Source organism: Lagenorhynchus albirostris, chromosome 3 (genome assembly GCF_949774975.1).
Source record: "Lagenorhynchus albirostris chromosome 3, mLagAlb1.1, whole genome shotgun sequence".
Taxonomy (NCBI): Eukaryota; Metazoa; Chordata; class Mammalia; order Artiodactyla; family Delphinidae; genus Lagenorhynchus; species Lagenorhynchus albirostris.
Genome location: NC_083097.1, coordinates 78,097,950 through 78,158,897, shown reverse-complemented (window position 1 = coordinate 78,158,897; position 60,948 = coordinate 78,097,950). Strand labels below are relative to the sequence as shown.

The 60,948-nt window shown below is 38.5% G+C and overlaps 1 protein-coding gene across 1 annotated transcript; it reads right to left on the bottom strand.

The window, feature by feature from the left end:
- Positions 1-2,309: 2,309 nt before the first annotated feature.
- On the bottom strand, positions 2,310-41,984 carry ERAP2 (endoplasmic reticulum aminopeptidase 2). The gene is made up of 19 exons (XM_060143315.1): positions 41,970-41,984; positions 39,322-40,014; positions 35,445-35,583; positions 31,779-31,913; positions 29,869-29,989; positions 27,580-27,734; positions 24,379-24,492; positions 22,897-23,028; positions 22,536-22,667; positions 20,126-20,194; positions 18,967-19,142; positions 16,769-16,848; positions 15,591-15,774; positions 11,275-11,431; positions 10,420-10,604; positions 7,751-7,912; positions 7,071-7,211; positions 5,231-5,312; positions 2,310-4,135 (listed from the first exon to the last, which is right to left on the bottom strand). The coding sequence occupies exons 2-19, from the start codon at positions 39,870-39,872 to the stop codon at positions 3,992-3,994; spliced, it is 2,859 nt and encodes a 952-aa protein (XP_059999298.1). The 5' UTR covers positions 39,873-40,014; positions 41,970-41,984; the 3' UTR covers positions 2,310-3,991.
- Between the last annotated feature and the right edge of the window lie 18,964 nt (positions 41,985-60,948).

The following is a 60,948-nucleotide window of genomic DNA, read 5'->3' as shown; positions in this document are numbered from 1 at the left end:
TCCATATTTAAGTTTTTAGAATGTTCTATTTATCCTTATTCCAACTCCAACTCAAAATATTAGAAGTGAGTTAGGATTTCCAAACTTACTAGTTTATTAGAAAACAGTTTTTAAAGGTGAGTACAGTTCTAAAACTGAAAAATAATGTCCTCTGTATCTTTTAAGTCTTTTCACAGACAATTTGCTCTGCCTACTTTAAAATGAGGTTTGTAATTATAACAGAGGTATTGTTTGGATGACTAGAGGAACATGCTGGGTGGTATTAACATGGGAACTCCTTACAGAGGCAGGAACCTGAAATATTGTATTGAAAGAAAGAAATATGGTATAATTCAACAGCGGAAGGCATGAACTTTGAAGTGTGGGAAATCATGTGTGTAAATACCTAAAGATGAGAATTAATGAGTCATAGACTGAGAATAGAAAACTGGTTACTCAACCTTATCTGGGAGTGTGGTAGAAGATGAGGACTTCGGGGGAAAGGAGAACAAATTAGCAAAAGATCTTGAAGTTATGGTTGAAGTTAAGTTTGAAGAAGTGATTGAGGTATAGAAAGGTTTTTCTATCTTGTTAAGTCTGCATTTCTCAGACTTTCTAACCATTTCTCTTTATGAATATTGGAAAAATTTTTCTGATTTAAATCCTGAACAAATGGTCTGTTTATACTGCTAACTTCTTAAGTATGATACAGTATTAGGCACCCACAACTTTATTTCTGAGAAATCAATACTACACAGTCAATACCACCAACCAGTTTCCATCCTAAGGAGCCTCTATGTAAAAGTGTTCTGCATTTGCATATTGGAAAATAAATTATTATGGTTTCTGGGAATATGCTAGAGTAGGTACCCTAACCTTCTTGCTAAAAAAAACTAAAAATGTAGAATGAAATATATTTTAAAATTATTTTAATGCATTCATGACCTGAAAAGTTAGTAACGAATAGTCATGGATAAAAAACTAAGTGAAAGCAGGAAACCTGAGGGGTCAGCAGAAGGCTGAAGTCAATGTTCTCCTTGACGGCATCTGAAGCTTCAGTTTTTAGCCTTTGAGAGCAGAGGGGACAGAGGACAAAGCCTGGGCCTGCCTGAGGTGGGGAACATAATAGAAAACAAAATTCAGGTATAGTCTGTTTATAAACGACTCATATGAAACTAAAGGATACAGAAAAATTCAAAGTAACAGGGTACAAAAAGCTGTATCAAGCAAATACTGAATCAAAAGAAAGCAGTGACATAGTTTTGTAAGTATCTGGAGAAATTGTACCTTACTATGAAAAAGGATTACTAGATACAAGAGATTAATATTTGATACTGACAAGTAAGAATATAGGGGTAAGAAGAAAGTGAATTAACACTGCTTTTCAGAAAAATAATCTGACACTAACTATTAAAATATTAGATTATGTAAATTACACATACGCTTCAACCCAGCAAATCCACTTCTTTCATAATCCTTTTCACTCTTTCTTCCTTATGATTTGGACACATGACTTTGATGAGATTAAGGTTTTAGGAAGCAGACAATATAATAAATTGTTGATTTAAAGTCTGTAAATGTAATTATGTGTTGAATGAAAAATAGTGACATAGTTGAATGGAAATAAGGTCATAATGAATTTAGGTAAAGAGGTATTTGTTGCAGAGTAAAAATGTGGCCATTATAAACAACCTTGTGTTTGGTAGACATTAATGTTTTAGTAGAAAACTAGATCCCGTGACTATTTAGAGGCCTTCCTTGCATTTTGGAATGGAATAAACCCCTCCTCCCCCCCCCAAAAAATTCCAAAAAACAAAATCAAGAAAAACCCTAGGAACTTCCCTCAGAAAATTAGGATCTCTCCTAGTAGGTCCTGGCCAGGCTTGCTTCTCTGGAACCCCAAATAGACCCAATGACATAGCAAAGAATGAAATGCAGAAGTATGAACATGAAGTAGCACAAGAAATTCCTGTCATGGTAGTAAGCTGGACTCTTGAGGGCTGAAGGGCCTAGTCTCCCTGACACAAACCCTAAAGAGGGAGCAAGTCATTGCTCTGGGCTCCCCTGATCTGGAAGGTTTCTCATTCTGAGTGGGCTCTGGAAACCACAAAATTTTCCCTGTGCCTCTGTGGGGAATCAGGGAAGCATGGAGAAGTTGTATCAACTCACATTCCATCATTATTCATGATATTGTATATAACGTTTTTACAACTTGTTTATTCATTCAAGGTAAAAGAAAGTAAAACCAACTTGAGCCAAAGCCTAGTTTGTTTTGGGGGTCTGGCATCCACCATAAAGGTTTTGAAATACCACACTAATAAGTACATTTCTTTAAAAAAAACTCTTTATTCATTAAAACATTATTGGCACAGTACTTCTCATGTTCATTCTCATCAAATAATAAAATTTCCACTTTCTGTACTCAATTCTTAAGAATCTGAGAGATTAAAAATGTATTTAACTAAAGACTTAAAAGGAAGAGAATTAAAAACTTGGAAATTTATGGTAGATGAATTACTACACAAGAGAAAGTACTTTTCTTATTCATGGAAATGTTGATGGCACAATTCTACTGAAACTCATACATATTTACTGCTTAATTTACATACTATCTTGGTGGAAAAATAGTATTCTTTACTCTTTCAGTTTCCTTATGCTACAGTATATATAATTCTAGAGTGATATCACTTAGGTGTTATACAAACCTTGGTAGGGCCATGAACAGGTCAAATCTAGAGTCAAAGGTTCTTCAAAGACTCCAAGAAATGATTTTAAAACAAACTTAACAAAACACGTATTGGGTCATGCCCATGGTCCATCCAAACTGTATCCTGACTCTATGGCAACAGAGGAAGGGCTATAGACCTTCATGATATCACTTTAAAATGGATTGGAAAACACCCTGCCACCCCACTCCCACCCAGATAATCCCAGCCTCCTTCCATAACCCAGATAAGCCAATCATCTGTGTATTGATTCAAATCTTTCTAGAACTTATTTATAGTTTATATGTGGATCATTACTTTATTAAATTTACTGCCTGTATTTAGAGTGGTGTTTTCTTTATTTATTCCTAATACCTTAGTCAAACAATTAAGGGAAGCATCTAGAAAAGCATTTTAGAGATCAAGAGCTTCCCTTAAAATATGAAGAAATGCCAAAACTGGGTTAGAAAATATAATTATACATTTAAATAGTTACATTAAACCATAATTTAATCCAAAATATACACCATAGTATGATCTAACTCTGCAACTTTCAGAAGATTTATTAAAAATGCAACAGTGCCTGGATTAAAGTGGTGTCATCTTTCTCCCCTGTGCCTCTGTGACTACAGATTTAACTTCACTTAGAGATGATCTCAAAAGTCTACTTTTGAGGCTCTTCATGAATGTGAGGCTCCAGCCAAGAGCCCTTCCTGGCTTCCTTGATAAACCCTGACATCTAATTTCTAATAATCTGAGATTTGGTGATAAAGTCTCTGTTTTCTTCATCTGTATGCTTCATAATTTAATTCAGATTTTACATGAATGGTAAAAATTAAACTATCCATGCTGAGTTGAGGGAGCTGGAGAGTAAGAAGATGGAAGGATGCAAAAGAAAGAGTTTTTTGCCGATTGGCTGTGTTTCCTTGGAGGTAACCTGGTTGGGCTGATTCCAGGATTCTATGCAAGGTTTAAAAAAAACAACAAAGAAGCGAAGTCGTAGTTGCATAATGTCGGGCATTGTAGACAGTCTGTGTTGCAGCTAAACTATTACAGCTATATTTATCACTACATCTCTACATATCTCCATTACTCACAAAGTTTACTTTAAAATAGGCTACTGAACTGGCCTTCCCTCACCCCAGCATCATACGTCTGTCAGCTCGAGATGATAGCTGAGCACAGGTAGCTGTGCTGGCTGATTTCTTGAGGCTTCTTACTGGTTAAACTATCTGAGACTTTGACTTGAGCTTTGCCCACTTCATGTAGACACAGCCTGCATCTGATGTGCTGTTTCTATTGACCATTTAAATACTAATCAGTAGCCAGTTCCTCAGGATGGGAAGATTCTTCTCCAGCCACTTAATATTTTTGGATATGGTTTCCAGAACAATTTGAAAAATTTCCAGATGTGATCCTTGAGCCTTAAGAGATTCAAAGAACAGTTTCACCTGAAAAATAAGCAAGAAAAGGATAACTGACGTGGTTCATAAAACACGTTCTCTTCCAAAGGGTTTCAAAACAGCTTACAAATTACACAAACACAGCCGCAAGCATTTCTTTGCCAATCTCTGAAAGGTTATCTTCTTCTTCTCTTTTTGGGGCATAGTTATTATTTCACTTTACCTTCAAACAATAGATAAAATAAGACAGGAATGACAAATCTTACAAATGAGCACACTGTGGGTAAAGAAGTTAAGAGATTGAGCCAAGGGCTTGCCTGGTGGCGCAGTGGTTGAGTCCGCCTGCCTATGCAGGGGACAAGGGTTCGTGCCCCGGTCTGGGAAGATCCCACATGCCGTGGAGCGGCTGGGCCCGTGAGCCATGGCCGCTGAGCCTGCGCGTCCGGAGCCTGTGCTCCGAAAAAAGAGATTGAGCCAAGTCATAGAGTAAGCAGTGATCTGAGATTTAAGTACTAGAATTCTGAATTTACTTGTAAAGTAAATAAATTTAAGATTTATTGTGGAAAGAAGATGTAAAACACTAGAATGCTTTTTTTTTTAAAAAAGTAGAATTACCAAAAAGAGTAACTTTGTTAAAAAGACCTTTATGCACTCTTCCAACCTTCAATATAATCACTCAAGTGATGATACAATATGAATGAAATAATACAAAAGGACTCATCCTTCAGGTATAATTTCCATTTTGAATGCTATGAACATTAGTCCTACCCCTTCCATTTACTTGTTATATGACATTGGACAAACAGCTTATTTTCTTTCTTTTTTTTTTTTTTTTGCGGTACGCGAGCCTCTCACTGCTGCGGCCTCTCCCACTGTGGAGCACAGGCTCCGGACGCGCAGGCCCAGCGGCCGTGGCTCACGGGCCCAGCCGCTCCGCGGCACGTGGGATCTTCCCAGACCGGGGCACGAACCCGTGTCCCCTGCATCGGCAGGCGGACTCTCAACCACTGCGCCACCAGGGAAGCCCCAGCTTATTTTCTTTTAATAAAATAACAACTTCAAAGCAGATTGCATCTAAGTTTACTTTCAGTTCTACAGCTTGAACATTTATTTTTAAATTGTTAGCGAAAGAGAGTCACAAACCTCTTGCAACTCATCCTTGGAAGAAAAGTGAGATGTTGTGCCAGAGATGATCATTCTTATGGGAAATGAGCCCAACTCAAATCTGAAAATAAAAGCAACTTCATAGATTTAAGTAATAGAAATAATGACCTTATGTTTATAACATGCTATATATTTAAAATATATAACATTAATAACTATATGATAAATTTGTGCCTTGCAATGGATACTATTAATTACCACAAGAATAACACATATTCATCCAGTAAAATCTGAAAGCTATGAAATTTATCAAATTTGACCATAAGATTAAAATGTAAATAAAGCTTTTTTTAGGAAATATGACCAATGTTTATGTTTAAGTTTATATTTAAAGCAGCATTCTCTACATTTTTGATTATATACCCATCAATAAATATTTTTTGACCAAGAATTTCCCAATATACATATTTTTATTTATGAATTATATGCATGTACTATGTTAAAGGTAAAAAAGAAAATTTAAGAGCATAAGATAACAAATAATACATGTAGTATTATTTTCTTCTTGCACTGTAAGGCATTGTCTTACATACTTCCCCATCTCATTTTGGACACCACTGTGTTAATACATTATGTTTATTGGGGCATTGTTCGTTGAACTCTCATTCGAAGCCACAGATGGCATCCTTCACCCCAGTGTCTTATATAGAGAATTTGTCCCACAGGTCAAAGGGATTCATGCCGTAAAGCAGAGCATAGATACATCTCAGAAATGGTCCCAAGTCTGGACTGTGCACCATGGTTGGGCAGGAGGGTAATTTCCAGTTACGAAATAAATCTACAGCATTGCAGAAAAGTCTGACCATTTCAGAAGGGGACAGACAGTCATGCAGACAACCAAACCAATGATGCCAGTAAGGTCTTTAACGAAAGACACTTTTAAAAACGCAGCTTTTTAACTATTCAGTCTCATGTGGACGTCAACCCCTTGAAGGTCCGGGAGTGGGGTAGAAATGTGCTTTTTACTGACAAAAAGCTATCTGTGAGGACTCTGAGTCCTTTATGGCTAAGAAATGAGAGGGAAGAGGAACTGAGGATGACTGACATCAGAGATGCTAACTGATACAAAGATAAACAGAGCAAATTGCACAGCTCTTTCATTCAGGGTATTTTCCATATAGTTAATAAGTGACATTTTGGATTTGGATGAGGAATGGTTGAGCACTTAGCAGGAGGTTTGTTGTGAGAGAAAGCAATGCCATCCTGTACATTCCAATGGAATCTAATCATTGTTGGTTTTTCTGGGACGATTTTAGGTTCAGGAGCATACTGAGTGAGCTCTAGTTTTCCCCAAAGGTGAAACCGCAGAAAAGACTCATAACCTATCCAGTTTTGGAGGGGGGGCTCCCAAAACATTTCTGATTGAATTTCTTTTAGCTACTCCAAGCTCTCCACTGTGCCACCTCCCCAGGGGAACTGGAAATAGGGATTAGTTCTCTTCAGAATTCCTGAAGTTTTTATCCCCCCAGTGTTTGATGTACTATATATGGCTTCAATGTATTCTTCAGGGTTGGGGAGAGAGCCAGAAGGGAATGGGGGGATGGGGCTGATGACTGGATTTAACTGAGCTCTTACTTGTTCCCAGCAATCCTTCATTGCCTGGGCTGAGTAAGAGAAATCTGTTTCCCATTCCCTTTATTTCATTCCTCTCACTTATACCTGGACAGGGCACTTTGGGCTACTGAGTTTTAAAATTGACAGACTTCATCAAACTATTTGAGTAAAAATGGTGTCATTGGGATCATTTGGTTATACATGGTTTTAGGCAACTGAGATATCTGGGTGGAAGAACACACACTGGATGTAAACAAATACCAACTTTTTAAGGAGATGGATCCAGTTTTCTTTGACAAACTTCCAGGCTAATTGCTGCCCCTTTGGATTTCTGGCAATTGCATGAAGAAGAGGTGCCAAGTCCTGTGTCTTGATAACCTTTCCTTCCATTCCTAGTTCAATTAACCTGAAGAAATAAAAATCACTTAATTTTTCATGGTTTGTGTTTTATGATGGAAATTAACTCAGGCTATCAGTAAATTAGAAGAATCAGAGAGAAAGAGGCCTGACCAAAGTGTGATGTACCAAAAACAGTAATAAAGTCTCTACTGGCTAACATTTTTACTATTCCAATCAAATTTCTACTTTTTTCTAGAAGTAATTTTATTCGCTTATTATTTCAAAGAACTTTGATTAGCATCTTATATACATCTTATATTAGCATCTTAAAATACAAGATGATTAGCATCTTGTATTTTGTACAATAATTTTCCGCCAAGGTTCTGAAAGTAAAACATAGCTATTTGTTTAGTATCAATCACATGTTAATAACTAAGGAATATTTGTTTTGCATTTTGTCGATATATATTTTTGGAAGTAAAGTCAAAGCGGTTCCAATTCTGATTCAGTTATTATTATATGCCTTTGAAATTGGTGGCTGAAATTTTAGTATCGTCCCTGAATATGTGTAAGTTTACTTTTAGCAATTTAGTTAAATTCACTTACTTCATTAACTTTTCCTGATGCTTGCTGGTTGACAATGCATACAGAATTTTGTTTTTTTCAGCACCTGACAATGACAGTTCATATTGCTCTAAAAGGTAATTCCATCCTGCTGTTGTTTGAGCACCCACGGAGTACACAATCTTTAAAACATCTGTTGGGATACTGTAGTATTAAGCACAAATGTGAAAAAAACTTCTATGAAAGAAAAAATTCTTTTTTTCTTATTATGATTTTAAATTGCTATAACAGAATCACCCCTGAGTTATTTCCAGTACCTAGCATATTAAACCTTTTTTTCTGGCAAATTTTTATAAAAATATTTTATGTAATTCTACTTTGCAAACTATTTGTGGTTTTTTTCCTCCTGATGATAAAATGTTAACAAGGATAATAATCATAAAAATGTAAACTACCTGGAGATGGAAACAGAAAGTTGATGGAATGAATAAATAAAAAAGGTGATTTCTGAAATATAAATGCACTCGTTTATATAGAATTCTATCATTAAATAGCATATATTGGTGCTATATGACTTTTTAAAAAAGATTATTACTTGTTGCTTTAATGTCACATTAGGAGTATTTTCTAGCCTGTCTGAGGGTTATCTGACTCTCTAGGTGTAGAGAATTATATTTTAGCACAGCTGTTTAGAGTTCAGTCATTTTATAATTCTGTAAAACTGATAAGATGCAATATTATTAGTTTCTATCCACCTAAAGAAGACACCATGGTTTTGGGGTTTTATTGTCCTATAGGATACTAACTAGTTTTGATTTTAATTTGGTTATGATTTTTAATCCCAAATATCATTAGATCAATAATAAATGATATTCATATTGATGGCTTGGAATAACCAAAACACAGAGAAGTAGGGATGGGACAGGAAATTTGTATTTATCATGCAGGGACCATAAGATTGTACTAGTCTCTATACAACTTATTTAACTGTCAAAGCTACCCAGTGAGATAGAAAAATTATGCTAATTTTTAAAAAGTAGAAATAAAGCTTGGAAAGGTTAAGTAACTTGCACCAAGGTGACATACTAGCCTTTCTGGAGATGGGGTTTAGACCTATGGTTCTAATCCTGTGCTATTTCCACTGTACTATATGTATTTAAATATCCCAAGAGACTTTGAATCATAAAACAAAAAGTAATTAAATTACATTCCACGTTATTTTGTTTTAGTGTGTTTTACTGTACAAATTTATAAAACTTGGTAACAAATAAAAAATAAGTTCCTTGAAGGTAGAACACATAGTTGTTTTGTTCACTAGTTTATTCTTAGCACCAAATGCAGTGCCTGGCACATAGGCAACAGGCAAAGCATTATATTTTGAATTCATGAATGAAGTAATCAATTAATCAATAAAAGGAAATTCCCCTTTAGGATTAATACTAGTGCTTTTGAAGTTTAGAAAAAAGAAACGTACAATATATGATTATGTGTTCTTGATTACAAGCTTAAATGAGATTTACCCAGAATTTTTTCATAGGCATAGCATCCTATTCAACAAGTTGAACCATTATATCTACTGGACTTGAGTTACTGCAGGTAAGATCATCCCTCTTATAACTAGCATAACGACAGAATAATATTCTGTTGTGTTATAGGGCAACAGATGTCTATATTTTAGCCTCACTCATACAGTTCATTTAAACATGAACAAAAAGAAGAGAAAAATATAGCTAAAAGAAATTTTTGTTCAGAAACTGATTTTAAGCCTAAATCCCAAAGAGTGAAAAAGTCCAAAAGGAAGAAAACGAATTATTTTTTTTAAAGAAGAATTCAAGAAAAGATTTCAAAAAGCTCACTGAGATTTAGTTATGTGGAGATAAATTATAATAGCATTTCTTAACAATTTGGCAGAGGGAAAATTGACACCATTGCTTTACATGGTACTAAAGTTGTGAATTATTTTTCCTATTTTAAAAAGGAATTTTCCTTAATTCATACACAGATTTGATTTCTCAAAACATCCACCTGGAGAGTCAGAGTTTTAATAGCAACAATATAAAATCATGTGTTGTACAGAAATCAAGGCTTACATTGAAAAGATCGTGGCGTCTTTCAGTACCTATGGGTTGCAGCTGGTAAACTAAACTGCAACATAATCCTTTTGATCACAGGGCATCTACTTGATTACAACCACTACTGGAATCAATTTCGCCACCATACACATCCTTTAGATGGCCCAAATCATCCGTTTCCTATCAAAGTTGAAACTTGGGGCTAAGGCTCAGGTGTGGTATTGGTTAATGAAGAAGAAAACACGTTTAAAAAAGGCATGCGCCCCCCCCTTTTTTTTTTTTAGTTTCATCAACTGATCACTGGTGTTTGGATTGCATGAACATTTCACATTGCTTTTTACCTTTAAAAGGCATTACTCTTGGAGATTGGGCAGGCGCCCTGCTGGCCTCCACCCTCTGGCCATCTTTCTGGTACCATGCTAATGTGTATTAGCTCTCCCCTACAGGCACTTAAACCTCACTTCCCACAAAATCTATCCAGCACTTGCTATGTGGGAGCATGAAACAAGGGTCTGTAATTCCCAGCATGTTTTTTTCTTCTATCCTCACTAAAAGATTTTAGATCTAATGTCTTGCATGGTCAAAGACTTTTACAACAAAGTGAAAGGAGCAAAGAATAGGACAGAAGTCCAGATCTACTTTAATTTTCCACTGGATTCCATCCACTGAGAGAAGAGTTCAGTTGCCTTCTGGATGCAAGGAGCATGGTTCAGGTAACAGGCCAGCTTCAAGAGAGCCGAACGAAGCCTTCTGTCCCAGACTGAGCCCTCGTCACACCAGCTTTGCATGTCAATCACTGGCTTAAAATACTGGAGAAGGTAATGCTGCAGAAAGCAAAGGATGGTTACAGAAAGGCTAAGTTTAATTCTTAACCCAGCTCTCACTCACCCATCCAAAGGGTTCAACTCTAAACTGTCTGCATGAACCTTTCCCAAAGCATAGAACTACTTATCTCTATATTTTGCTTCTCTTTTTCTGGCCTCCACCTACCAGAGTTAGTTTCTCCATTAGAAGTACAATTTAAGCTTGGTGCTTTGTGACCACCTAGAGGGGTGGGATAGGGAGGGTGGGAGGGAGGGAGACGCAAGAGGGAAGAGATACGGGGATATATGTATATGTATAGCTGATTCACTTTGTTATAAAGCAGAAACTAACGCACCATTGTAAAGCAATTATACTCCAATAAATATGTTAAAAAAAAAAGAAGTACAGTTTAATTTCCTATCTGAGGGGGGAATACCAAGTGATATAAGATAAAATCACCTTAGGAGGCATGTTTTGCTTTTGATCCTGGCACGTAGCTCTTAGGATGGTGATGACAAGGAACGAGGGACATCTAACTATTAGGTGCTTAAGTGTTGACTGTGCTATCAGCCAGTTTCCTCAGATTCTTCAAGATTTAACCCCCAGAGTTCACACAAAACAGAACAAGTCTCACTGATCCTCCAGGCACTGTGTATTTTACTTAATGAATTTTCTGAAAGAAACACAAACCTTGAGATTTTCAGTGACATCTGAAACATTCCTTCTTTCCGTGATGTGGTAAAACAATTCTAGGTATTCCAGTCCTTTGAGAAGTGCAGGGATGCTTGTTTCATGTTGGAGATAGCGAGTCAGGTCAAGGGCTTTGTCTAGAGTCAACCTTCCTGCACTGAGGTATAAAACAAATGTCAGTGGTTTGTGAATATCTTACAGGTTCTTAATATTTAAAATATTAAAACAAATATGATATAGAGAGCAATAACAGAAGCAGATCATTATATTCAGACCATTTGGTTTAAATCCTAGTTCTGCCACTGACTTGGGCAAATTAACCTCTCTGGGCTTCAGCTGCCTCCCCAATACAATGGGGATAATAAGAGTATCTACTTTAGTCCTCTGTTGTAAGGATTAAACGAGTTAATATAGGTAAAGTGCTTAGACTAATGTCTAACATAAATAAGTGCTTTGTAAATAAAAATGAAATAAATATTAGCTAATATTAATGTTTAGTACCAAATAATATCAAATTTTCATATATTTGTCATTCTCTAATTGCCTAATTTTTGGGTCTGAATTGTTCCTCCAAGCACATTTGGAACTTTGAGGACAGGTGCCATGTCTTTTGTTTCTTTGATGTCCCCCCTAGAGCCTAACAGAGAAGCAGCACTTATTCTGAGTGGGTCCAAACAAGGACTTTCAATTTTAAAGAATCTATTTAGATTCTAAAGTGATATGCCTTCTCTACATTTTCCTTTAATGAGAAGAACAAACAACAAAACTATTATTCTGAATCTCAAAACATTAGGATCTCTTCTGTAGAGGAAATAAACCATTATACTGTCACTTTTGTATACTTTGTCACTTTTTGTTTTCACATGTGTTGCTGAGAAGACCTGTGTCCCTGAAGCATCTATAAACCATTCTTGCCAGCATCCAACTCCCAGATTAAGCATAATAGTTTTATATGGAAACAGATTCCAGAACAAAGATATCTGTTTTGAATTTTTCATTAATATAATGCCCTACCTCCTATGGGTTTTTTAAATTTTAAATTCTCATCTAAAATGAGGGAACTAAAACTAGAAAGAAGTGACATTAAAAGCAAGCAACTTTTGTTGTGACTATACTCTTCTCAGCCACAATGACATAGTGCTTTAAAACAGACTTAATAGTAAAATTTCCAAACATTTCATCTGAAGACAGAGGGCTGGACCATATGCTCTATGATTTTATGGTCTGCTATATTTTTTAAAAAACATATCCACAAAATGTCACTATTCCTGCCCACATGTGTAAGTGTCATAATACATGGTGCAGTAGATAAGTATAAATATAGTCACAACCTTTAAAATTTTAAATCTAGTGCACAATCCATTCATTACTTTGCTCACATTGGGGAAATCAATATGAAACTGGTAGAGAAATTAAGGAAGAATTGGCTGCTTATGTTTATTCTTCTTTAGACTTTCCTGGAAAGACAAAGTGTTTTCTTTCCTTTTTCCCATTTATCATCAACAGAATAATACGTAGAATAAATCAGGTCACAAGGTCTCCAACAGAAAAAATATTAAGAATCAGGTAGAGTATTATGCATTGTAAGCTTTTCCTATTCTAAGAATTTCTGTAATGTACTCGCTTTATTCAGTGTGACATATTATTTCCTTTCAGATGCTATAAAGTATACGAAGAGGATCAGTAACAGGAAGAAACTAGGTATTATATTCTAGGGTTAAAATTTTAAAAAGAATGTTTAACACATAAAACTCACTTTATATTAATCTTGTTTTTCTTTTTAGCCCAGTCTAATTTATTTTTTACTTAGACAAATGCCATTATTTACTCTTATATTTACCTACTTTAAAACACTTTAATCTTAATATTCATTTAAGAGGGACTCCTTTTCTTTTCATAAAGTTATTATTTAATAAAAATCCAGTCCCTCATTACCTGCCCTCTGCTTCAATCAATGCACAGAACATTATCTGAATGTCTGTTTAGCTTAATAACTAAACCCACATATAAGCATATACTTCAGCCCAACAGGAAAAAGTCTATCTACTTATTTATATAAAGTTTCGGCTAAATGGTACCTTTGTGAAATAAACTGTATTCCTGAGGAAACAATTTGGGGCTTCTTTTTATGGTGTTGGACTTAAAGAAATAAATAGTTTACCTGTAAGGAAATTATGGTTGTCATTTTAATTCCACCCAACTCAGAGGAGATCCAAGTCTTAAATTATATTTAACAATAAGTATGAAAACCCAATTGAAATGAATATGCATTCCTGGGTCAAATTCTGTCTCTGAACTAAATGTGATCACAGATTACATCCTTTAACTCTTAAATAGATATTTCACAAAGCAGGGAAGGAAGAGATATATATCACCAAAGCAGAGTAGCAAGTAAAAATATTTAGACCTATTATGAGATGTTAAAATTGTTTTCTTATATAATTACTTTTATTATAAAAGTAATATAAACAAACTACAAAACAATTGGAAATTAAGGGGAAAAAACTCATAATTTCATTACCTTACATATTTACTAATAGCACTTTGGAATATTTCTTTCTGTTTTTGTTTCTCTCACCTTTAGCTTTTTTTTTTTTTCATGTAACTGCAAACATAATAATACCTAAGCTTACATTCTGCTTTTTTTCCAATTTCACATTATTTGAAATGCATTTTTCTATGTTTTCACTTCACCTTCCCATTCAACGCATGATCTTTTAAACAATTTATATTAGATAATACTAACAATGCTAACAGCTACCATTTATTGAGCATTTATTACTGTACTCAGTGCTTTACTACATTATCTTAAGCAATCCTCAAAACAACCCTGAATGATAGACATTATTATTATTGGAGTTTTAAAGACTAGAAAAGTTTTAAAGACTAGAAAATTTAGGCTTAAAAAGGTTAAATACCTTGTCAAAGGTCAAACAATAAGTGAAGAGGTAGTACTTAGTTGATATGTTTTAAACCAAAATTTGTACTCGGAAGTTCATTAACCAGTCTACCTAGTAAAGAAATGATTGCTTTTCCACTGATGCATCAGTAACTATAGGGTTCCTTCTGCTAAATTTACACTACACATAAATTTATAGGCTAGAAACAGCAAAAAAGACTTTGCAACTACTTGAAAGATTGGCTTTCATTTGCTGAGTTGTCAATATTCTTCCTTCTGCCTGGTCTTAAATTTGTAATCTACCTTCTTTGCAATCTGCTCAGAGTTTCTCCTTTAAGCTGACAAACCTCCCTCAACTGATGATAATCCACTTCTCAGCTAGTCTATCATGCATCCACTCAGATGTAGGATAGCTATGCTACCATGATGCTCCTGAGACCTATGGGACTGAGGATTAATCTCTCAATCCTCTCACTCTTCTAACTAGGGAATTCTATTGTACAGAGAAGCTGTGTCTGAGAGATGTCTTGCTGGTTATGTTTACTTAATTTGACCTAAATAAGGATCGGAAAGGAAATAATACGTCACACTGAATAAAGTGAGTACATTACAGTAATTCTCAGAATAGGAAAAGCTTACATAATGCAAAATATGCCACCTGATCCCCAATTTTTTTTCCATTGGTGACCTTGTGATTTATTCTACATATTATTCTGTTGATGATAAATGGGAAAAAGGAAAGAAAACACTTTGTCTTTCCAGGAAAGTAAAAAGAGGAATAAACATAAGCAGCCAATTCCTCCTTCATTTTTCTACCAATTTCATATTGACTTCCCCAATGTGAGCAAAGTAATGAATGGATTGTGCACTAGATTTAAAAATTATAAAGGTTATAACCATATTTATACCTTTTGTCCAACAGATTACATTGGTATTTGGTGAAACAGCAAGCTACCAGCATAAACAAATTTAAAATCTGAGGTCAAAAGCTTAAATGCCTGGAGGGTCCACCATAAGTGAGTGAAGCAGGCCCCTCATGTGTACCATTTAGGACTTTGGTACATAGGAGAATGTAGGCCTGGCCCAAAGGAAGATCTGCCCACTCTACCCTCCTCTGTGGTCGCCATGTGGAAATGAAGGCCCACAGTTGCCAAATTTTCTCATTATTTAAGAGATTCCAGAAGTCAGGATTTCTACATAAACTTCTCCATATTTTAAAATGTTGGATTAAATTTTTAAACGCTGGGTGGGTCAAAATACTTTATCAGTGGGTAGGCTGTGGCCTAATGGCCTGTATTTGACCTCCATTCATTTCCATATCATGTGAATGAGTAACACTGAACGTTTGATTTGAAATCTAATGTATCTGGTGATAAAGCAGTTACTTCCTATGAAATCAGATGAATTTTTGCATTACCTTACTAGCTGAAACGCATCATGAATCAGACTTATTCTGTCCTTAGGTCTGAGAAATGTGTGGTTCTGATTCAGCTGTGTAATGAGTTGGTCCCATCCACGCCCCTCATAGTGGACAATGTAGTAGCCATTTGAGTCCACATTGAATTTTACCCAGCTGGTCTTCTCAGGTAAATCCAGAGTATCTAGGAGGAGAAAATTGGTACAGGTATTTCCTTATCGACGTGCACTCCAGGAACATCTCCAAAAGTGTTAGTCTCCATGCTATTACTAATAAATCAAGGAGAAGACAAAGTTTTGGAAGACTCACAATGATCCTATTTTCATAGTCTGCTGGATGGCTTATTTTGGGGATGATGACCTTATTAAATTAATAAATAAACTAATTCCTAGGACAAGGACTGATGAATTTTTTCTCAAAAGCAGTCTATGCAGGTTTAAGAGGCATGCAAGGGCCCAGTGAGCCAGATGATGAACATGACTGGAATGTGGCTTGATGTATTGGTGGCCTCATCTCAAGGTTTAGTTACGACTCATTGAAATATGTATATGTAAATAGGTGATCCATTTGTCCAGTCCTTATTTTGGGCAAAATAAGGACTGTAGGCTGAACACGACATTATGATGGGAACATTCTCAAATTTCAGTGATGTGTTTAAAGGGGAAATTAAAATTGTATTATTTTTAATATGACAGACATTATACTAGGTGGTAAAATAACATTACCATATTCTCTCCAAAGCTCTGTGAGGCTTAATCCCCATTCAAAATAAGATGAGAAAACTGAAACTCAGAAGAAGTTAAAAAATTTTCTTAAGGGCACACATCTAATATGTGACAGAATGAGGATCTGAATTCAGAGCCAATCAATTCCAGAGTGTATGCCTTTATCCACTGAACTAGTATGTATTAAAAGACATAAGATAGGATGCCATCATTTCTTAATATAAATATAAACCTATCTCTAAGTGCTAGAAGCACAAGAGAACTTTCCACTGAATAAAAAATTCAGACTTTCTAGCTAAAGGGTTCTTTTACTAACACATATATGGATAAATGAGAACTTCCTCAAACATATATCATTCATTATCAGATTGACTTACAGTATCTTTCCTCCAAATATCTCAGAACATGTTTAATTTCAGAATCAAAACAGCTATTGGCTCGTTAGTTCATTACCTGTCTTTGATTTCAGAATGTGTCTGTGAATTGCATTAGAGGAACTTGTGGAATAGGTCACTGGGATATGCCAAAGGTACCTATGTTAGAAAGTAAAGACTGTTACAGACTAAATTAATGGCCATTTCAATTTTCACATCATCAGACTCGGATAGGCTATAAAAGACACCTAATCACTCATCCTTCACACCAACATAAATTTTATAGGCTAAGACTAGCAGATCCTCGGGTGTGCAAAAGTTCTTCCATAATGATTATGAAGGAGCAGCAATGCATATCTAGTTGAACTCTGTCACAATTACCTGTGCCATTTGCTGTCCAAATATCATACCACAACAAGTTCTGCTGATTGTTTTCTTCTAAGTAAGAGAAAAAAAAATAAATCTTCCTTTCATATTTCCAAAAATTATGACAGCCTGATATTAATTCAAATAACTGAACCAAAGCTGTAGGTAAAGCCCTCCAAGGTAACAATCTTACTCCAGTATGATTTTCCACTTATCCTTTTGTTCAACAAAGCTACCCACATTCAACCCCCCAACTGCTAAGTGCCTGCAGCAGTGTGTCAGGATCTGCACGTCAGCCAAGTCCAGAGAGCAGAGAAGCAGAATGGATTGGAGGAAAAGGCCTCAGTTACTTTTCAATGGCCCTACTATGGTAAATAACTGAAATTGGCTATTTTGTTCTGAATAACTTTCTAGCAGCTTCTAGAACTCATTTCGTCTATCACAGCAAGCCATATTAGCTATAGTAATCCTGTAAAATCACATGCTTGAAAATACCAATAGGTATAAAACAGAAAGAATAAAATAAATAATTTAAAAATATATATAAAAAAAGAAAACAAAATCAGAAAAAATAGTAACTGAGGATGTGCCCAGTAGTCTTCAGAAAAATATAAAATAGTGAAAGAAACAGCAGACACAGACTCGATCTAATAAAGGGTCAGAAGGGATAATCTACCTGCTAATCCAGAGAGTACAGATAATTAACAAAGCAACTGAAATATTTATACAAATTGGTAAAAATAGACACCTAGATATCACCAAGACTTAATGGATCGAGATTCCTGGATGGATCTTGACCCTAGAAAGAGATTTTTCCAGATAAACATATCTGGGAGTAAAGAGAGGAAGAGTAGCATTTCATGAGTTTGGATAAGCATTGATCAGAGGATAATAATTTTATAATAGTAATCTAAATACTGCTTCAGGTAGAGGAAAAATACAGATCATTGCAGTAGATATTTGTTATTCTGGGCCAACCACACTATTGAACTCTCTCTGGTGACATTTTGATAAGTTACACAATTACGAGTCCTGCTTTCGCAATAGTAAATCAAACATTAAATTTTCCAGCCTGTGTTGCCAAGCTTCAAGTTGTTTAAGCTCTCTGAAGTTCAGACTTCAGAAGTACATACACAGAAATGGAAGATAAATGGCATAAGAGTTGCTGTTGGATCGAAATAGACATCTGATGAAACAAAAAGGGAAAACAGTATATCCTATGTGTTAAAGGCTGTGAATTTGCTTCTGATTCTCAGAAAAATTCTAGAACTGTTATTAGACAGCTAGATCCTTGGGAAAAAACTAATAATCAAAAGAGCCAGCACGGATTCACTTGGATTACTTTCATTTCAATTTAACCTCATTCATCTTATTGATAGGGCTAATAGATCAGAGGAAGGTGGACAGTGTTGTACATCTTGATTTTAGTAAAGCCTTTAACAAGTTTTCTCAGGACAGATGACAGTGTGGGTAATTGGATTTGCTTTTATTATTACCAAGAACATCATGTTTTAAGGGATTACATTTATAGTCTCTTACTGAAAAACGAAAGAGAGTGGAAGGTCTTAGCATCTAATTTATCAAATAGGGAATGTCTTTTCTGATAAGGTGTACAGCTGTCATAACATTTCCTAGGTATGGGCCAGTCACACAATTTATTAGGTATATTATATTAGAAATATTACCGACAACCTTCTGCATCAGAACTGAGGTTCTAAAGGTGGCCCCAGGATTACTAAGAATGTGCCCCTCAACAACGCAGTCTGAGCTGATATCAAGGCTAGTTTAGGCCTTCGAGTCCTGTGTAGAAATAGCACCCCATAAAGTTGCCAGAGAAGCTGAAAGAAAGCTAATGCGATCACGAACAAACTGAGATGAGGTAAACTAGACCGACAGAAGGAAAGCAGTCACCTTTCCTGCAGGGCCCCCCATTCAGGATCCTCTTTGAACACCCCGTTCAGGAAGCGCTCCTGCTGCAGTCTGAGTGAACGCCCTTCTCGGTTAACCACCACGAGGGGGATTCCCTTCTGCAGAGTCCATGTAGCCATCATCTGCTTCACCTCCACATTTTCCCGCAGAAAGGTGAGCTGAAATGACAAGTGACTTTGGTAACTCAAGACAGAGGAGAGAAGCCAGAGAGAGATGAGAAACTTCAACCTCCTTGGACGCTGGAAACATGGGCGGGACAGGAAGCGGGACTCTGGCTACGATCTCCTAGGGGAGCGATGTGGAAACTAGAATGCTGCCCCTCCCCACCCTGCCCAGGGCTGCTCTGCAAATTACCTGAAGCAGGGACGTGTGTGGGAGCTTGAGGGTTAACACAGGGCAGGAAAGGTCAAGAGGAAGGGTTTGAGACTGAAGTCTCCCTTTCAAAACAGAAAAAAAAAAGAAAACCCACCATAAAACCAAAAAACAAAAAACTACTCTCCGTTTTATTAACGACAGAATCCAGAGAAGTGGCTTAAGAAGAAATGTCTCTCTTTAGGGAAGCTTTTAAAAAATTCCAATAGCACAATATTATATCAATAGAGGTCTATGGAATGGAGAACAAAACCTCTAGCTTTTCAGCTTCTAGTATGTATTGCTGATCACTGAGCGATGCCGAATCTCCCTTTGAAAACTATAATTGATGGGATTACCACAATGCTTTTTAAAAAGTTTGCCTTTTCTTTTTTCCATGATGACTTCCCAGAAGTAAACAAAAAGACAGGGCCTCAAGAAAGCCATTCACTCTATTTCCAAACTTAACAGATTTGGTTTGGCATTTTTCAGAGCCTAGAGGATGCCAGTGCAGCAGTAACCACTGAGAAGAATTTTGAGCTGAGATATTTTTAGCTAGCAGCGGGGTTGTGGGAAAGCTGAATTATAACAACAAAAATATAGTAGTAACAGCGTCACCCCCCTACATGGCCTGAGCATTCTTTCTTCAGGCAGCTTTGTTTCAAGGAAAACTGTGGAGTCTCTATTTCTCTCCAGTTATTTAAAGGGACAGTTGGGCGACTTTACACACTCGCTTTGGGCCAGGTGATGAGCCAAATCTCTTCTACTCTCCAAGTCTCTTTCTACTTACCGTGTTGCTTGCTGTCTTGGAATCGGAATAACAAAATCCACCGGATGTAGAATCACCTTCTAAACAATCCTATAACACAAGAGGAAAAGAGCACCGCCATTTTGGGCACTGATAGTTGGCTGAATATGCATATTAGACATGAAGGCAGACATTTATTAGCATAGATATATGAAAATTTAGTTCATCTAAACATGGTAATAAGCATAGCAATTCATTAAAGAATACATAGATTTACTCTTTTTGTTTTATATGTATAATTGATGTTATGTGACACGATGCTGAGTTAGGTATTCTCAGGAATTTATCATTTTCCTACCACAGTCTCTCTTTTTTTTTTTTTGGCTGTGTTGGGTCTTTTTTGCCGTGCACAGGCTTTCTCTAGTTGCAGCGAGCGGGGCTACTCTGGGCTTCAGTAGTTGTGGCTCGTGGGCTCTAGAGCGCAGGCTCAGTAGTTGTGGCGCACGGGCTTAGTTGCTCCGTGGCACGTGGGATCTTCCCAGACCAGGGCTGTAACCCGTGTCCCCTGCACTGGCAGGCGGATTCTTAACCACTGAGCCACCAGGTAAGTCCCCCACAGTTTCATTTGGCATCAGAAGGGGGTCACCTAGAATTTAGGACCTTTACTAGGGGAAGTTTGGATGGGAGACTTCCCTGATAACCAGGAAGAAGTTGTGATGTAATTGAAAGAATGAATACTGGACTTAGAGTCAGAAGACAGATTTTAAGTAATGACTCCATCATTCCCTTGGTATATGGTCTTGAGCAAATCTCTCCCTTAGCATTAGTTTTCCCACCTGTAAAAATGGGGTAAGAATGCCTACCTTACCTTCTTGAGATGGTTATAAGCATGAAGTGACAAAAATTAACATAAGGGTGCTCACAGTTAACCTAAAAGAATCCTGTAATTATTGCCCAAATATCTCCTTTAATCCCCTTTACACCCACTACCCACACCAAAGACAGATTCTTCCTTGCTGAAAAAAGGCTTGGTTGATGTCTACACACAGAGACACATACACAAGTACACATCATAGCAAAGGAGAGGGAGAAGGAGAGGGGAGAGAAAAGCAATGTAAGGCTTGTTGTTGACAACCTGAGGGAGAATTGTGGAGAAAGAACATCTGGATTAGCTGCAAGAGGTGATGAAAATGGATAAGGAGCATCTTTGTAAGTATTACAAAGGATCGTGTAATTTGATCCCCTTTAGGGTTTTCAAGAAATGGGGGTAAAATGTTTGAGCTACTTTGAAAAAAATTTTTAATTATTGCATTTGTCTCTTTAACCACAAACTCACACATAAGTTAAACCTTGAGGGTCCAGACTTAATTAGGGCACAGAAAAATCAAATGAGATAATGCACATGAAGTTTCTTTTTAAACTGTGCTATACAAATACTGAACAATATTATTAATGTCCCTGGGACATACGTGCTTATAAAGGAGAGAGGACCTCTTCCGAGTACAATGACTTAGGGTTCTTCTACCTGCAGGCACAAGCTCTGCCAGTTCATTACTTCTATAACAAAGTATTGTCCTTGCATTTGAAAATCTAAGAATATTTTAATAATTATTAGAATCATCTGAGTTGACTGCATGTTTTCTCTGTCTTACCTACTATACTACGTGAATCCCAATGACAAAGAGACCATATGTTCTTAATCAATCATTATCTGATTATAGGGTCAATAGAATGCTAAGGGCCTGAAATGATTCTTTCTCTTAAGCAAATTTTGTTTATTATTATCATTGTTATTATTGAACCAATGGAAGCCAATAAAAGAGAATGTCACTGGCTGGAACAGATTCATAAGTGCACTTCTAGGCATTCAGCAGAAAGGCAAATCAATGAGGGCTGGAGCTGTCTGTAAGGAGGAGGTGAAATCTCAGCTAGATCTCAAAAGATGGACAGCACCTGAACTGTTGGAAAGAAGAGAGAGCACTTCGGGTAGCAAGAGCACTAGAAACAGAGGCATGACGGGGATTGAACAGGATTTCTTCCTATGAGGGAGGAGGTGTGTCTCACTCAACAGAGAATACAGGCTGGGAAATACATTTGAGCAAGGAGAGTTCAACCTTAAATTTGGGAAGAGAAGATCAGGTGTTACATGAAGGAGTTACAAAGTCATGAAAGATTTGGAAAAAAAGACAAAAGTGTAGGGTCAACCATAAAAGGGAAACCAAAGAGAAGGAGGTCAAATATTGAACACTTGGGGCTTAACTAGTGTGGCATCTTGGTTTAGTAAGGTGTCAGAGGAAAAAAAGAGGTGCTGCCTGCTTACCTTTGGCAGTGTGGCAAGTGAAATAAACATTTGTTGCCTGACAATGTAACTATTTATAAACCTTCATAATTAGCTTGTCAAAGCTAATTTTAGGCTGAACAGCAGTCTACTATAACTTAACAGAGGACTTACATCTGACAAACTGCTCCACAAATCATCATTCTTAGCATTTCTATAGCTGAACTTCTTTAAGTAGTGAATAATTCCTTTCTTGAATTTCTCCTCACTCAGAAAATCCTTGAGCATATTCAAAATACAAGCTCCCTAAAATACAAACAAAAGCAAAGAAAAAGAAGATAAAGGAAAAGGTAGTATATGTTTTTAAAGGAAACTTACATTTTACGGAACATGTGTAACGTCTGATAAATGAACAGCAAATAAAAACTGAAACAGGTATCAATAACCTGGCACCAGCAACTTAAACTGTTGATGTACTGGCCTCATTCTATTTCTCCCAAAAGCAGAGCTTCCACTAGTCCACAGCATTTACTACCTTTTTATAGGAAACAGCATCAAACATTTCCTTTATGTGAGTAGAGGTTTCTGCTTGATTGGAGAGAGGATGGGATGAATTTAATGAATCTCTTTTAATTACTTCAAAACACATGTCCAGAAAATCGTCATCCTAAACAGGAGAGAAAATTTTTTTCAATTTCCATTTGACATTCTCAGCAACAGGAAACATGATAGGTTTTATAAGATATTCTCAGAAGTAGGTATTCAATATCTCTTACAAGATGTTTCTTTCCCCTTATATATTCCCCTTTCACCAATTCTCTATTTTGTAAAGGTATAAATTCGACATTCCCTCAGATACTGCCTGAATGTTTACCATGAGCCAATCCCTTCGATACACAAATAAAACTAAGGTTCCCATTGAGTGAACACGTGCTGTGTGCCAGGATCTTACATCCATCATCTGCGATCCTTTCAACACCCTGCAAGGGAGATGCATTACATACATTTTACAAGTGAGAATGTATGAAGCTTTGGGATTAAACCACAGATTCAGTACATAGCAAATAAGAAGACACTGACTTTGAATCCATGTCTGTCTGTGATTGTACTGGACCAAATGTCTACCTCAAAGAGCTAATTATCCATTACTAACTACCTTGATATGTGCTGTTCAGACCCTCTTGTGCCTATTAAAAAAGACATGTTTGAAGAAATCTTTTCACACATTTTGGGGAAATTAACTAACCCTTTGGAAATTCTGGAGGAGTGTGTCCCCAGTCATGCTCAATTCAGGTTACATGCCAAGAACTCTGTACGGGATCTATAGCCATGGGCATTGTCTTGTCCTATATCATTGTATTCGGACAGTGATCCTTTCCTCTCACCCCACATACACAGCTGTATATTTGTGCTATTTTCACTCTCTATCCACAAACTTTAGGGTGAGGGATTTATGTTGACTGTTCTCTAAAACCTCCAGTGTCTCATCCAGTTCTATCATCTGTGTTATGTGCCTCCCACCCCATTCATATGCTGAAGCCCTAGCCCCCAGATTGTATTTGTAGATAGTGCCTTAAAAAAGAGGGGACTGAATTAAAATGAGGCCATTAGGGTGGGCCCTAATCCACTCTGACTGGTGTAAGAAGAGGAAATTTAAAAACTCAGACACCAGAGATGTGTGAGCACAGAGAAAAGACCATGTGAGGACACAGTGAGAAGACGGTCATCTGTAAGCCAAGGAGAGAGGCTTCAGAAGAAATCAAACCTGCCGACACCTTGATCTCAGAGTTCTAGCCTCCAGAACCGTGAGAAAATAAATTTCTGTTGTTTAAGCCACCCAGTCTGTGGTATTTTGTCATGGAAGCCCTAGAAAACTAATACAACCTGTTTATACAAAACAAAACACCATAGATTCAAAGACTCAATGCTATGTTCTCTTTGGCATTCTCTAAAAATTTTAGTAGTAAATTAATGATTCGTTAGGGCATACAGTATGACATACAAAATTGTGACTTACAAATTGTAGCTCTGGATATGTGACATTAACAGAGATAAGTTCCATGTATGTTGCAAAACCCTCATTGAGCCAAATATCATTCCACCATTCCATTGTAACCAGGTTGCCAAACCACTAGGAGGAAAACACTCCATGTTATTAGAAGGTAAACAAATATAAAAAATTATTAACTATAGCAAAAAATATAATGGGTGGTAACTTCTTTCTTTTAGTAGCTGAGGCCTCTTCTCTATCTTTGCTACCCTTTTCTCTCCGCACAGCCTCCTTCTACTGATTTCCCTGCCTTTGCCTCTCTCCACATTTTTGCTTCCTTCAATTCTCTTTCTTTGTTTTTGTTCTTTTTTTTTTTTTTTTTTTTTTTTTTGCAGTACATGGGCCTCTCACTGTTGTGGCCTCTCCCGTTGCGGAGTCCAGGCTCCAGACGCGCAGGCTCAGCGGCCATGGCTCACAGGCCCAGCCGCTCCGCGGCATGTGGGATCTTCCCGGACCGGGGCACGAACCCACGTCCCCTGCATCAGCAGGCGGACTCTCAACCACTCCACCACCAGGGAAGCCCACTTCTCTTTCTTTGTGTTCATATTGTCTCCAACTTCCCAACTTCCATTATATCCTCACTATATTTCCTAGATATTAGATTTAATATTAAGGAAGAAAATGAAACATTTCGTAGGGTACATTTTGCACAATAAGTATAATCTCACCTTGTCATTGACTTATGGTGATGGTCTAAGGAGAAATATAAGCCAAAATATTTTGGGTGAAGTCACTTTTTCATATTAAGTAGCAGGTACTTAAAAGAATAAAAATTCATTTAGGACTTTCAGATTGTTACACAATATTAGTGATGACCAAATTTACTTGTTGTCCTCTGCCCCAATTTACTTCTAGGGATTAACTTGGCCACTAAGGTGAATAAAAGCCTGAGATTTTAAATATATATAAATAAAATTAAAAGGATGCAAAAAGATAATCTAAATAGAAATTTACCCTTGACCTATATTTAATCTGTAACATGTTTTAAATATTATTATTTTTATGTATTATTATAATTTATCTATTTGGCCTTTGTCATATTAGTGTGTGTCCGGTTTATCTATTTTAGGATTGCAGTCTCCAGGACTGGAAGCTTAAACAATAAGATTCTAAGATTCAGAAGAGTCTTGTTACAGTTACAGAACACAAACCACTAGATCTGTAGCTTCTAGAAACAGTTCAAGCTCTATACCTTTTCTTACAGCCCTCCTATCATATTGCAAGTGGGCTCCAATCTTCTGAGGGGGTTCTGTGAGAAGGGACAGCGGGTATTTCCTCAGTTTGAGAAGTGATGAACACAAGAAGTACAAGCTGGTTATGGTCATTTCACCAGTCAGTAAAAGTAGTTTATTCATTCATTCAATATATATCTATTGAGAATCTACTATGTTTCTGGCTCTATACCATATGTTAGAAATACAAAGATGTATGTAAGATAGCCACTGCCTCAATACAAATGGTGGAGGTCAACTGGTAGACATACGCATGCAATAAAGCATTATTGGCACTATGATCTATGTCTGTACAAGGGACAGAGGAGATTCCAGAAGGAAAAAAATCAGTTTTGCTGGGAGAGTGTGTAGAATAACTGGGAAACGATTCATTTCCTTAGTCTTGCAAGTGGTCCTCAGGAATATTGGAAGTGGGGTGTGCTCTAAGCAGATCGGGTAGCAGGAGCAAAAGCACAGAGGAATGACACAACCTCGCCTGTTCAGGTAATGGCAGGTAGTCTGGGATGGCTAAAGCTAAAGGTGTCGTTCAGAGATGAGGCTGGGGAGGTGGAGGCGAGCCGGGTCCTCGGGGCCTTGTTTGCCACACTGTGGATCCTTTACTCACCCAGGCATTGAGAGTCTTTGCCAGGGTTTTACTCAGAGGAGTGACATGGGGAGACATGGAGATTAATGGGGAAACAAAATAGTCAAGGCCATTGGGGCCTGCTGCTTCAGCCCTGAACACTGCGTCCCCGTAAAAGAGAACTTATTACAGGAAGGCCTTAAGGGAGGATGGAGCCTCAAAAGTAGAGCTCTCTGATTATTTCCCTATAAACATTGGGTAGAAAATGAGGAATACCCAGACTCAGTTAAGTGCTTTAGAGCTTCCAGAGACTAATGATCAAAACCCCTAAGATGGGCCAGAGGGGAGATGCTAAACCAGAGGAAGCTGTTCATATGTTCTCAAAATACAGTGCTGAGCATGGCTCCTATGTAACTGGGTTCTTAGTTTGCTGCTTTAAAAAAAACACACAACCCCCCCTTATTATTATTATGGTCATGATAAAGGATAAAGTTAAACATTGAAAAATAAGAGATTTTACCAGTTTCTACAATGGAATGATATTTGCCTACATGGTAAAAGAGAGTTTCCAGTGCCTTTAATAATTCACCGCATAATGGGGAATTTTCAGAAATGAAATAGAGTGGAAAAAGTCTCTGATATCTGTAGAGCTAGTTTTACTGTTTCATATTTGTATGTAATACAGTGTTGATAGATGGGCCTTGGAAATCTTATTCTGTAAGAAATGGTAGCAGTGGTGGTCATTGTCACCATCATTAATAGCTAACACTTACTGAGTACCTACTGCATGACAGACATAGACACTTATCTGTAATCCTCACAACAGTTTCAAGAAGCAGGAGCTATTATGAACTTAATTTTATAGACGAGGACACTGAAGTTTAGAGAGTTAGGTAATGTGTCCAGGGTCAGCAGCCCATGAGTGAATAGACTTGAAAATACTTCATTATGGCTGAATAATCAGATTCCAGTTGAAAGGAGATTGATTTTGCCCTAGATTGGAATGCCACCGTATTAGAGGGTATAAGGGGAGATATTTTTAATAGAAATCTCTATTTGTAGGGTTTCTAATTCTGTGCTTTATGTATCTGCATGGTCTTCACTTTTCTTTACTAAAAGACACTTGGAGGCTTTGCCTTGAAGTGTTTTAGAGGATATAGTGGTCACTTCTCTTGTGATAAAATTCCTGTATGAGACCCATTGTCTAGAGATTGAATATTCTTCTACTTGACATATTATGTTTGGCTTGATAATCCCTAAGGTCCCCTCTGGAAGTAAAATGACATGATTTTACGTTGTTTCAGGAATATTGGTGGTGTTCTGCATAATGTTCTGTTGAACCAATGCTAAGAGAATGTCATGAGTGCCAGGTACCTGGTGCGCTAGTTCATGAGCTATGACTCTGGTGACCCACAGTTTGTCAGAAGTAGAAGAGGTCTTGGGATCAAAGAGCAGTGACGTCTCTCTATATGTGACAAGGCCCCAATTTTCCATGGCTCCACTTTCAAAGTCAGGAATGGCAACTAGATCTAAGAAATAAGAACAACCACACTTGATCATTATGGCTTCCACACCAGAAGTGGGATTTGCTTCCTCCTCAAATATGTTATGATCCATTCAGTATATATAAGCAGATTTTCTGAAAACATCAAGAGTGTCTTAACATTGATATGGTGTCTTGTAGTTGCTGAAAATAATCAGTATCTATTATCAAGCAGAATAAAGTCTATCAGTAAAGTTTTGGTTGTAGGTGAAGTAACCTATTGACATTTAACCACTTTTTCCTAAAACTAAACTATGAAAATACCTTGAGTGCATTACTGCTGAGAAAAAAATTCATTTTAAAACTCTCCTATTTTATTTTATATTAGTACTACAGAAAAACTTTGAAAATATGAGGTATCAAATAATTTCTAATATGTCTGGAATTCAACAAAACATATAATGAACTCATTTCTACAAAAAAGAAAAAAAGGGGATTTTAATTTCAGGGGAACACCTTTTAGGAGCATCTCTATAGTCAATATTTCAATCAATATTTCTAGCGCATACAGCCTCTAAGTGTCCTTCTAAGGCAGTAGAGGAAAAAGGCTGTTGGCATCACTTCTTTCTGAGCTCAATTTCCTTTTCAACATTGATATTTCCTCTACTTCTTGACAAAGTCTTAGGGAAAAAAAGTGAAATTTAATCATGTTTAAGCAACTCAGATATAACGTAATTTATATCATATCTGTGTGTGAGTGTATATATATATATATATATATATATATATATATATATATATATATATACCCCCTGCCAATGACTTCATGTAGATTAGAAAACTTCTGGCTAATATTTAATCTTGGACTTCTTTCTGTTTATTCTGCCAGGCCATATTGGAAAAATTACTGCTTTTTGGCTGAAAAGAAAGGTAATTTTTTAAAAGTTTGAAATAAATCAAGTCACTTGCCTTGCAATTACAATGTCTGGAATTAGTATTGGTTAATTCTAGTGGATAAAATCAAATATTTATAATGCAATCAAAAAGCAAACTAGCACTAGTAAAGATTAGTATTCATTAGCACTTCAAATGTGGGAATGACTCCTTTTCTAAATTGCATTGATGATTTTATATTAGTTATATTATTTCCCAAAGCCATTAGAAATGCTTATATCTGCTCAATTTTTTCCTAAGCTGCATGTTTCCTTTCAGTTAGTTTTATTTTAAATACATTCACTTCATATGATCTTCAAGGTTGCATTTTTCAAGAGCAACTTAAGATTGTTGATAGCTGTTATTTGATCTTTCCTTGATTTTTGACAGAGAACAGCAGTGGACTGTGGGTAAACTGATTTAGTATATCCGTACTAAAAGGTATATAGAACCTGCGCTATAATAATACAGTGAGACTCAGGAACTGTAGGGACAACCCCCTGGAGATGTCTTCTGATGGTCCCTGTTAACTGTCTAAAACTGTATGGAGGTTGGGCAGGAAAGGGGAGGAAGGACATGATAAGGTGTGTGTGTGTTCTAAAGTCCCAAAGAAAAACAATGTTTTGTCATTGTCAGAAACTCTAAAAATTAATCTATATAAGTTATAAATTTTAAGTCATGGTTTTTATATATTCCGCAACATAAAAATCACAATTTTTAATTTTTAAGATAGAAAATTAAAACCAACCAAGATAGCCTGTGTGTATTTTCTCATATAAAGATCTACGACTACTACATTCAAATTATCTATTTCCTCGAAATCTTTTTTTTTTTTAAGTCTGTGCCACAGTCTTATCTTCCAGCCTCAGACACACGGTAGATAACAGATGGAGGGACAATTTTCAGCTATTTACATAAACCTTCGGCAACTTTTATAAAAGATTGCTAGTCTTGTACAAATATGGTACAGAAGAAAATATATGCTCCAGAAAATTCATCCATTTAAATCTAATATAAAATGCAGATATTTTAATATTAAACCTTATAAAAGAATAGAGAAATGAACCACAGTACTTGGGCTTCTCATAATACTTTATTTTCTACACTCTAGGACCATCTCTGAGGTACAAATTATTGCTTTCTGGGCTAACTGAACGCCTTCAGTGCTCATTTAAATCACATACTAAGAGGGACGAAATCAAAGTATGTTCTAAAAATAAAGACGATGATGTGGAATTTGAACCTACCCAGTTTTGCGAGTGGATAATGGATATCAAAGTAATTTTCGTAAAAGTCCAGCAGCTTCAATGATGCTTCCAAAGCATAATGTGTTTGACTCCATTTGTCTGGGGCTGCATGGATGGACACCTGGGAAATGTTGGTGGGAAGAAGTGGTCTTTGAAGGACAGCTCCTTTGCACAACTCCATTCCTAACAGCCCTCACCCAAAGAAAGGCAGACTGCATTTTTCAAGAAATTATTGAGATACCGTTAAACATGTTGTCAACAGGGGATAAGATGTTCTGTAAAGTATTAAAGCAAGAATCACTCTTGAAAATTATAAACAACCCTGTATTTTCTGTTACAGTACATTCCCTAGGTGCTAATCTGTACGTTTTAAGCTATGTAAACCTATCGCCTCATGAGAGCCCACTTCAGTTCATCACTATCATGTACTCTAGCACTTGAGAATAAACCTTCCAAAATTATGACCACCAACACAATTCAAATAAAACATAATTCTATGAGGTGGAAAGCCTTCATGAACTTATTCGAACCACCCTCTGTCGTATTTTCTTTTCTTTTTTTTTTTGATTATTGGGTTTTTAAAAAATTTAAATTAATTTATTTTTATACAGCAGGCTCTTATTAGTTATCTATTTTGTGCATATTAGTGTATATATGTCAATCCCAATCTCCCAATTCATCCCATCATGTCGTGTTTTCTTTAAACTCAAAAATGCCCAAATATGTTCATCAAATCCCTGCAAACTACTAGCTGTTAAGTGGAAGAAATAAAGTTAGATTCCAATCTTCTTGGGTTTCAAGTACAGTGTTGCTCTCAGTTCATAATCTGCTTTCATGCTCTGAGTTAACTGAAGTTCCTCAGAAATTTTATAAGAAGGATATATTAGTGACCACAGTGGCGTACCAGGCACTGTGCTAAATGCACACATGTAAAATCTAACTTAATCCTCTCAATCACCTCATGAAATAGGTGCTATTGTCTTCATTTTACAGATGAAGCAATGGAAACACATGGAGATTAAGTAACTTACTTCAAGCCCCCCATGCAGAAAACTGTAGAGCTGGGACGTGAATCCAAGGAAGCTGACAGGACCCTGTCCTCTGAAGTAAAGTTCCATCTGACCTCTCACACATCTATATCTCTGCACATATATATATATGTGCAGAGATGTATGTAGACACATTGCTGATAACATGTATCTACATATCCAAAGGTATAATATGTATGGAAATTGTAATAGCCATTTTATTGCTATTTTTCATAAGCATTATCTTATGGTTCTTTGAATATGTTTTTATGTCTATAACCTGGTTCCTCAGGGTAAGGAGCTCTTTTTTATTTTTCATGTCTTCACTGATAGTCGTGAAACTTTATAATTATTGGGTACTGTAAATTTTTGTAAACAATTAATGCTCTAAAAATTATGAAGACCTCCTTTCACTGAGGAAATAAACTTACAGAAAGCAATTGGAAACAATGTAAGTGTCCTAGAATAAGAAGCTGATTAAAAAATCCTTATGGTACCTCTATGCAGTAGAGTACAATACTATTAATTATTAATATTATAGAAATATTTAATGGCATTTAATTTTTATGGCATATTATGGTGAGCTAAAACAATCATAGATTATTTTGTAAAACATATATATAGTCATATACAGTATATACTGTTACTGTATACACTCATATACTGACAGACTTATAGAAAATACTTGGAAGGCTGACACAAATATTACCAGTAATTATATCTTGGTGATGGGATTGTGGGTAACTTATTTTTTATCTATCTCTATTTTTGTAAATAAGCATGATACTTTGATAATAAGGAAAATAACCTTAAAATAAAGAAAAGCTCATTGCCTTCAGGACACTATTCTGCACTGTGTATGAAATGAGAACCCAAACTCACCTTGACCCCTGACGAGGCTGTGCCACTCACAGAGTTGAAATCACAAACTATGTAGGCTACAAGGTATGTACTCATTTTTACAGTAGTTTCAAAATGATCTTCCAAGAGGCCTCCTTCAAGTTCAATTGTCTTAACCTACAGGAAGGGAAAGAATCAGTATTTGAAAACTGGAGTATTTTACAAGAATGCCTATGACATAGGCTACGTAAGTTAGAGGAAAGCTTGATGTTCCGAAGGACATGTGATCCCCTTATAGGAGATCAGTGGACCCTTCACAACATTCTGTGGCTTCACCTCTCTCTATTTCTTTTATCTCTAGACTTCCTCGAAGACACAATGTACTACTTTGGGATCTCAAAATGGTATCTATTTTGTTGCTTGAAAGCACAAAAATATCTTAGATGCTTCTGCTTTCTTGAGATGCAATAATCTCCAACACTGGCATCAATTCAAGATTTGTACTTCTAAGCAAAAATGCCAGAGAAGAGTCCCTTTCCCTTTGTTATATAATAAATAAATCTCTGTTGCAGAAGGAAATGGGAAGCAAAACTGTGCTAGATGGTTTTTTTGTTTTTTTCTGTGCTAGATGTTTTGCATTATCTTTTAATTCTCCTATTATTTGTGTGTGAGGTAGGTATTATTTCACAGGTGAGGAAACAGTCTCAGAAATGTTAACTGAATTGCCCAAGATCACATGGCTAGTTCCACGGCAGGATCAAGATGTGGATGTGACCGTGTGACTCTAAAGCCATTGCTCATTCTTCCACTCGCTGGGTGACAGCTTGAGTCATAGTCTTATTTTATCTTTGCTTCATTGATTCAGCAATGAAAGCAGTCAGGCCAAGGAGATCATTAGCAATTTGAGCTTCTGCCTATCTACTGAGGAAGGAAAGAGTTTTAAGGCTACAGACTGGTCAGCCGCATCCATCAAATTCACTGAGTAATTACTGAATTCTATCTTTATTTGCCCTGGATAGCTTGTCCCAGAGACGGTCTTCACCACGGTATGATGCCCCTAAATTCTGAACGGACACAGATCCAGTCATCTGAAAATACCACTTTCTTCAAACTGAAAACAATTCTTAGACTGGCTTGTCCCTCACCCTCTCCAACCTCCTTTTAAGGCATCTGGTTTGTGGCAGTGCTAACCACGGACTATTGAGCATGTTTTATGTGTTTGTATAAGATTGCAGTTTGCTTTGGCGAGAAAAAATAGCTCGAAGTATTATCATAAACTGCCTTGCCTACGTCAATGACAAATGTGTGTGCTATTAAATTCTACAGAATTCTATCAAAAACTCAATTCCTAAGTTTCAATAAAGCAGGAAACACTGACCAAATACTCTAGGAAAGGTGGCAGCATGCATAGGGCTGTAAGTTTTACCTCTGTTCAGCAAGTTAATTTTGTCCAACAATAATCATTTTTAGGGGTCTGATTCAACCAGAGTTCTATGGGTACATACTCCTAGCAGATGAGAGGGTTATGGTAGGAGCTAGGGAGGGGACGTGATGACTGTGGTCCTCTGACCAAACTCAGCAGCAAGACCCTTTTGTCAAGTGTGTAGATGGGTGAGGGGAGGAAGGGGAAAGGTTGTGGGACTGTGGGGAAACGAGTCTGTGACACTGGACAGCTGGTGGCAGAGACAGGAGACAGGTGGGCATTCCCTCTGATTTCTCCCCTCCCCCCCAGATGAAGACGTAGTCCACGGAGGCTGCGTTTTGTTCAGGAACCTGGAGTGACCCATGTTGATCAACATTGCCTTAAATGGAAGTATTTGGGCTGTTAGTGTAAGTCCTTCCAGGATGGTGATGTAAGCTCTAAGTATAAAACACTTGTTGCTAGAGAAGGATTTAGCTGTCTTCTCAATTTTGGCAGGATTCTACTTGCATAGCAAGTGTCACCAGCAGGTGTGTGTTCCCTTAAGGAATGAAGGGGACAAAGACATGCCCAGAATATATGCTGCCTCTACTAGTGCTTGGCTGACCACCTCACTTCCTAGTGTTCTTAACTTGTATTCCTACATTCTTAACTAAACAAATTGAGAACTTAGTATGTGTCGCTTCTTCTCACCAGTCCATAACCCATCTTAAGCACTGCAGCTATTATCCAAAGAGTATGGTTGTAGCATTACTTCTGTTCTCCTTTTTTTGGATCACCATGAAAGTCTGGGTTGGGCGTGCCAACGAGAAGCAGAAACTAAAGCCAATATTTGCTGAAAAAGGCATGATCCAGAGAACTGGCCCAGTCAACTGAGGCAATGCAAAGTTCAAGGATTATATGAAATATTTTCAAAGTTTTCACTTATTTTTCCTAAATATGAGAAGTTACTGAAGGTTTCTAAAGATAGAAAACTGAGATTCTAATATAACTGACAATTGATGTTTGCATCACATTTTAATTAAAAGGCATTACTAACTGTGTTTTTACTTTATCCTCCATGATTACTCATGTGAAAAATTTTGTTAATAAAAAGCTGCCAGGAAAGAGACTGAACTACCCTTAAATGAACATCTGGTTCATAGAAAGAAGACTTGGAGCTAAGTAGCAAATCCTTTTTACCTGAACATGAGGAGGCAAATTAAATTGCTGTCTGTATGATCGTGGAAAAACTGTGGGATATATGTCATGTGGAGTGTGTCGCTTTTCCCCTTGATCTGCTCTGCAAGTATTTCAAAGCAAACACTTTTCTAGCATTAAACAGAAATCTGGGGGAAATTTAGCTTATGGACTCATTTCCCCCGTTCATCCACAGAGGACAGTCACTGTGGAGGGCAGAGAGGAAACTAGGGTGGAGTCACTGGCTGGGTTATGATGACCTGGATGCTTTCTGAGCTCATTCTGCTGAAGCACTGTCCGGAGAGCCTCTATTTTTATCCTACTTTCTAAGTAGCAATGGGGAAATATTTTACATTTCGTTCAACAGCTCAAAAGGCAAGCATATCATTAGTGAGGAAATATCAAATGAGGCTCAGTGTCTACTGTGTCATTCAGAGTCTCTGCATTTTGAGTATAAATATGACTCAAATAAAAGTGTTCAGAGGTCTCTCTCAATTAAAAAAGTTTATAACTATGAGATAAAATTTTCATAAATAATTTTAAGCACTATGCGTGGAACTTAAAAAAAAAATTTCTACGTTATATCACAGACTACTAGATCAGAATCTCCAGGATGGGGCCCAGGCAAGCTTCTCTAGATCCTTACCACTCCAAATGTGGTCTCTGGACAAGCAGCAGTGGTATCACCTGGGAGCTTGTTAGAAAGTCAGAATTTTGAGCTTTACCTCAAGAACGACTGAATCAGAATCTGAATTTTAACAAGATCCTCAGACAACTCATCTGAAAATTAAAGTTTGAGAAGTGCTGTTCTGGGCAATTCTGAATTTCATCGCTAGCCAAGTAACACTGATCTAAAAGAACTCTGCTTCCATATAAACACAAATAAAATAGAAATCACTTTATGTAAAAAATAAAGCTTCTTGTGAAACAATGCCCAAACAGAATGATGTTAAAATCTAGATGGATTGGGGTAATGTAATATGTAGAAGGATCAAAAACAAATTAATGGCTTAAGTCCTGAAAACAAACAAAATATTAAAACACAACAAAACAAAGACCAAAGTTCATTTTGAGAACAATTCCCCAAAGTTTCTAAAATTGGCAAATACCTTTGGCATGTTGGATAGGGCAATGTGTCTGCTCTCTCTTCTTATCTTGATTGAAAAGTTGGCTTTGAACAATGGTTCATCAAAACAAGGGAAAGCCATTCGTGCCTGGGTTGGCTCAAAATCCGTTACTGCAATTGTTCTGTGAAAAGAAGTACATTACAAAAAGAATACACAAGTGAAGTCAAAAAAAAAATGAATTTGTACCTTCAGAACACAGCTTATCAAACCTGGAGGTGATACGTTTGATTTCTCAAACTATAACCTTAGAGAATCCAGAATCTATTTTTGAAGAAAATGAGGGTAAAATTTTGTTTAGTAGCTGCCAATCATGAATAATGCATGGCGCTGGGCACTCTATTTACATGATCACCTTCATACTCATAGCAGAGAAGGATATTGAGGCTCAGAGAATTTGAGTGACCTTACCAGGACCCTTAGCTAGTAAATTTGCTGAGCTAGTCATGCCCAATTTGACTTCCAAATTGACTAGGAAATTAGTAGTTTAGTGTCATCACTAAACCTGAGCGGGCCTCAATCAGACATTTGAATACCTGTGAGATGAGTGATGCCTTAGGTTATGTTCCCAGGAAGCAGATCCGGATTTATAAGAACAGGCTGCCAAGAGAAACAGGTAGGGCTTCCCTGGTGGCGCAGTGGTTGAGAGTCTGTCTGCCGTTGCAGGGGACACGGGTTCGTGCCCCGGTCCGGGAGGATCCCACATGCCGCGGAGCAGCTGGGCCCGTGAGCCATGACCGCTGAGCCTGCGCGTCCGGAGCCTGTGCTCCGCAACGGGAGAGGCCACAGCTGTGAGAGGCCCACGTACCGCAGGAAAAAAAAAAAAAAAAAAGAGAGAGAAACAGGTAAAGGAGGGAGGGAAGTGGGACAGGGAAGAGGAAGAAGTCAGGCCCGGTGCCAGCTTCAGCTGCATCCCTGCGGAACTCTGGAGTGGAAACCACACCTTCAAGTTTTCCCCTACTGGAGGCAAGGAGCTGGGCTTTCATATTCTGTATCGTCATTGGCTAAGGGTCTTCCCGGGGAACCCAAGCTTCCCCCCCAGACACGTCTAGCTCTCTCTGCTTGCCGGCAAAGCAGGTCCAGCCTTCAGACTATAACAGGTAGATAGATAGTCTGACAAATCTCTATACCCCATCACCTTGATAATGCTTGAAATGATATAATTACAGATTTATTATTTGGGCTTTAAAGCTTTAATTAAGCAGCAACTCTGGAGAGCATATTTTGATTGAAGAAGGAGAGCAGAATAGAAAAGCTCAAGGGACAGATAAAGGCTGAGAAGGGCCAGGAGGAGGGAAAAGAGGGCCTGTCACGATAATGTTGCCTCCGTCTACTGTATTTCTATAATACAGGCTGGAAAAGTGAGACTGGGAGCTAAATGATTTGTTTGGGGCCTCGGTATTACTTGGATTCAGTAACAGGTCCTACAAAAGTAAAGGAATCCCAAGTACCTGGAATAATTTTTACTAATGTGAAATTTTGATTATAGTTAAGTCTTAGAATGGAAAAGCCCAAACTTTAAGATCTTTTTTGCTATTTACACAATTTTTGTGCTGCATGCAAAGTAGTGACTTCCTGCTTCTCAAAGAATTATTGTTGACTGAATTATTTTTGTATTTTAAGTTAAGTTGTGTATGTATGCATGTGTGTGTGTGTGTGTGTGTGTGTGTGTGTGTGTATGAAAAATAGACAGGTAATAAAATGCTGCTGACACTGTCCTGCAAATCATCCTACATGCGAAGACCTACTAGGTGACTGAGTATGAAGAGAGCTGACTAATTAATCATAAGAAGAGTCAGAAATAGTCTGCAGTTAATTATGGGAGGCATGTTACTTTCCAAGCTTCTACTCTAAAAAAATCCCCCCTCTGGTCTCCCTCATCTCCCCAAATTATATCCTTAAAATGTATTTCTTTTAGGTGGAGGTTTTGTCACTTGAAAAAAGTGAAATAAACCATCACTGGTCACATGGTACCTCAGTGAGAAGTTGATGTTTCCTATCCAATACTGTGCTGGACCTGAGAATAGGCCTCTGAGAATTGAGGCTGCAACGAGGGGAAGTGTCTCCAAGGGAAGGAGAGGTGGGCCTGGGGAAGGGCTGTCCTCAGTAAACTGCTGGGGGCTGTGGGGTAGGCATGTGAGCTGCAGAGGGCAGTGAGCACCTGAAGTGGGGAAGGGGAGGTAGGCAGCAGACACTGCGGGGCTAAAGTCGCCTACCAATATCCACTCTCCTTCTTCAGTTCCAGTAGAATCCTGATTTTGTTCAGGAAGGCAATGTGTCTGATGAAAAAATCACTTCTCTAGATTCTCTTGCAACTTGGTGGGGACATGACTCGTTCTGGCCTAGTTGAAGTCATTGGGTGAGAAATCGTGGTAAAAGGAGTCAGACTCAGCTGGAATGTTTCTTTTTGCATTTTCCTCTCCCCCATCTCCCCCTTTTCCTGCCTGGAATGTGGACTTGATGCCTAGAGGTGCAGAAATCATTTTGTATTAGGAGGAAAGTCATATGCCAAGGATGGCTGAGTAGAAAGATACGAGGAGCCTGGGTCCTGGATAATATTGGTACACACTGTGGCATACCTGGGATGCCCTGCTTCTGGATTTCTTGCTGCATGAGAAAAACAAGTGTGTGGCAAAGCCATTGTATTGGGGGTTTCTCAAACCGGCAATTGAATGCAACTGATAAAATGTAGGAGAGCACTGAAACCAGACTCCTCTCCCCTCTGAGATGGACCCTGGCCCTGGACAACCACATCATCCCCTCTATGAAGCATCCTTGGTTCCTCTCTTTCTCTTGCCTTACAGAGTCAATGTCAGCAAATTCTGTCTGTTTTACACTTGAAAACATATGCCAAGTTCAATCACTTCACTCCATAAGCTGCACCACTAGCCTGGCCCAAGCCAACATCCTTTCTGGCCTGAACAATTGCAATGACCTCCTAAAAGACTAACCTGCTTCTACTTTTTCCTCTCTATAATGTACCATCAACATATACTTGATCTTTATAAGACGTACATCACATCAGAACTTTCCAGTGAATTCCCATGGCCCCTGAGTAAAAGCCTAAAACAAGAGGCTCTAAGTCTCTCTCTACATGATCTGACCCCTCTCTACTCTACTTCTCTCCCTCTCTCATTGTCCTTCGTCTCTCAATCACTCCCGCCTTACAGACTTTGCACTTGCTGATGCCTTTGCTGGGAACACCGTGCCCTTAGACGTCCTCATGAAAGTTCAGGTCTCAGTTTAAATGCACTTCCGCCTCACCAAGAACTTCCCTGACCACTCAGCTAAATTATTCCCAATCCCTAGTCTATATCTCACTACTATACATTCAGTGCCTAGAACGGTACCTGGCACATAGCATGGGCTCAATAAACATGAGCTGATCAAATAGACCATATTTCTCAGTTCTCCAAACTGACTTGTTTCTGTCTTCTGGATTTGAGTCACGCTGTTTCCTGGGCAATGTACATGCTTTCATTTCCTCTCTCCCAACCCAAATCTTATGTACATTTCCTTTTGGTCTCAGATCAAGTCTAACCTCCTTTGAGAAGCCTTCCGCATTTCAGCTCTCTCTGCACTGACCATCCTTTCCCCTAGGAGATAAACATGTCAGTCTTGTCATAGTCATATATTGGCCTTTCCTCCTGGTTATTCTCTCTCTAGCCACTTATGCCCCTGCATCCTGTGTTCCCATATTTATTGTGATTTCCTTTAGGAATGGCAGAGCTTCTCCTTCTGAGTTTCCCCATAGTTTTTCGGGCTTTTCATAAATGACTACTGAAGCATGCTCCTGGCAAAGAGACATAACACATAAGGAAAGTATCACAAAAGACTATAAACAACTGGAGCTACATCTTACCTTGTTTCACCACCAAGAGTTCTGTACGTGCTTTTATAAAAGCCTTCAAAACCATCAGCTAGCTTGGCCTGGAAGTCAATAGTCACAGAATATCTCAGGTCAGCCATAAGTTTCTCTGGAATCAGCAGTGCAATTTGTTCATGAGCAGGATAACTCAAAACAGTTAGCTTTCTCCCTGGTCTCCTGTATCTCAAATCTTCCTCTGACTGAAGAGTAACATTCATGATTTCAAGATCTTTGCTGTGCAAGATGATAAATTGGGTGGCATCTCGAACCAAGACTTCAATCTTCTCAGATGCAACAAAGTCCAGGGAGGTGAGATTTGGGTGGACAAAAAGGTCATAGTGGAGGGGAATGACCATGGTGGGGAGCCTTAGCTCATGCCAAGGAAATATTTCCCCATTGATGGCTACTGGGAAAGCCCCACGGTCCTTATTGAACTGATCAATAGATGAACTTGTGAACTGAGAACAAATACATATTTGGATGACTGCTGAGCAGTAAAATCCTATGGAAATATTAAATATTAGTTTTCTGCGTGAATTAGCCATTACAGCAGAATGGAATACTAAATCTATTCTCTAGAAGACAAGTTAATATCCAGGCTAAATCTCATAGTTCTCCGTAGCACCATGTTGGCTCCAGTTATGTCACTCAGGATCTGAACAATATGTTTCAATAAATGGACTTAACCTAGAGAGAAAGAAAAAAAAACATTTATAGCATGAAGAAAAAGATTTCAATTTATAAATATAACCTGAAAAATAGATGGGCATATGTGAATTGTACCAAATATCGACAAAATAAAGTAGAAATTATCATCTGGGTATTATAAATAAAATTTTTTTAGAGCTCATTTGAAGGGACTCTGCCTTAAAATTACATCTATGGAATCCCCTCTGCATTCTGTGCAATGGGCAGAAGGTAGGTGTGTAAATTCATTGCATGTTGAGCATTTTTAACATTTGGTTAGATCATTTTAAGAGTGTGTCTGGATACCTGAACATGAACTGCACAGGTGTCTCTATTTTGTCTTAATAAGTCATGAAGAATGCTCAATATTCTTTGGGTACCAGATATTACTATTATCAATGGCTTTGAACTTCACCTCTTTCAATAAATAACAGCTGAATGGCCCAATTCTATGGCTGCTGGTATAAAGGATGCTGGTCAAGCTAAGTGTTTACCCTCAGTTTATTTCCAATATATCAAAAGCCATGGAAATAAAATTTCATTTATGATATTCAAACAGAGTATTTTTAAAAGTTGCTTTGGTCTTCCTCATCTCAGGCTACCTTTGAAAACACAAATCGAACTGAACTCACACTGCCTCTGTAAATAAAACTAAGACAATCTCTTCTTGTTAGAAGGGTAACACTACAAAACATAAAATAAGGACAAACAATATATGTGGTTAATTTAGGTACTCAGTTCTGACACCCACCCTGTCACCTGCCTCTATTTACCTTCTCTCTGCTTCAACTTAAACCCATGAATGGTTTCCTTTCCTTTTCTTTATCATTAACACATTCTTTTGAATTGTCTAAACAGTTACTTCAATTTTCCAATTTGCAATATTAATGCAGATCAACAAATATTGTTAAAGAAACAAAGAAAAAGAAGAAAATAATGGTTAAATAACAACACTCCTCCCCTCTTTTTAGACAAGCATTAAATTATTGCTACCAAATCCCAATGTTCCAAGGGCCTCTGATATATCAAACCATAATTGGTCTATTAGCTTGAATTTCTGATGGTTTGAAAAATGAAATTACTTATTTGTTAGGTCCTGGGCTTGGGAATCAGAGTGCCTGTGTCCCAACTCTAGCTCCATGGTACTTAACCTGTATGATCTTGGGCAAATTTTCTGATTTTTTTGAGCATCAGTTTCCTCGCCTGTAAGATAGGGTAATGGTTGACACTAACATTGAGAGGATTAAGTGTAATAATTCATGTGAAGACTATGGCACAGCACAGCAACTAGCATGTAGGGAGCATGTAATGAATGTTAAACATTAAATTTTTATTGTGGTTACTATAACTCACATTCTCTGGCCTAAATTATGGTGCTTTGCCCCCACGTGTAGCAGACATACCCAAAGGAAGTTATGTTTTTTTGGTAAGAGAGGAGAAAAAGGCCTTGATATTTACTCATGTAGTCTTTAACTTTAGAACTGATAAGAACTTTAAAGGCCAGCTAGTACAAATCCTTCGTGTCCAGATAAAGAAACCGAGGGTGAGTGACTCTCCCAAAATCACATAGGAAGTTTGAAGGAGAATCGGGACTAAAATACAGTTCTTTGACCCTTTGTCTAATGGGTTTTCCATTATACTGTGCTTTAGTGTTTTGAACAACACATCCGGAGATGGAAGATACAAGAACTGCAACAAACATTTGGGAAAAGCTAAGAGAATCTCCAAAAGAGAGTGAGTCAGTTAAACAGATTCTTAAATAAAATCCTATCCTTAACTGCACTGCACGAACTTTCCAATACAGTAGTGCCAGATTCACCCACCTTCCCCAGGTCCCCACCTTAGGCTGCAAGAGCTCCTCAAGACAGAAGTTTTATACCTTCAGCTCAGGTCATTATTCTCACTGAAAAAATAATGATTTTAAGACAAAGTCAAGAGAAATGTTGATGTGTTACCTTAATCCACGCTGTTGCAGATTTGAATGGAGGGGAATTTCTTTTTGCTTTCACTTTCTATTAGGGTAAGATTCAGAACTTTGCATAACTGAAATTAACAAGCAGCTTCAGAGTAAAAGTCACAGGGCAAGGCCACGTGGGACTCCAGCAATCCCAGTGACTGCTTCTCCTGCTGTTTTATCCTCCCCACCCCCATGTCCCCAGGTGAAGCCTTCAGAAACTAGTTTTTTTGTTTTGTTTCGTTTTTTAATGCTGAGTTATTTTAAGACACGATCTTGAATTCCTCACTGTGCTGTGTCCATATTACTGTGAAATATGACCTCTGTCCAACCACGTGGAAAAGGTAACTCCCAGCCAGCTTCTATGACCTTTAACAGAGATGATATATACCCCTTTCCTATGTCTATAACCTCCTGCCTCCTGGGCATAAAGGAGCTCTCGCCCACCTTTATGTCTCTCCATCTTTCTTGGGCCTTCTTTTCCTCACCATCCTGGATATGGGCCTTCCACAAAGATAAAACCTCTGTTCTCTGCTCTTTTCCCACTTTACTGTTTCCTTCGGAGAATATGTTCAAGTGCAGAGATTACTTATTTCCCCTCACCCATCCCACATTTCCCTCTCCTGATCTCTCCTTCCAGGTTTCTTCTGCTGCAGTTCCAACAGGCTGATGGACTGTCTTCATGTGGATGTTCTGCTAACAACTCAAGCAAAGTCTTCGTCCCCAGATCAGAGCCTTTTGCTTTAACTTCATCTGCTTCGAGCCTTCCTCCATTGTCTATGACTCGTCCTTTTTAATCTCTTTTTATCCAGCTTAAAAATTTTTTTTCCCATAGTCATTAAAACAGTCTAGGTTCTCATCACTCCTCACATCAGCCTTCAAACAAGTTTTGCTGCTTCTCGAGATGTGTCCTTGCAGTCCTCTTGTATGATGCCCTCCAGCAGATTATCTCAGCCACTGCTTGATCATGCCACCCCCTGCTCCATATACATTTCCATGGTTTCCCCCTGTTTAGACAGAGAGGCAGTTCCCCGTGTAGAGACCGTGCGAGGCCCACTGACAGCCTAAAGTCCACATGACCTCTTTCAAGGCCCATCTGATGTTTTCGTTTGATCCTAGTGCATTAAAGGGCCACGATGGCACACAAGTGTTGTTCTTGAGTGAAGTATAACGAGCTTTGTTCCTATCGTCTTTAGGCCTCCTTCACACACTGGTTTTCGTGCCTTGTCGTGCTGTGCATCTCTGTTTGCAACCTGGGTTTGGTTCCACATTCAGTAGCTGCCGTGATTAGATCCTAGTTAGCTCTTGATCCTCAATTTCTTTTCCCTTGTTATATTTTATCATTTCAACCTGGATGAAAAACTTAATAAAGTAGAAGGAGCAAAACCAAGGAGGTAGCCTATACCTAGGGCCAGAGGCACAGACCTGTATAGAGTCCCTCGGAGTGGCATTTCCTATAGTTAAAGGGGTACAATGGGTGGGATGGATGGAAACAGGTGACTGGGGAAAAGGGGACAAAAAAGAGGAGGCACCATGGGCCAATTCTTGGAAATCGAATTCTGCAGCGGAGGAGGGGAGGGGTGAAGGAGATATAGGAAGCTGGGGGTAGTTCTGTGACATTGTCACAAGCCCCAGCCCAGTTGTGTGTGTCTGTGTGTGCTCAGAACTCTCCCCCACCCATGAGAACAGAAGTGATGACAGAGAATGAAGAAAGAGGGCCATCAGACTGAGCTACTGAGTCCCAGAAGAGGAAGCTGAGTAGGGTTTAGGTGACTTCATAGTTTACTGTTTAGAACTATCTCTCGCCAAAAGGGGCTTCTAACCTTTTTATTTCCTGCTAAGAGAATAAGCTTTGGGAAGCTTCTTGCTTAGGGAATTCATATGTCACTTCACCTGGTCTTCTGATCTGTCTCTTGCTCGGAGACTCTCCTTACTGACTTTATCTAAAAGGAGTAGCACTCCCCCCTCAACCCACCCCTACCGCCACCCAGTGTCTATCCCCTTAGCCTGCTTTTTTTTTCCTTAGCTTTTATCAATTCCTGAGAGTAAACTATATATTGATTTATTTGTTTGTTTTATGTCTCCCCATTAGAACATAAGTTCCTTGCAGGCAGGGAGTTTGTCTGCTTTGCTTGCCTCTTTTTTCTTCTTTTTTTATAAATTTATTTATTTATTTTTGGCTGCGTTGGGTCTTTGTTGCTGCATGTGGGCTTTCTCTAGTCGCGGCGAGTGGGGGCTACTCTTCGTTGCGGTGTGCGAGCTTCTCATTGCGGTGGCTCCTCTTGTTGCGGAGCACAGGCTCTAGGCACACAGGCTGCAGTAGTTGTGGCATGCGGGCTCAGTAGTTGTAGCTCATGGGCTCCAGAGCACAGGCTCAGTAGCTGTGGCGCATGGCTTAGTTGCTCCGAGGCATGTGCGATCTTCCCGGACCAGGGCTTAGAACCCGTGTCCCTTGCATTGGCAGGCAGATTCTCAGCCACTGCACCACCAGGGAAGCCTGCTTTGCTTGCCTCCTAACACCCAGAGCCTAGAGCAGAGGCTGGTATATGAGACCCTCAATAAATATCTGCTGAACAAGTGAATGCATTTTCAATATTTGTCGTTTTTTCTTTAATTTTCAGATTGCCCTTCGCTTGCTCCAAGCTTCAGACAAAGCAGGGAGCTTTCCATTTCTGGATGAGCCCAGGGTTCCCTTACCTTTACTGAGGCTGCCACTCTGTGTTCCATACATCTCTCTCAGTGTCCCCTGTGTAAACTTCTTATTGCAAGGCAAATGCCTCCTCTAGGAAGCCCCCTTGGAAGTGACACATGCTTCCTTTCCAGTCCTAACTGCAGGCACTTGTTTAGTCAGTTCAGTTGGCCCTTACCTTACACTAACATACTTGTTCTTCACATCCTTCCTTAAATTATCGACGCCCAAAGGCTAGGGACCAAACACTATGCCTGGACCTCTCTCCAGCACCTCTCAGAGCGTTGCACACCTCGTAGGCCCTCAACAAACAGATGAGAATGAATGAGAGTGAATTTTCCAAAGACCTGAAACACTTAATTTTCAGAATGTTCAAAGATTTTTAAACTAATTTTAATGGAAATCTTTCTTATGTCTATTACAACTATTTCCATCCCGTTAGGGTGCACTCAAGAGATTTAAATTGTAGTGACCCAAGTTTTTAATTACAAACTGGACCTGGAATCAAGAGAATTGGATTCAAAGCCATCTTCTGAAAATAAATCACTTCATTTCCTAATTAGAGACAGTAACACTTTCCTAATTATTACATAGGATTATTGTCCATCTCAGTATCAATTTGAGATAACATGTGAAAACAGTTTATAAATGTTTTATAAAATAAACTTTAAAAGTTTCAACATGCAACGATTACCTTAACAACAATAATCAGTGACTATGCTGGGTTGTAATGAAGTGCTGCCCTTGAGGGGAATGAAATCTAGTAAATACCCCCATGTTGCTGTATCTTCTTGAATTCTTTTTTTGTTTTTTTTCTTGAATTCTTATGGGTACTATGCGAAGTTTATTGCAGTTCCTCCATTATCCTCAAATTTTTATTTACTTTTTGTTGTTACCTTCAGCCATCCTCAGCTTCCACCCTAGACCTGTTTCTAGACTTCTAAAGCACCGCGAGCTGAAAAATTAGCAAATGAAGCTAGTTGGACACTATCTCAGGCACTCAGGTGCCTCAGAAATTATTTCCTAGTGCTGCGGGCTGTGCTGCATGTGGGGAGAGTTCAGGATAAATGGCCTCCTTACAAATGAAATGTTCCTGAATCTCCTCCTCTCTTTCTGCAGTTGAATTTCCTGTCCTGAACACAGGCACGGCTTGGCCTTTGTCCCAGCTCGATGCTATCACTCTGAACACCAGCCAACTTACAGTCTTAAAAACCACTTCCTCTCACTTCTTTTCAAAAGGATCTCTAAAACTCTGTTGAAAGTACTTCACAGAATTATTGCTATGTCTCTGTACAATTTCAAGTAAAGTGAAGGCAAAATCTATAATATGGTTTAAAATTTTTTTAATTAAAAGAAAGGTTTCTGGGGCTTCCCTGGTGGCGCAGTGGTTGAGAGTCTGCCTGCCGATGCAGGGCACATGGGTTCGTGCCCCGATCCGGGAGGATCCCACGTGCCGCGGAGCGGCTGGGCCCGTGGACCGCATACCGCAAAAAAAAAAAAAAAAAAAAAAAAAAAAAAAAGAAAGGTTTCTGATAGTACAAAGACCCGGGGTCTATGCAAAATAGGAGGGGATGGGGGCTGGAATTCACCTAGTGAATGCATGCTATAGCTTTTTAAAAATTCATTCAGTTTCAGCAGAAAATTAAAAAAGCATAATGTCAGAATTTTAAGTCAAGAACTGACAGAAAGATGGTCTTTCAAAAATCGAGAGCTTTAGTAAGCCTTCCACGATATTTACTAAAAATAAAAACAGAAGACTGCAACAATAAAAAAATCTTACATTGTTGAAGTAGAACACAAATTAAGCAAACCTGACTTTGGATAACTAATGATCTGCAGGTGGGTGAACGCACGGATGCAAAGCCTGCAGGTACTGAGGGCCGACTGTGGTCATTGTACCATGCCATTTCATAGAAGGGACTTGAGCACCCGAGGATTTTGGTGTTTGGGGGGCTCCTGGAACTAATGCCCCAGGCATGCTGAGGTATAAGTGTACCCACATTTAAAATTTTTATTTAATAGCCAAATGAAAATTTCTGGTGCTTCTGTCATTTTCCAATTAAAGATTACCTAAATAACTGGTGACATTGTCAGACAACATGGTTGCAAAATAAACAAGAGTGATTCTGAGCTTGTCAAATACTTTGTTTTGAAAGGAAAAATTTATGCTTCCAACTGCTAAAACCAACTGATTAGTAAATCAGTATTTCTTGGCTTCCTAGAATTTAAAGACTTAAAGGTATATAAGAACTTCCACTCTGGCCAAGATAGAATAGGGACTGGAATTTATCCTGTCACTTGAAACAATGCCCCCTCACCCCCAAAATGTATAAAAGACAGTTTGCAAGTCGAAGACTATCGGGCAAGTGAAAGTAGTGATCCCCGAAGAGATGGAAACAAAGGAGGTTAGGGCTGTGACAGGGGCCAGCTGAGTGCCTTCAGAGAGATTCCTCGCAGCTGTGTAGGGGGGCGAGCCGAGGCGGAGCCTAGCGGACCTTTTGAGTTGAGGTAGGTGCAGCTGAGTGTGGGTGGGCAAGAAAGTAGCGTTCACAAGAGAGAAGACAACGAGAAGGGGTGGGCGGAGAGAAAACAACGAGAAGGGGTGGGCGGAGAGAAGAGAGAGAAAGCGGGAAGAGAGAAAGGACACTTTGGAGCTCTGCTGGAGGCTCTCTTTGAGTATTCAGCTGATCACTGAGCAGCACATGCATGTGCAGAAAATACCGGAGCCAGAGACCGAACCACTGGAAAAGATTAGAGGTCTTGGCGAACAGCGCGCACACAGAGCTCGTGGAAGTAGAAGGACCTGCGTCCGCCGGTCAGCTTGGAGAACCTCAAGATGCCCACAGGTCGAATACCCAGAGGTGTCTTGCCGCAGTAGTGGAGAGCAATTAGCCCTAGATAAAGTACTGCTTCAGTCCCATTGAACAAATCTTAAGGCAAGATCCAAAAGGATCAAATTGTTTCCAGGTAACCGTGTCCCAGCACAAACCTCAAGAATATTAGAGTAATAAAAAAAATCCCCTGCCCAGCTATGTAAAAAAATGATTAGTGGTTTTTTAATAAGTTGGGTTTTTTTTTTTTAACTCATTGCAGCAAAGGATAATGTACATGGTGGGGAACCATGGGGCCCCTCAGAAAGTGTTAGGAACGACTTAGGGGACATGGGAGGGCTGTCGAAGCAGGGCTTTGTTTTGGTTTAGATGTTCTCAGGAAGGGGGGTAATTCTATGATTAAGCATCTTAATAAAGAGAGAAGAGCAGACCAAGCCTAAGGCTGTAACTGGTAAAGAAACAGCTGTCACTCATATCAGTCAGGCTATGAAGGTGTTTTGTCATTTTTGTGGCTATGACAGTGTTCATGTTTTGCCTGTGTTCAAACATGATTGTTGCGTCAGCTTGTTTTTGTCTTCATCCATCATAGTCTCAGGAGTGGTCTTGGCTGATGGCTGATGGTGATGTTCCATGAAATTGTTTATGTTTCATACTTTTTTTTTTTTTTTTTTTTTTGCAGTACGCGGGCCTCTCACTGTTGTGGACTCTCCCGTTGCGGAGCACAGGCTCCGGACGCACAGGCTCAGCGGCCATGGCTCACGGGCCCAGCCGCTCCGCAGCATGTGGGATCTTCCCGGACCGGGGCACGAACCCGTGTTCCCTACATCGGCAGGCGGACTCCCAACCACTGCGTCACCAGGGAAGCCCCGAAATTGTTTATGTTTGACGGGAGAACACCAAGGCTGCTGTGAGTGCCACTTCATCTCTCGGATGTCAGGGACTGCTTTTCTCTTTCTCTTTATGCTCAGCAGGACTTGGACTCAGGTTTTATCTCCCTTGGTTCTGTGAGGCTATCAAAAGCTTAGCTCAGCTCCTCGGTTTCTTTTTCCAAACCTGCATACACCCCGGGTGCAAAAAAGCATCCTTAAATACCTCTTGGATTTCCATTCTCCCTTGAGTCTTGGCTTGGTAATTCTTTGTCTTTGATGCTTTAAAGAAGATGTTTTCATATTTTGTCAGTGTTTATTGTTGTCTTGAGTAGAGGGAGGTTGGTCCAGTTACATAGCGAGCCATTATGCAAGTGGAAACACCCTCCCCGTGCCCTGGCCCCTCCCCATAGACTTCCCTAAGCCTCAGAAAGGGTCTTACTAGAACTTTTGCCGGGTCACCATCCTCATTTACCACAACTGTTTTAGTCTCGCTAGATGTCTGATCACTATGCAGTAGCTCCACAAAATTAATGGTCAGAAGATTAAGTAGTTTTCCTCCCACTCACGTCTAGTCTTTCCTATCTCAACACTCATTGCCTCCTTCAGCTCTCTCCCTGAACTATCCAGAGAATCATCTAACCGTGTTCTTTATATGCAATTTTAACTACAAACACCCTGTGCCTGGTCCTTCTTCCAGCTGGATTGCTGCTCCTGCAACCTTCTTTTATGGAAATTCTTTTTTTTTTAACATCTTTATTGGAGTATAATTGCTTTACAATGTTGTGTTAGTTTCTGCTGTATAACAAAGTGAATCAGCTATAACTATACATGTATCCCCATATCCCCTCCCACTTGCGTCTTCCTCCCACCCTCCCTATCCTACCCCTCTAGGTGGTCACAAAGCAACTCCCTGTGCGATGCAGCTGCTTCCCATTAGCTAGCTATTTTACACTTGGTAGTGTATGTATGTCAATGCAACTCTCACTTCGTGCAAGCTTTCCCTTCCCCCTCCCCGTATCCTCAGGTCCATTCTCTACGACTGTGCATTTATTCCTGTCCTGCCCCTAGGTTCTTCAGAATCTTTTTTTTTTTTTAGGATTCCATATATATATGTGTTAGCACACGGTATTTGTTTTTCTATTTCTGACTTACTTCACTCTGTATGACAGACTCTAGGTCCATCCACCTCACTACAAATAACTCAGTTTCATTTCCTTTTATGGCTGAGTAACATTCCATTGTATATATGTGCCACATCTTCTTTATCCATTCATCTGCCGATGGACACTTAGGTTGCTTCCATGTCCCGGCTATTGTAAATAGAGTTGCAATGAATATTGTGGTACATAACTCTTTTTGAATTTTGGTTTTCTCAGGGTATATGCCCAGTAGTGGGATTGTTGGGTCGTATGGTAGTTCTATTTTTAGTTTTTTAAGGAACCTCCATACTGTTCTCCATAGTGGCTGTATCAATTTACATTGCCACCAGCAGTGCAAGAGGGTTCCCTTTTCTCCACACCCTCTCCAGCATTTATTGTTTGTAGATTTTTGGATGATGGCCATTCTGAATGGTGTGAGGTGATATCTCATTGTATTTTTGATTTGCATTTCTCTAATGATTAGTGATGCTGAGCATCCTTTCATGTGTTTGTTGGCAGTCTGTATATCTTCTTTGGAGAAATGTCTATTTAGGTCTTCTGCCCATTTTTGGATTGGGTTGTTTGTTTCTTTAATATTGAGCTGCAGGAGCTGTTTATATATTTTGGAGATTAATCCTTTGTCCATTGATTCGTTTGCAAATATTTTCTCCCATTCTGAGGGTTGTCTTTTCATCTTGTTTATGGTTTCCATTGCTGTACAAAAGCTTTTAAGTTTAATTAGGTCCCATTTGTTTATTTTTGTTTTTATTTCCATTTCTCTAGGAGGTGGGTCAAAAAGGACCTTGCTGTGATTTATGTCATAAAGTGTTCTGCCTATGTTTTCCTATAAGAGTTTTATAGTGTCTGGCGTTACATTTAGGTCTTCTATCCATTTTGAGTTTATTTTTGTGTATGGTGTTAGGGAGTGTTCTAATTTCATTCTTTTACATGTAGCTATCCAGTTTATCCAGCACCGCTTACTGAAGAGGCTGTCTTTTCTCCATTGTATATTCTTGCCTCCTTTATCAAAGATAAGGTAACCATGTGTGCGTGGGTTTATCTCTGGGCTTTCTATCCTGTTACATTGATCTATATTTCTGTTTTTGTGCCAGTACCATACTGCCTTGATTTCTGTAGATTTGTAATATAGTCTGAAGTCAGGGAGCCTGATTCCTCCAGCTCCGTTTTTCGTTCTCAAGATTGCTTTGGCTTTTCTGGATCTTTTGTGTTTCTATACAAATTGTGAAATTGTTTGTTCTATTTCTGTGAAAAATGCCATTGGTAGTTTGATAGGGATTGCACTGAATCTATAGATTGCTTTGGGTAGTATAGTCATTTTTGCAATGTTCATTCTTCCAATCCAAGAATATGGTATATCTCTCCATCTGTTTGTATCATCTTTAATTTCTTTCATCAATGTCTTATAGTTTTCTCCATACAGGTTTGCTCTCTCCTTAGGTAGGTTTATTTCTAGGTATTTTATTCTTTTTGTTGCAATGGTAAATGGGAGTGTTTCCTCAATTTCTGTTTCAGATTTTTCATCATTAGTGTATAGGAATGCAAGAGATTTCTGTGCATTAATTTTGTATCCTGCTACTTTACCAGATTCATTCATTAACTCTAGTAGTTTTCTGGTGGCATCTTTAGGATTCTGGATAGTATCATGTCATGTGCAAACAGTGACAGCTTTACTTCTTTTCCTATTTGGATTCTTTTATTTTTCCTTTCTGATTCCTGTGGCTAAAACTTCCAAAACTGTGTTGAATAGGAGTGGTAAGAGTGGGCAACCTTGACTTGTTCCTGATCTTAGAGGAAATGGTTTCAGTTTTTCAGCATTGAGAATGATGTTGGCTGTGGGTTTGTCATATATGGCCTTTATTATGTTGAAGTAGGTTCCCTCTATGCCTACTTTCTGGAGAGTTTTTATCATAAATATGTGTTGAATTTTGTCAGAAGCTTTTTCTGCATCTACTGAGATGATCATATGGTTTTTATTGTTCAATTTGTTAATATGGTGTATCACATTGATTGATTTGCGTATATTGAAGAATCCTTGCATTCCTGGGATAAACCCCACTTGATCATGGTGTATGATCCTTTTAAAGTGCTATTGGTTTCTGTTTGCTGGTATTTTGTTGAGGATTTTTGCATCTATGTTTATCAGTGATATTGGCCTGTAGTTTTTCTTCTTTGTGACATTTTTCTGGTTTTGGTATCAGGGTGATGGTGGCCTCATAGAATGAGTTTGGGACTGTTCCTCCCTCTGCGGTATTTTGGAAGAGTTTGAGAAGGACAGATGTTAGCTCTTCTCTAAATGTTTGATAGAATTTGCCTGTGAAGCCACCTAGTCCTGGGCTTTTGTTTGTTGGGAGATTTTAAATCACAGTTTCAGTGCTTTCAGTGCTTTCAGTGCACAATGTCAGTGCTTGTGATTGGTCTGTTTGTATTTTCTCTTTCCTCCTGGTTCAGTCTCAGAAGGTTGTGCTTTCCTAAGAATTTGTCCATTTCTTCCAGGTTGTCCATTTTATTGGCATATAGTCACTTGTAGTAATCTCTCATCATCCTTTGTATTTCTGCAGTGTCAGTTGTTACTTTTCCTTTTCCATTTCTAATTCTGTTGATTTGAGTCTTCTCCCTTTTTTTCTTGATGAGTCTGGCCAATGGTTTATCAATTTTGTTTATCTTCTCAAAGAACCACCTTTAAGTTTCATTGATCTTTGCAGTTGTTTCCTCTGTTTCTTTTTCATGTATTTCTGAACTGATGTTTATGATTTCTTTCCTTCTGGTAACCTTGGGGGTTTTTTGTTCTTCCTCTAATTGCTTTAACTGTAAGGTTAGGTTGTTTATTTGAGTTGTTTCTTGTTTCTTGAGGTAAGATTGTATTGCTGTAATCTTCCCTCTTAGAACTGCTTTTACTGTATCCCATAAGATTTGGGTTGTCATGTTTTCATTGTCATTTTTTCTAGGTATTTTTTGATTTCCTCTTTGATTTCTTCACTGATCTCTTGGTTATTTAGTAGTGTATTTTTTAGCCTCCATATGTTTGTAATTTTTACAGTTTTTTTCCTGTAATAGATATCTAGTTTCATAGCGTTGTGGTGAGAAAAGATACTTGATATGATTTCAATTTTCTTAAGTTTACCAAGGCTTGACTGTGACCCAAGATATGGTCTATCCTGGAGAATGTTCCATGAGCACTTGAGAAGAAAGTGTATTCTGTTGTTTTTGGATGGAATGTCCTATAAATATCAAGTAAGTCCATCTTGTTTAATGTATCATTTAAAGCTTGTGTTTCCTTATTTATTTTCATTTTTGATGATTTGTCCATTGGTGAAAGTGGGGTGTTAAAGTCCCCTACGATGAATGTGTTACTGTTGATTTCCCCTTTTATGGCTGTTAGCATTTGCCTTATGTATTGAGGTGCTCCTATGTTGGGTGCATAAATATTTACAATTGTTATATCTTCTTCTTGGATTGATCCCTTGATCACTATGTAGTGTCCTTCTTTGTCTCTTGTAATAGTCTTTATTTTAAAGTCTATTTTGTCTCATATAAGCATGGCTACTCCAGCTTTCTTTTGATTTCCATTTGCATGGAATATCTTTTTCCATCCCCTCACTTTCAGTCTGTATGTGTCCCTAGGTCTGAAGTGGGTCTCTTGTAGACAGCATATATACAGGTCTTGTTTTTGTATCCATTCAGCCAGTCTATGTCTTTTGGTTGGAGCATTTAATCCATTTACATTTAAGGGGATTATTGATATGTATGTTCCTGTTACCATTTTCTTAATTGTTTTGGGTTTGTTTTTGTAGGTGTTTTCCTTCTCTTGTGTTTCCTGCCTAGAAAAGTTCCCTTAGTATTTGTTGTAAAGCTGGTTTGGTGGTGCTGAATTCTCTTAACTTTTGCTTGTCTGTAAATGTTTTAATTTCTCTGTTGAATCTGAATGATATCCTTGTTGGTAGAGTAATCTTTGTTGTTTGTTTTTCCTTTTCATCACTTTAAATATGTCTTGCCACTCCCTTCTGGCTTGCAGAATTTCTGCTGAAAGATCAGCTGTTAACCTTACGGGGATTCTCTCGTATGTTATTTGTTATTTTTCCCTGCTGCTTTTAATATATTTTCTTTGTATTTAATTTTTGATAGTTTGATTAATATGTGTCTTGGTGTGTTTCTCCTTGGATTTATCCTGTATGGGACTCTCTGCCCTTCCTGGACTTGATTGACTGTTTCCTTTCCCATATTAGGGAAGTTTTCAACTATAATCTCTTCAAATATTTTCTCAGACCCTTTCTTTTTCTCTACCTCTTCTGAGATGCCTGTAATTCGAATGTTGGTGCATTTAATGTTGTCCCAGAAGTCTCTGAGACTGTCCTCAATTCTTTTCATTCTTTTTTCTTTATTCTGCTCTGCGGTAGTTATTTCCCCTATTTTATCTTCCAGGTCATTTATCCGTTCTTCTGCCTCCGTTATTTTGCTATTGATTCCTTCTAGAGAATTTTTAATTTCATTTAATGTGTTGTTCATCATCATTTCTTTGCTCTTTAGTTCTTCTAGGTCCTTTTAAATGGTTTCTTTTATTTTATCCATTCTGTTTCCAAGATTTTGGATCATCTTTACTATCATTACTCTGAATTCTTTTTCAGGTAGACTGCCTCTTTCCTCTTCATTTGTTAGGTCTGATGGGTTTTTACCTTGCTCCTTCATCTGCAGCATATTTTTCTGTCTTCTCATTTTGTTTAACTCACTGTGTTTGGGGTCTCCTTTTCTCAGGCTTCAGGTTCGTAGTTCACATTGTTTTTGGTTCTGCCCCCCGTGGGTGAGGTTGGTTCAGTGGCTTGTTCAGTAGGCTTCCTGGTGGAGGGTACTGGTGCCTGTGTTCAGGTTAGTGGGGCTGGATCTTGTTTTTCTGGTGGGCAGGGCTGCATCTGGTGGTGTGTTTTGGGGTGTCTGCAACCTTATTATGATTTTAGGCAACCTCTCTGCTAATGGGTGGGATTGTGTTCCCATCTTGCTAGTTGTTTGGCATGAGGCGTCCAGCACTGGAGCTTGCTGGTTGTTGGGTGGAGCTGGGTCTTAGCATTGAGACAAAGATCTCTTGGAGAGCTCTCACTGATTGATATTACATGGGGCTGGGAGGTCTCTGGTGCACCAATGTCCTGAATTCAGGCCTGATACCAGGTTGGGGCACCAAGACCCTGTGAGCCACACAGCTCAGAAGAAAAGGGAGAAAAAAAGAAAGAATAAAAAGTGTTTTAATTAATACATTTTAAAAATTATTAATAATAATAATAAAAGAAGAGAGCAACCAAACCAATAAACAAATTAAGCAATGATAACAAGCACTAAAAACTAAACTAAGATAAACATAAAAATCAGAAACAAATCAGTTGCAGTCAGCAAACTCAAGCCTACAGTTGCTCCCAAAGTCCACCTCCTCAATTTTGGGATCTTTCAATTTCTGTTCAGGTATTCCACAGATGCAGGGTACATCAAGTTGATTGTGGGGATTTAATCCACTGCTCCTGAGGCTGCTGGGAGAGATTTCCCTTTCTCTTCTTTGTTCTCATAGCTCCTGGGGTTCAACTTTGTTTTTGGCCCCACCTCTGTGTGTAGGTTGCCCTCAGGCATCTGTTCCTGCCCAGACAGGACAGGGATAAAGCAATGGCTGATTAAGGGACTCCTGCTCATTCAGGCCGTGGGGAGGGAGGGGTACGCTAGTCACAATTGGAATGTGGGGTGAACCTGCAGCGGAAGAGGCCGGCGTGTTGTTGCAACAGCCTGAGGCACACCGTGTGTTCTCCCCAGGGAACTTGTCCCTGGATCATGGTACCCTGGCAGTGGCATGCTGCACAGGCTCCCAGGGGCCTGTGGATAGTGACCGGTGCTTGCATACAGGGTTCTTGGTGGCTGCAGCAGCAGTGTTGCTGTTTCATGCCCGTCTCTGGTGTCCACGCTGATAGCCGCGGCTCACACCCATCTCTGGGGCTCGTTTAGGTGGTGCTCTGAATCCCCTCTCCTTGGACATCCCAAAACAATGGTCTCTTACCTCTTAGGCAGGTCCAGACATTTTCCCGGACTCCCTCCCGGCTAGCTGTGGTGCACTAGCCCCCTTCAGGCTGTGTTCACGCAGCCAACCCCAGTCCTCTCCCTGGGATCTGACCTCGGAGGCTGGAGTCTCAGCTCCCAGCCCCCGCCCGTCCCGGCGGGTGAGCAGACAAGCCTCTCAGGCTGGTAAGTGCTGGTCGGCACTGATCCTCTGTGCGGGACTCTCTCCGCTTTGCCCTCTGCACCCCTGCTGCATCATTCTCCTTCATGGCTCCAAAGCTTCCCCCACACCCACCCCCCGTCTCTGCCAGTGAAGGGGCTTCCTAGTGTGTGGAAACTTTTCCTCCTTCACAGCTCCCTCCCAGAGGTGCAGATCCCATCCCTATTCTTTTGTCTCTGTTTTTTCTTTTTCCTTTTGCTCTACCCAAGTACATGGGGAGTTTCTCACCTTTTGGGAAGTCTGACGTCTTTTGCCGTAATTCAGTGAGTGTTCTGTAGGAGTTGATCCATGTGTAGATGTATTTGCGGGGAGGAAGGTGATCCCCACATCTTACTCCTCTGCCATCTTGAAGGTCCCTCCTATGGAAATTCTTGATCTACCTGTTACCCTCTAGTTAATTTGTAAACTGTGTAAAAGTGGGAGGGCTCATGTTTATGCTTTTGAAATTATGTTAAGTAAGTTAATTCTCAGTTTTATCTAAGAGGAATTAGAGGCTTTCTCTTTCCACCCCTGTACCTTGTTTATACCTCCCTGAAGCCAATAACTGGTATAAAAGTAGTCAGTGTAGAGGTTGATGAGTCTATCTTTTGAAATAAAAAATTATCAACTAGAGAAGTCTTGGGTTACAGTGTTAAGGCCATTTATGTGCACTTTAATACTTAGCTCTCTGAACTTTATTGAACTTAGCAAAATAGACCTGTCACCTTACTCTCAGAGCAAAGCAGCTTTTGAGTAACCCTAAATTTAAATTCCACATCAATGTCATTTAGTAGCTAACCAACAAATTCTCTTGAGAGGAGAGCAAAAGCAGTGGTAGCTTCATCTAGTGGTGACAAGTGTAACTGCAGAGAATCATTTTTCATAGTGCTTGCTAACGCCTCATGCAAACATACATACTGTGGTAAATAACACAATCCAAAAAACAATTAGACACGTTCACCTAATGTACAACCCAGACCTAAGATAATCAGATTTACAGGCTTGGATTTCTGATTTGTGAAGTTGAGGACTAGGGATCAGAACTTATACAAGTCTACTACTAAATATAATTTGGATACTTGAATAACTATGCTTTGGGAGTATAGTTTTCTTTATATCAGCGGAGACATTAGCAATGAAGGAATTGTACCTCCCTTCAAACCTGTCCTGGCTGGGTGCTTTAGTCACATTTTTCAAATAGAAAAGTTTTTACAAGATGCAGATCGTGAGCGATTTTCCTGTGTCTGCAAGAATATTCAGAGACCTCTTCCTTTATTTGGATAAAGGAAGATATAAGGAGGATTGAAGGGGTCACATATCAGTTTAAGGCAAGAGAACCCAGCATTATCTCAGGGACCACACCCTCGTCACACCATTTCTACCTGTTAATTATTGACTAAAAGACCATAGAAAGAGCTCTGGAAAGAGCACAAAAGGTGAAATACTTAAGTAAATCGTTAGGTTTAATCCAGGATTTTTTTCTTCCAGAGGGAAATATACTTTTTATTTTTAGCTCCACATAGGTTTTTTTGGTATTAAAAATATTTGCTACAGAAAAAATACTTACCTTTTTTCCTCCTTTTTCTCCTTCTTGTGTTAATTTAAAAAAAATTTTTTTTAAATTGTGCAACCAGGTTGATTAAATGGACACAAGTCAATGGAAGTTGAGAGGGAACACATTCCTGCCCCTTCTCCCTGCATTGCCTTCAATAATGTTGTGTTCTTTCTCTTCATTTTCTTCACCTCCTGTTTTTCTCTGGATCTTTTCTAGGATCAAAGGTAGAGGCAGGTGACTAGAAGGAAAGGGGAAAAATAATTTTGCTTCTCAGGATACTGCTTACCCAGCTCTCTCTTGGTCCTTGAAGCTCTCCATGTGTGAAATACTTACGTATGCTTTCTCTCATGTGGATTTGTTCTTAATGTTTTTAGTTCTCTGATCGGTTCCCAAATGTCTTTCAAATCACTTGGTTAGATTTCCATATACCTATCAATAAGATTATCACTGAACACACAGATAGTTCTATGAATTGGACCTCTGATAAGAAAATTTTCAAAGTTTTAACCTACACCTAAGTAAGTCACTTTGAAAAGAATAGTATTGTTCCCTTGCTCAATCTATTAAATCCTTCCAGTGTTCTAAGGAAGTTACTACTGAACTTGCATCTTTAAGAGACTCAAATCTAAACAATCAGATATAATACAGTTGACTCAAAAGCAGAATTCCTTTTCAATGCATTGTATCCCTCCAAGGGTTTATATAAGTCTCTTTTATAATTAATTGACTTAACATTTTGCTTTACAATTATATTTTGTGAAAAATAACCTTAAACGCTGAAGTTTGACTTCTGTTTATCATTTGATAGAACATTTCCATGCAATTTGTACCAACTTGATGCATACAAAAAGTAGCAAAGTAACCCGGAAACTTTACCACTATCATCTTTTTTGTACTGAGAAACATGTCATTTTCAATGTACATTCATTTTCCTTGAAGTGCTGAGAACACTGAGTGTTACTTTGAGAGAAGAAGGAAGCACTTGTTTGCTAATCTAAGGGAAAACAAAAAGACGCACGGGTTGACATATTTGGCATAAGTTAAATAATGTTTAGCTTAGTTACCATATTAATAGGGCAATCACATTGCTTTGGAAGGTAACAGTGTCAAATAACCACCAAACCTTACTTAAATACAGGTGAGGGTGGCAACATTATTTATTTAACAGACATTTATTGTGTATACGTTTTGGCAAAGTGCCATATTAGGTACAGCCAGAGAGTGAAACAGTTCTTGTCCCTGTTTGAAGTGTCTGTGTACATGTGAATGTGAACATGTGTATGAACGCTTTCACCTTTTAAAAAATCCCAACAATATGTGCACATGATAAGAAATCAAGTAGCAGAAAAGTCACAATGAAAAGCAGCAGAAGCTTTCCCTACTCCTTCCTCCATCGAGTCACACTTCCCAGCAGCGACCAGTTGTAAGCTTTTCTGTTTTATTTTCTGATGGTTTTTTACCCTAATTCTAAATAGCATTTTGGACCACTGTATCTTAAAATGGTGTCTATTGACTCCCTGGTTTGAAATATGAAGATTTAGTTCATTTCTACTTTCCTCAATTTCCCCTCCTACTCCAAGTTTTTTTTACCACTTCTATTTTAGTTCTTCTGTTACCTTGATATCCTTATGCAATACATGTAAACCTTGTTTTCTGATTCCATCAACTTTAGATAGTATCTTTTTGTGCTTGAATATGTAAGATAATAATGACTGAAATTTATTGGGTATTTACTATGTGCCAGACACTGTTCTAAGCATTTTACATGGATTATCTTATTTACTCCTTATAGCAACTCTATCAGGTATCATTCCTAAATTATGATGAGAAAAGTAAAGGATGACTTGCCCCAGGTCACAAGGGTGGTAAGGTGGCAGAGGGACCAGGCAGGCTGAATCCAGACCCACAAAGCTCCACTGTTTCCCATATGAGGGTACTATCTTCCCACCTTCTCTTCTCCCCACTTCCATTCCCATCTTCTACCAATCAGATCTTCACTTTTACAGTGTTAAGATAATATTTATAACCTGTCATATAATCATATTTAAATATTCAGCTGTTTTCCTTAAAGGTCAGCTCTAAAGGTTGAAAATCAGTAAGTACAATTATATATTGTGATTATGTAAATACCATTCCCAGCAGAACCAAGAAGTGTGCCAGGGTTACGTTTTCTTCTCAATCTCTTGAAATATTTGAAGTCCTTCCTTCGTTCATTTCTTCATTTATATGCTGAGGAAACAGTTTTGAAAGCTTACTAAGTTTTGGGATTTGGAGAGAGGAGGTAGAGATGAATACAGTAAGAAATACAGTGTTGTCCAGCCCCGTGCCTCTGCCCTTAGGGATTTATGTATAGAATTTATAGTATACCTGGGGTCAAAGAAGGCTTTGAGGAGAAGAGGGAGTATAAACTGGACCTTAAAGGATGATGAGAATTTGAAAAGGGGAATGATACAAAATGAGCAAAATGATAGGAAAAATAAATCCCATCTCTAAGAGATGAGATTGCTAAGTTGCCTTCTTCGTGTAAGTGGTTTGCACTAGACAAGTGTGTCGACGAAAATTCAATTAACAAACAAGCTAAGAAGAAAAAAAAATTTTATTCAAGCCAAATTGAGGATTATAACTTGGGGACAAAGTCTCATAAGCTCTGAGAACGCTTTGACTGGTCAGAAGGTAGACATGCAGTTTTACACATTTTTGGGACAAAGAATTATGAATTATATTGACAGATTAACATTATACATAAAGTTCATCAGAGATGTTTTGGTCAGGTATGCACATACAGAGTGAGCCTTTAGGTCAATGCGACCCCTGTACAGGATGAAAAAGTAATATTAATCTTAAAAATAACAACTCTGGCATCAGGAAAAAGGGACCATTTTTCTCCAAGGTTGATTATATCTTCCTGCCTTAAGGAGGTCTCGTTAATATATAGTGCGGATGCACATGGCATGTTGAAAAAGGCCCATCACAAATGGGGGCATGTGTGTTTCAATTCTGACTTAGTTTGATCGTCCTGCCATAGAGAAATTTATGATTTTTCCTCATTATTCCCCCCACCTTTGGAGCATAAATCTTTCAATAGAAAGCGTTACGTGACCAAACATTTGGTCCCTTGCTGCCAGGGTGGTTTCTCACCTGCCCTGAATCCATGATGTTCCTCTAAGCTGGGACTTAACAGCCCAGTTTTTTCTTTCTTTTTCTGGGGGTTATACTAGTAGAATGCTTGGCAAGGACTGGATTGTCAATTCTAGGATGTCCAGTAAGACTTATGCCGATTTTATCCTATATGTGCATTGTGTGTGTCCATTATCTTAAATAGAACTATAGATACGATCAGTAGTTTCAAATCGTTTAAGCATTATTATTTTAGTTGGAGTTTTGAACATACATTGAAAAGCACAGGGATTATTTCTCTATAAATGATGTAAAACACAATCAATATAGCCAACAACAACAATAGTAAAATCATGGACAGAGATTAAACCATAAATGCCAGCACTAAATTAGTTACCTGAGATTTCATTTAGATTAGGAAGGGGATCCTTCAATACAGAGATTTGATTTTTCATGTGTCATTAGATGAGCCATATTAGAGGGCTCATCTGATACGAAAATGCAACATTCAGTTTGGATTAGAGCATAAATTCCCC

Bases quoted from the DNA above. Each gene is read 5' to 3' on its own strand.
- ERAP2 (XM_060143315.1), bottom strand. From the start codon at position 39,872: ATGGCTAATTCACGCAGAAAACTAATATTTAATATTTCCATAGGATTT. The intron at 35,584-39,321 runs GTAAGATGTAGC...TTCTTTTCACAG, and splicing joins ACTCTTGGTGGTGAAACAAG to AACAATTGCAGTAACGGATT. The intron at 4,136-5,230 runs GTTTGTGACTCT...CTTATTTTTCAG, and splicing joins CCAAGGATGAGTTGCAAGAG to GTGAAACTGTTCTTTGAATC.